The sequence below is a fragment of the Momordica charantia genome, assembly GCF_013281855.1.
Source record: "Momordica charantia cultivar OHB3-1 chromosome 8 unlocalized genomic scaffold, Mcharantia_2.0 BLBB01000008.1, whole genome shotgun sequence".
Classification (NCBI taxonomy): Eukaryota; Viridiplantae; Streptophyta; class Magnoliopsida; order Cucurbitales; family Cucurbitaceae; genus Momordica; species Momordica charantia.
Window position 1 is genome coordinate 3,538,711 of NW_028275166.1, and position 61,074 is coordinate 3,599,784.

At 31.0% G+C, this 61,074-nt stretch overlaps 7 protein-coding genes and 1 pseudogene across 15 annotated transcripts; 6 read left to right on the top strand and 2 right to left on the bottom strand.

Moving 5' to 3' along the window:
* Positions 1-9,930: 9,930 nt before the first annotated feature.
* Positions 9,931-12,583, top strand: LOC111004661 (putative WRKY transcription factor 40). The gene is made up of 4 exons (XM_022275767.2): positions 9,931-10,113; positions 10,206-10,526; positions 11,385-11,501; positions 11,975-12,583. The coding sequence occupies exons 1-4, from the start codon at positions 9,991-9,993 to the stop codon at positions 12,299-12,301; spliced, it is 888 nt and encodes a 295-aa protein (XP_022131459.1). The 5' UTR covers positions 9,931-9,990; the 3' UTR covers positions 12,302-12,583.
* Positions 12,584-18,065: 5,482 nt separating this feature from the next.
* On the top strand, positions 18,066-20,384 carry LOC111005051 (uncharacterized). The gene is made up of 4 exons (XM_022276402.2): positions 18,066-18,376; positions 18,493-18,756; positions 19,538-19,651; positions 19,881-20,384. The coding sequence occupies exons 1-4, from the start codon at positions 18,347-18,349 to the stop codon at positions 20,121-20,123; spliced, it is 651 nt and encodes a 216-aa protein (XP_022132094.1). The 5' UTR covers positions 18,066-18,346; the 3' UTR covers positions 20,124-20,384.
* A 1,862-nt stretch (positions 20,385-22,246) lies between these two features.
* Positions 22,247-24,475, top strand: LOC111004697 (eukaryotic translation initiation factor 5A-like; annotated as a pseudogene). Its single transcript, XR_015792769.1, has 5 exons — positions 22,247-22,731; positions 23,529-23,650; positions 23,746-23,802; positions 23,978-24,052; positions 24,199-24,475. The product of XR_015792769.1 is annotated as a eukaryotic translation initiation factor 5A-like (transcript).
* Positions 24,476-24,650: 175 nt separating this feature from the next.
* On the bottom strand, positions 24,651-29,997 carry ENP (Phototropic-responsive NPH3 family protein). Of its 6 annotated transcripts, none has more exons than XM_088127340.1 (5): positions 29,892-29,997; positions 28,955-29,271; positions 27,270-27,339; positions 25,736-26,914; positions 24,651-25,380 (listed from the first exon to the last, which is right to left on the bottom strand). In XM_088127340.1, exons 2-5 carry the CDS (start codon positions 29,014-29,016, stop codon positions 24,850-24,852), a joined length of 1,842 nt encoding a protein of 613 aa, XP_087983466.1. In that variant the 5' UTR covers positions 29,017-29,271; positions 29,892-29,997; the 3' UTR covers positions 24,651-24,849. The 6 variants fall into 6 exon arrangements, with proteins under 6 accessions (XP_087983466.1, XP_022131526.1, XP_022131522.1 ...); XM_022275834.2 differs by having other exon boundaries at positions 28,955-29,218; positions 29,636-29,946; XM_022275830.2 differs by having other exon boundaries at positions 29,636-29,946.
* Positions 29,998-42,101: 12,104 nt separating this feature from the next.
* On the top strand, positions 42,102-42,954 carry ENODL15 (early nodulin-like protein 15). The gene is made up of 2 exons (XM_022276192.2): positions 42,102-42,376; positions 42,495-42,954. The coding sequence occupies exons 1-2, from the start codon at positions 42,199-42,201 to the stop codon at positions 42,851-42,853; spliced, it is 537 nt and encodes a 178-aa protein (XP_022131884.1). The 5' UTR covers positions 42,102-42,198; the 3' UTR covers positions 42,854-42,954.
* Positions 42,955-43,306: 352 nt separating this feature from the next.
* LOC111005070 (uncharacterized) lies at positions 43,307-45,718 on the bottom strand. 2 transcript variants are annotated; one of them, XM_088127982.1, is made up of 4 exons: positions 45,153-45,718; positions 44,989-45,059; positions 44,797-44,899; positions 43,307-43,752 (listed from the first exon to the last, which is right to left on the bottom strand). In XM_088127982.1, exons 1-4 carry the CDS (start codon positions 45,273-45,275, stop codon positions 43,726-43,728), a joined length of 324 nt encoding a protein of 107 aa, XP_087984108.1. In that variant the 5' UTR covers positions 45,276-45,718; the 3' UTR covers positions 43,307-43,725. The 2 variants fall into 2 exon arrangements, with proteins under 2 accessions (XP_087984108.1, XP_022132126.1); XM_022276434.2 differs by lacking the exon at positions 43,307-43,752 and adding an exon at positions 44,420-44,707.
* A 5,242-nt stretch (positions 45,719-50,960) lies between these two features.
* On the top strand, positions 50,961-54,768 carry LOC111005042 (Major facilitator superfamily protein). The gene is made up of 4 exons (XM_088127896.1): positions 50,961-51,844; positions 53,143-53,247; positions 53,424-53,600; positions 53,699-54,768. The coding sequence occupies exons 1-4, from the start codon at positions 51,167-51,169 to the stop codon at positions 54,296-54,298; spliced, it is 1,560 nt and encodes a 519-aa protein (XP_087984022.1). The 5' UTR covers positions 50,961-51,166; the 3' UTR covers positions 54,299-54,768.
* Positions 54,769-56,081: 1,313 nt separating this feature from the next.
* On the top strand, positions 56,082-60,119 carry LOC111005177 (enhancer of rudimentary protein). Of its 2 annotated transcripts, none has more exons than XM_022276591.2 (4): positions 56,082-56,262; positions 57,172-57,265; positions 58,965-59,085; positions 59,746-60,119. In XM_022276591.2, exons 1-4 carry the CDS (start codon positions 56,260-56,262, stop codon positions 59,834-59,836), a joined length of 309 nt encoding a protein of 102 aa, XP_022132283.1. In that variant the 5' UTR covers positions 56,082-56,259; the 3' UTR covers positions 59,837-60,119. The 2 variants fall into 2 exon arrangements, with proteins under 2 accessions (XP_022132283.1, XP_087984399.1); XM_088128273.1 differs by lacking the exon at positions 56,082-56,262 and adding an exon at positions 56,665-56,684.
* Positions 60,120-61,074: the final 955 nt, after the last annotated feature.

The following is a 61,074-nucleotide window of genomic DNA, read 5'->3' on the forward strand; positions in this document are numbered from 1 at the left end:
AATAGTGATGTTGCTAAAAGTAAATGGTAGCACAAAATGGAATTATATATATATATACATATTTTGGAAAAGATACTATTTAAGGCATGTGAGTCGCGTACAAGAAGAGGAGGTTATATAAATGCATTTCAATTGAGAGAAAGGGCAGCGAACTTATAATTACGATAGCAAATTTTTAATTATAAAAAAAAAAAAGAGAGAGAGAGACAGTACCATCCCAGAGATGAGCGTATTGTCTAGAGACATGGGGGAAAGTGAGGTTGTTACACTTCAACCAAACATTCAGTATCAAACCTATAACCTATAACATTGCTGCAGATAATGCCCCTTCTAGTGAGATCAGCGCTTGATTTTTTACCTCAATTTTTTCTTTATATATATTGAGTTTTTTTTTTTTTTAATTTCTCGAAGTCGAGATGCCATATGACTTATACTAATGGATTCTTATCAGAGCTAAATTTTAAAATAAAAATAAAAATAAATTTTAAAACGTGATAATAAAACCATACCTGGTAGAAATATAACGACATGGTATCTTCTCTATTTCTGAGATTAATTTTTCAAAAATAGAAAATAAAAACAAAATTGTTATAAAAAAAAGTTTAAATAAGTGTTTTTGAGTATCACTAAATTGATACTATAAAGAATTTCAAAAGCACCAATTGGTTAAAATCTCTCCTTACGCCCCAAAAGTCACCACGGCACACACCTTTTAGTTTAGTTATTTTTCATTGGATTTGATGTAACTGTGGAGATATGGAAGGTCTCGAAACAACCAAACTTATTTCAGGATAAATTTATGTGAAAAGACAAAAGGGCGCTCTTCGGATACCATGAAAAATAGAATTGTATATGATTTGGTAATTGAGCTTTAATTTAAATAATTATGTTTTACAAAAGGTAGTAGTAGTTACCAATTAAATATTTAGTTTAATTTAAAATTATATTAATTAAGTTATTAATATTTTTGTTATGAATTTTGTATAATTATTATTTTATAAAAGTTATATAATTTATAATAAGTTTTGAGTACAAACATGTGGGAACCCGTATTTTAATTAAAAAAAAAAGAGTTTATAATATATTTATTAGAATTTTTTTTATTTTTTTTAATATAATTCTGCCACTTAAAATTTAAAATTATTCAAAATCTGAAAACATTTTCAAGATTTTCAGTAACCCGAAAATAGTTTTTGAAGACAAATTTGTCAAATTTTGCCAAACACACATCCACGGATTGCACTGAAAACAAGAACCAAACAAGTCCTCAATTATTTATTGAGTACTGCTCCTTTGCAAGTCCATAAGAAGTCCCCAGTCTTGCGGCTGGACGTCCATTAGCAAAGGGATTGAATTCGTCAAAAGCTCACCAAATCTCCCTTCTTGTTTATTATATATAAATAAACATGGAAAATTTAAGATTGCGATTGACTCTTCAATTCATTTATTAAATTGTATACTGTGAGTTGAGTCAGCATTCAACAATATTATCATCTCATTTTGTAATTGCTAAGTTGCAGGAATTTCATACCACAATATGGTCAGTCAAATCTTCCCAGACACAAGATAAGTGTTTATTTGAGTAGGAACGTAATTATATATATATATATATATATTCCACCAAAATTTCCTGGTACTTTTGCAAGGTCTTTGTTTTATGTTGTGTTTGCATTATGAAGAAAATAGAGACAGTCTTGGAAGTTGGAACAGAAACAACTAATCAATTATATGTTTAATTATAGAGATGATGATGCAATCAGGATTCCTTATTGCCTCTGCGTCACACACCCATCTAAAATTTTGTTCTGCTTTATTACATTTTGAATGGTCTATTTGGATAACCTCTTTTTATTTTCTTTTCTTAGCTGTCTGTCCATGTTTTTGTTTGCTGTTCGTAGTCTTGTTGTGATGTTCTTCCTACATTATTTGGTCACCCAAACCAACCCAACTTTGGTCGTTGAGGAATTTTGTTTTGGTTTATTTTAATATTCTTTGCGGTGTCATGAGCTGGTGTTTGGTTTCGTCTTTGTATTTTAAGACAATTGCTTCTCTCTCATTATAAAATTGGAGGGCATGTAACTTGGATGGTTGAGTCCTAGTTTTAACATTAAACTATCATTTTGGTCTTTCCAGGCAAGCATCGTATCGATTTAATTCCTATGCTTTTAAAAGTTTTAATTTAGTATATTTAGTTTGAGTTTAGTTTCAAACCTCACAAATGTTATTTCAACTATATTTTACCCACTAAAAAAATACCTACACATTTTTTTTATTCTTGCTTGGCTCTAAATTCTTGATATAGTTAGCCGAATAGAAGATGCCGATTCATTGTCACGTAAAAAAAAAAACAATGTAGAAGACCAAAATGAACAACTTATATAATGATGAGTTTCATAAACTAACTCACGGACGAAGCACCCATTTATAGTTTAGCTCATTGAATTTCAGTAAATTTATCTATGAATTATAGGTTAATATCTTTTTAAATCTAGTAAATACTAGTTAATAAATCATTGAGAATTTGGTTAATAGATTACCTACAATCTTGCTAGCACAAGTCTTTACAACTTCTAGATAAAAATAGAACTTAAAAAACTTACAATGAGTTTGAGATAATAAAACATCCCTTGATAAATGATAATGATAAATATTATCTAATTTCGAATCTTCGTTTAAAAGAAAAATAAAAAAGAAGAGTAAAATGTTTTAATTTTCAACAAGGTCAAGTTGGGGGAGACCAAAAGTCTTGTTGTCACTAAATAATGAACGCGTTTTTATGAAATTTCTGAGAAATTCAAGCAGAGTCTCTTGACGTAACCAAATAGAGCACTTATTTTATTGATAAATATTTTCCAAACATTTTTAAATGACAGACAAGTAATAATAATGTTTCCATCTAAGAAATTTCATAGGAAATTTCTCTCAAGGATTCTTTCGCTTTCACTTTAGACTTGAGGATTAAAAAGAGAGAATTCCTTTATTATAAAAAGAAATCGACACTTGAAATTATTATTATTATTTTCTTTTTTTTTTGCCCAAAGGAACTGGCCCATTTGACGACGTTTCTATTTCTTTTATCTCTTTCTTGTTTATGGTTTCCTTTTTAAATAAATGAAAACAAAATTGATTTGGTAATTATTTCTTATTTTTTGTTTTTTAATTATTGAGAAAAAACGAAAATTTTGAAATTAAAAAAGAAATATTGCAATAGGTAGCAAAAATCTTTTATGTGTTTTCAAAATATGTCGCCTATTTTTTAGAATTTTCAAATGTAACACAAATTTTCACTTATATCAATAAGATACTCATAGCATATCAGACAATCATATCTATCAGATGTATATAAGTCAATAATTCTTTTATTATAAAATTGGTTTGGTAATTGTTTATTATTTTTGTGTGATATTTATTTGTAATTGTTGAGGGTGATTTTTGGTAGATGGCCACGTGGTGTTCGGACGAGCAGTCCGACCTTGGATCCACTAGACCTTAAACCAAAGAACTCGACGTTGGTGCGGTGTCCCGCCTAATACGCTCCGACGATCAAGTTAGTAATCGGAATAGAAATAGGAATGAGACACCAAAGGTATTAGTGACATGTTTTTCACTTACTTGGTGAGATCGTCTCGATGGACCGGTCAGGAAAGATGACGGTTGGAAGTAGTAGGTACGTCGCACATTATACGGCTGGACAGAAGGAGGCCTTCTGGACATGTTGACCAGGGTCGAGGGATGCACCTATTGTACCGACAGCATGCATTGCCAGCTATGGCCATGTACGGGGCGTAACCGTTTACAATCTTCGTCTCCCTCTGAGCAAATACACTTTCTGCTCGACGATATCCTCTATGAGAAGGTGGTTCTCAATGGGTCCGCGCTTGAGGAGGAACGGACGCATGTCTGATTCGGAGGCTACCTAATATTTATTATGCATCTAAGTGAAGAATGATAAAATAATAATTTGGTCCTCATCCAGGTATTATCCGAAAATAATTGTCACTTAAAAGAAATTTTCTTCCCAACTTGTTTCCTCTTTACTCGAAAACCCACGCCTGATTTTCTCTATTTTTTTAATCAACTCTCAATCCACCCATATAATCCTACTTCACACCACTTCTTTTAATCACATTAACGTGTCACATGACAAAAGTATTAACATCTAATTAATGAAATTTAACAAAACTATAAGTAAGATTAAAACTATAAGAATTAGTTTTTTCTCAAAAAAAAAAAAAAACTATAAGAATTGGTTAGTTTAAGTCAAGGTAAATTGATTAAGATATACATTCCAATTAAACAATGATAAATTCAAATCTCTGCATTTAAATGTTGTATTCCAAAATTTAAAAAAATCACAAGATTATCAATTATTAATGGTAATAAGTTCTTTGAATTTTTAAATATGTGAATATTTTTATAAAACAATATTTGCATGATCTTTTAAACATGACACATGAAAATAAGCTGTGGTAGAGATAATATTTTTTGAAATATTAGAAGAAATAAACGGAGATAACCATTATTCAGTTTTATTCCGTTCATTTTATTTTTCTCTCTTTTTTCTTAAACAATTTTCTTTCGTTCTTCTTACCCTTTTCTTACTTTGGAAAAAATTTAAATCGGTTTCAGATTTTGCTTTAAGTTTGCTTTGTAGTTAAGAATGGAATAATTTTTTTGGAATAAAATAGTCCTTTTAAATTATGTCGAAATAAGTGTTTCAATCTTGCAATTATTGGTAATAAGAAAATAAATATAATTTTTTTTAATCATAAATCTACCAATCACCAAATATTAAACATAGGCTAGATTAGCTCATATTTCTAAGATATATATTTCCTTGTAAAATATAAATACATATTATATATATACAAGTCTACACTTTCTAATCTAAATTCAAGTTGATTAAAATTGTGATTTTTTTTTTGGTAAAATTCGAGCATAGTTCAATATAAAAAGTTGTAGGTTAGATCTCTGACCGGCCCATATTTGTTGAACTAAAGAAAATGACCTTTTTATTTATAAAGGGACAATTTGAATGTTATACATTTTTTTTTGTTGTGACCATTCAATGTTGAAGTTAATGTTAGAGATCTAAACATTAAAAAAAATTATTTAGGATTGGTTTAAATTTTTATTTTTTAAAATAAACTTATTTGAAACAATTTCATTAGCATTGTAAAGCATTATTGAGAGAATTAATGTAAATTGAAATAATAAGTTAATTTTGTGGATGTCATTCTAAATAAAAGTTAATTCGTTGAGGTGACAATATGGTTGTGAGATGATCTCCCATCCCACATATTGTATTAACAATAATAATAAATAAATGACAGATAAAACATGAGTTTGAGTAAACTTAAAAAAAAGGTTATTGTTTTTTAATACAAACAATATTGTTTAAAAGAAAAAACAATAATCGCATTAGATTTATGTTATTTTTTAATCAATAATAATGACCTTGGGTAAATCTTAAGAATGACCTCCGGTGAATCTTAACCCATAGAGAAGATAATTAAAAAAGATAGTCACTAAATTGAAATTTGATTAAAATATAGGGGTTAAATTGATATCAAAATATATAATGAGGATCATTCAAAAATAAAAGAGAGAGAAAATAAAATAGAAAGCAAAATGTTAAATATATCAAATGATCTCTGATCTTTAGGAAACTCTCAATTTGATACACAATATTTTAAAATTTAAAATTTTATCTTTAATGTATTGAAAATTTTCAATCAAGTCCTTCAAAAATAATTTGTTAACAAAAATGATTTGTGTCTCCTTGAATTAATATTGCTTAATTGATATATAGACTCGTGAGAATACCACTTAAACATGTCATTTGAAATAAAACATATTTTTTAATAAATGAATCAGATCTTGAAAATAAATAAGTTAAATCTTTATGTATTAAATAATTCTACCAGGCAACATGTTTATGTACTCATATTTATTGATAAAACAATGATAAATCAAATTTTTCTTAACAATTTTTAACAAAAGAAAACTTCATTGAAAATTTTAAAACTTAAAAACCAAATCGTAAATTATTCCAAAGATTAATTCTATTAGGTATATTTTCAATTTTGTCTAGGCAAAATTGTATTTTATCTCTACACATCATTATGATGTCAAAATTCTCATAATTATAAGTGAGATAGAAAATTTTTTAAAATTTTTAATTTTTTAAAAATTATAATGTTCTGAAAAAAAAAACCTGATACTGACTGATTGACCTTGTGTAATTTCCCTTGAAGTCATTCTTCTTTTTATTTTTTAATTTTAGTTTTATTTTTTTAGTACAACTTGTATTGATTTGTAGATCAAAATTTCTATAAATATATAAAAATATTTTAGGGTAGACTTGTGCAGTGCACGCGCCATGGATATTTTTATATAATGACTATTGGACTTATTTTTATTATAAAATATTTATAGCATGTGGAAATTTAAATATTCACAAAAAAAAAAAGCTACTTGAAAGGTTTTATAAGAACAAATATAAAATCTATATATCAGGTGGTTGGAGGCATAAATTTAAATTAAATGGTTGTTAAACTATTTATACCGTCACATCATCCCATTAATACAATAAGAATTTTAAGTCGTATTTCATCGTCATGTTATGGTCATTATCTTAAATTTTTTGGGCATGATTTCAAGATCTAATTTGAAGGTTGTGTCGTTACTATGATTTACCTAAGTTGAGGTAAAAAAAATAAATTCAAAATTTAGAGAAATAATTATTTTTTATTCTTATAAATTTAAAGACTAAAGAGACATAATGCTTAAAGTATAGAGATTAAATTTGAAATTTAATACTTAAACCACCCCTAACCTCCAAAGGTTGCCAAAACGAACATTGCTCGGTAATTTACATATATCTCCAACTATAAGTTTGTGAGTTTGATTTCTCATTCCCATGTGTTATACTAAAAAACCTCGAAGTGTTATGATATTACTTTTTAAATTTAAAATTAAAGAAATCTTGGAATTTTATTTTTATTATTGAACTTTCATTCTTTTTTATTTTGTTCAGAAAACTTTCGTGGAAAAAAACTGGTTAAAAAAAAGGTGCCACGTGGTGCACACCATGTTAGCTTCCTTATAATAACTATTATTTTCTTGAATATTGCAATTCAAATAAGAGATAAATTAAACTGCCATCAGAATACAACACAATCGATAAACCAAAATATTATTTACTGAAGAAAAAAACAAATATTAAAAATACAAAACACAAGTACACTTGAACTAGAATTTAATTCAAAATATTAGTTCAAATAAGAACAGTTGTCAGCAGCCTATTGGCTGGTATCTAATTTAAACAACTAACTTTTCAAACGCCCAAAATATCTTTCTCCGCGTCATCGTCATACGACATCCCTTTGGTCATCCGTTTGCGTCATCACTTGACGAAGGAAAAAAAATTGAAAAGAAAAAGAAAAAGAAAAATTAAATTTTCCTAAGATGGCCCTTCATTTATTTGAAATTAATACTTATTTAAAAAATAGTGTGAAAAATAAAAAGTCATATGTGTCTAACATTAACAACTGAGTTCCATTATCAAATTAATTTTGATTGAATCTTAAAAAAACCCTTAAGATTTATATATAAAAATTTATTCACTCGCAATTTGAAAATAAAATAAAATTCGTGCAACGATTATAAAATTATTATTCAAACAACGTGTGTGAGGACACGTAGGTAGACCGGGCTTTTGAAGTCAAGGTAGATAACGTGAAAAAGTGGAGATTTCAACAAAAAAGTACCCTTTTTCTTTTTATTTATGTTTGGTCTTTATATTCTTTTAATTATTTTAGTTTATTTTTCTAAAAAAAAGTATTGTTGTTTAAAATTTTCCCTGAAAGAACTTTGTCAAGTTTAATAAAATAAAATTTTTGCAATTATGTAAGATTAAATTAAAACTAATTTCGAACAAATATCAAATTGATAATTTAACAAATATTTTGATTAATAGATATTTGCAAAGTTTTCTTGTAATCTTTGATGTTAAATTTTCCTCTCACATTTCTTTTTTTAAATTAGGTTCTTTATCTTTAATTTGTAATTTAACCTCCAAGTCCATCAATTATACTCCATTTTCTTTGTGCTAAATGCATTACAAAAAAAATAAATAAATACAGAATACAAAATTCAAGTGTTAAAAATACAAAAAAAAAAAAGAAATCATTTATAAAAACATGACTTTTTTTCCTTCAAAAATATAATATCTAAAACTTCATATTTCACAATGTAGATTATTTCAATTTTCATATTTTCAAATATATATTTTTATCATGCTTATATTCCCAATTATTATAATTAAGACGATATTTTATCCCAACTGATTATGAAATATAGATCTTTATATGCGTTAAAAAATCATGTGTACAAGTATGTAATGATGCCCAAAATCAATGATAACTTTATTTCATTTTCACAGCAACACTCATGAGATAATTTGACAGTTACATTTATTTATGAAAAGAATGTACTAAAATTTATCAATAATATCTTTTATGTACTTTATAAATTAAACCCATATAAACCCAATAAAGGAGCATAATGTAGTACCAAAAGCGAGCATAGCTCATAATTAACATATATCTCCAACTAAAAACAAGCATAATGTACTGATGTAAGTTATTAGAACAAGTACATTTATTATTAGAAAAAAGAAACAAAAAATGGTCAAAGAAACTAATTGATTGTGCCAACTTGAGAGTGATCAAGATAGAGTGTCCTACACCAATCCCTGATAAACTTGAAAATTAACATATATCTCCACTAAAATATTATGGGTTGGAAAACAATTGATGTGTTTAATAAACTTGAAAATTTATGATAGTTTATAATCTTATAACTCAGGAGTGAAAATGAGATTTAAATCTTAAGTTTTATAATATAAAATTTTAAGTAAATTTATAAAATAATCTACTTAAAAATAATTTTAAAAAAATGATATTATTAAAATTTAGCCATAAAAGCTGACTTTTAATGCCATTTTTTGTTTAATTAATCTAAAACAAGTCAATATATAAAGTTTGATTTGACAATTAACTCAACATATCAATTTGATTTATATTCAACGTTTTATTATGCATATAAAATCAGCAAAAATATTAAATAAATGCAATCTGTTGCCAAGGGTTAAGACCAAATGAACTTTAAAAGTTCTCTAAAAAATCTTCAACGCAACAAAAGTAGACCAAAATATTAACTTCAAAAGTTATGTGTAAACACTTAATATATAACGGAGTATTTAGGTTAAAAAGGTCATGATGTTTTATTTTCTATTTTTTTAATGAAAAAAAACATTATCATAATTTATAATTGTTTCTTGTTTTTTTGAAAAGAAACCTAAACATATTTTGGTAGGGTAATCCTTTCTCATTTTTTGTTCTCTAAAATTTTAAATTTAAAAATGTAAATTTCTATATAATTTTAGATTTATGTCCCATTCAGTAATAATGCTAGACTCTAACTTATATGTATGATGACATTTGGCAAATACTACACTAGATCAATGGCCCATTCAATGACAGTTTTTTTCTTTTAAATGATTAATAACTCCCCCTTTTTTAAAGAAATATTCAGACTTTTTTAATGATATTTTTAGATTTAGTTTTCTGTTTATTTATTTTTTAAATTTAAACTAGTTTATCGACGTTTTTTTTTGTTTGATTTTCGAAATATTTATGAAATGTTAGACAAATTTCGTATTAAAAAAAAACACAGATTTCTAAACATTTATTTTTGGCCGGTATTAAGGAGTGAGATGGACCGACGCATGGGATGACCACGTAAGCACATAGCGTCATTTATCCAAAACGAAAATGAAAAGAAAAAAGAAGGGTTAATCCTCAGAAGTATTTTCCACAGAATTTCCGCAACTAATTTCCTATATAAAGGGAGCGGGATTTTGCCACTACTCGTTCAGTTCAACAAACTTGTTTCCCGGTTTGCCCCCAAATTCCTCTGCCCCAAATGGAACCCTCTGCCTCCGCCACCATCAACACGTCTCTCGACCTCAATTTCAATCCTCCGCCGCCCACCGCCGACGATTCTCCGGCGAATCACACTATTTACAGTTCACTCAAAGAAGATCAGGTCGTTGCACGAATAATCGGAACGAACCTTTTTTTTCTTCTGAAGAACAGGGAGATTAATTACAATTAGTTGTTTGTTGTTGATCTGTGCAGGCGGCGGGTGTTCTTGTGGAGAAATTGAATCGGATAAGTTCGGAGAATGCGAAGCTGAATCAGATTATAGGGCTTGTGGTGGAGAATTACAGTGTTCTGCGAAATCAGGTGTCGGATTTGATGATAAAATCGAGATCGAAGCGAAAGGCCGGATGCGATAACTGCAATTCGAATCGGAGCGGTAATAATAGTAATGTTTTTACGGATCAGTACTGCGGATGTTGCAGCGACGACGATTCGTGTTATAAAAGGCCTAGAGAAAACAGTAAGCCCAAGGTTAAACGAGTTCTGGTTCCCACGCCGCTATCTGATTCAACTCTGGTATGTTCATGTTTATGTTACCACATTTCAATTTTTTTTTTCATTCAATCTTCAACTTCTTTCTAATTCCGGTGGATTGACTCAAGAAATATGTATTCCTATTCATTTACTTTTATTGTGCTAAGAAATAAATATGCCATGCTTGGGTAAAGATATCTGTACTTTTCTTTGAGACGAAAGGATCAAATCTCCATATCTCACTGTTTGTTTTCCCAATAAATAAATGGTGGTTCCCAAGAGTAGCCTAGCATACGAGAATTTAGAGTATCTTGGTCATATTAGTTTTAGTTGGTTTTGGTTTAAAAGTCTCAAATTCGAATTTTCATGAGTTTAATACTAAATACATCTTCTAATAACTTTAATACTAGAAAAGCTTAAATTCCCACTCCTCATTATAAATAAATAAACCGATACACTACATATTTTACCTTCTAAATTGTTTTTAATACAACAAACATGAGAAACTTTCCAGCTCTAAGATACTAAGCTATGTTTCATGTTGGATTTATGAGTCAATTTAGTTATTGAGAAACTTAATTAAAATTTAGATGGTGAAAGGGGAGTTTTTTTTTTTTTTTTTTTTGTCTCAAATATGATAAGGAAAAGAAAAGGTAGAATTGAACTAGTTCATTTATATTAGTTTGTTAAATTAATTAGAATAGTTTTGATGGGATTAAATCTTGCGATATTAATGGAACTCTCTAGTATTCATATATTAACCACATATTTGTGGCTGATTAATCAAAAATTGACGTGACAATTTATGCTAATTTTAATATTTAGAATTCTTCATCTTGTTCTTCTTTCGTTTTGTTTTTTTAGATAATAATTCCAATTGGATATGGTGTAAAACTATAGGTGGTGAAGGATGGATATCAATGGAGGAAATATGGTCAAAAGGTGACTAAAGACAACCCCTCCCCTAGAGCTTACTATAAGTGCTCCTTTGCCCCCAGCTGCCCCGTCAAAAAGAAGGTAATTTCCTCGAACCTTCTCCCTCTCACTCTTTCTTTCTCACCCTATTTAATTTTCAACCCCATTCTTATATCCTAATTCCTATTCATTCAAATAATATTAGACTTCTTGCATAAAATTCACATCATTGCATAAGAAAAAAAAGTGTAATCCTCGTTATTCCTTCGCCATCTATTCCTAATTTCCAATTGTATTAATAATGGCCAACATGAACATTGGGAACATTCTTATTTCTTGAATTGCACGTTCTAAACATCCATAAATTAAATAATGATAAAAGATAATATTGTATCTTATATTTTGGAACAAATTGAAAATGAAACAAAAATTTTTTGTTTTTAAAATTTCAGAATGCTTCGGAGAAATCATATATATTTTGTCGAATGCTTAGAAAATTAGAAACGAAAAATTACCAAATGGATCCTTCCCTTTTTTATCATTGAACTTATATTTCATTTGGACAAATATTACAGGTGCAAAGGAGTGCTCAAGACCCATCATTTTTAGTGGCTACATACGAAGGAGAGCACAATCACATGCAACCCAATTCTGGAATTGAGTATCAATTGGTTGGACCAATTCAATTGGGTTCAAATAAGCTGGAATCTTCTGTTTTATCTCCACCGTCCATGAGATCCCCCTCATCATCTTCTGTTGACACTCTCAAAGCTTCACTTCCATCAACCCCACAAATTCTAGTTCAACAAATGGCTTCCTTCCTGACCAGAGACCCCAATTTCACTACAGCCCTTGCCACTGCCATTACTGGAACCATGGTAGATAAAGAAATCTGGCGATAACTAATTAATTAATATGTTCTTCGTTGGAGTATATATTTTTTGTACAATAAAGGAAAAGCTTCAATTCTCCCCTCTTTTAGAGAGGATTGAAACTTGAGAGTGTGAGTGACGACGTGTAAATTTGGCATAATAATTACTTTTGAGGTCACACACTCTCATCATGAACTTATAATTTTGTGGTATTGGGTTGGATTTGTAGTTTACATTTTTTTGCTAGGGAGTGAGTGGATGTATATTGGACGCAGTTTTTTTTTTTTTAATACCATATTGCATGTAGTGTTATATATATTGTTATATTGATTTTAATTTATGAATTCATTATATATAACTATATTGTTATATTGATTTTAATATATGAATTCATTATATATAACTTTAAACTTTTCAAAAAATTATTATCGTCACAAAAATATCTTATTTCTCTCTTAGTTGTCAAATATGTTTCGTAATTTTTTATTGACGGATGGATGGTGTCCGACAATCACAACGGTCTAACCGTAGACCTAGCGCAGGAAAAGTTGACCGGAAAGAAAAGATGAATAAATTGGAAGCTTATTTATTACTTGAGCACATTTGTGTTCATAACATAGAAAGAATTGCAGCCGACTTAAAAGTTAGAGAAAAATATTTGTTTTCGTGAAAATATAACAATAATTTCAAAGTAATAAGAGTTAGTCTTTGGGCTTTGGAGTGTTCTTTTTAATTTCTTAATCACCAAGAAATAATTGATCTGTCGACCAGTCTTCAATCTCCATTTCTTGTTGGGAAAGTTCCCTCATGACTTCCTGTTGAAGAAATCATCAATTTTCATGAAATCTTCTTAAATATGATTTGGTGCTCTTTGACCTAACAATGAACTCCATTTATGTCTTTGCTAACCACTCTTTGGACAATATCATTTGAAGTTTTCAAGGAATGAATGTTTGCTTGGGGGCCGTAGTTTGGTTGGTAGAATAGGTTTAGAAAAATATTTAGACAGATGAATATTTATCTTGTGCACAGATAAATAAGAAAAAGAAATGCAAAAATAAATAGTTTCTTCTCTAAAAATGAGTGTGTTAATTTTTCAATGGTGGTCAATATAAAGATAGTGTTATGACCCGTTAGTATACTAATACTATAAAACTAAGTCAACATTGGGTTGGCCCATTCATTAGTCTTAGGACCAAATCAGACTTTTAACACTTATTTCACATAAAACAACTACTTCGCCCTGAGATAGTCTAGTGGCATTAAAGCATGAGAGAGACTCTTGAGACTTTTGAGAAACTACTCATTTACTGAAAAATTAAACATTTAAAATATATAAACTAAAAGAAAGTTGGATATAGAAATGCGGAAAACAAAATATGATTTGAATCTTCAAAAGATTACAAACTCATAAATCAAACACGCAAATAGAAATTTCTAAGTTCATTCTTTCACACGTAAATCCGAACACGACCACAACCTCGACCTCGACCTTTCTAAGTTTAGATGCTCAATTTCAACTACATAAATCCAAATTTATTCAAAGTGTGTGTGAAACAGATGACCTAGGAGGAATATTTGTGATGAAAACGAATAGCGCGTGTGAACTGTGAGCATCTTACCCATCGCAACCTCCAACAAAAATGGAACTTTAAAAAGTTCACAGCTTTTTCAAGAAGCCACTTTCTGAATGGAAGAACAACTTCATCCAAGTTGTGGCCACATCTTACCCATCGCAACCTCCAACAAAAATGGAACTTTAAAAAGTTCACAGCTTTTTCAAGAAGCCACTTTCTGAATGGAAGAACAACTTCATCCAAGTTGTGGCCACATCACGTGGATAAACCAAGAAAACAATAATAATTAAAAGGACTAACCAATAATAAAAGTCTTCCATTCGATATCATGTAACGCTCAACTAACGTTAGTGTTAAGATATGGAATAAATTATTAAATTTATCGTAACCCATCAATGTCGTTTGTAATTTATCATTAATAATAGTTAGTAACTAACTAAAACATGTATATTTAACATAATATAATCGATACCATTAAATCTGGTCTGAGAGGTTAATATAACATTATTTCTTACAAATGTTAGGCATACATTTTATAAACATTTTCATATCAGACACATATAAACACATTTTAATTTTATAATCTTTCATCTTCGCATAATTTTTTCTATTTCAATTTTATATCATACACATTTTAATTTCTCTCGTCAATTTTACACAAAAATTAGTTCACCGTCCATATATATTTTTTCTTACTAATCTCTCATTTTACATGCACTTTCTCTAACATACAATTCCTCTCTCACTAATACTTTTTCACGCACAATTTCTCTGACAATGTCTCTCTTTAAATAAAAAAAAAACAATCACTTCATTCGAAAGGGAATAGTTGAGAAACATACAAATAAAAGGAAGCTATATAAAAGATGGAGATTTAGTCGTTGATTCTGATATCGCCCCAAACTGAGTCTTGATCTTAAAAACTTCCAAGAAAACCCGATTGTTTCTCTTACGATGTCTCTCTCTGTACATTCAATTTCTCTCATTAATCTCTTTTTCGCACAATTTCTCATACTAATCTATTTTTCACACTTTTTTTTGTGCGTCCCTCTTTATCTATAAAATTCGTCTCGTCCATCAATTTCTCTTTTCACACACTTTATCTTGAAAATTTCTTTCCAATACATCCAATTTCCTTTCACCAATCCTTCCCTAGCTACACATTTTCATATTAATTATAATTAATACGTAAATATTAATCATTCAAGGAAAAACCATTTCTAATTTGATTGACGACATTTATGCATATTAAAATCAAACAACCAAATATGCATTTTTTTATCATATTATAAGTATTGATAATAAGAGTACATTTTTAAAATAACGGTCTCCCAAATACATCGTTTCAAATGCTTTTAGAGAATCACTTATTGTTGATAAATATCTTTTAAATACTACTAAAAGAAACATCCTAAGTCCAATTACATATAATCAAAAACAAAATTAAAAAAAAAAGTTTCAAATTATGAGTTAAAAATACATTTGTAGTATTATAAGAATTACATGATAAATGACCCACACATGAGTAAATACGTACTTTTTTTTAGGTAGCATTCAAATATACAACTTTTAAGAGATATTACTAATGCGTTCATCAATTTCTTTTTTACAACAATATATAGAAGTGAAAATTCAGACCTACGACTAAAAAAAATTAAGGATATATATCTTAACTAGTTGAGTTAGATTCAAATTGACTAGTACATTATTATAATAACGTATAAAGAAAATGAATATCATAAGCAATAATGAAATTATTTGGTGTATGGAATTACATTGGATTTGTTGTATTTGAATGTAAGTACATAATAATTGTACGAGTAATTGACATGGACGAACGTTGACTGGAATTTTAACCTTGACTTTGACTTTTTCTCCCTCCTGCAATTTAAGTTCCGTACGCTTCTTTTGGTTGGCGTGCAAGTTGCAACAACAGCCCCACCCTGGGTTTTTTCTTCAAAAGTTTTGCTTTTTTCCATTTTTATCATTTCTTAGCTTTTATATTTATTTCATGCCAAATATTTATTTTAATCTCTAATTTTAGGGTGATTTTTTAATTTAATTACTATTATTTAAAAAGCTTCAACTTAATCTTTCAGTCAAAATGGACAAATATTACTTTATATTCTTCGCATAATATTCAGTGATCAGTTGACAGAAATTTAGATAAGAAAAAATGTCATATAAGACATAAACATTTCTAATGTCTTGTCATCATTTTTAAAGAATTGGTAGAAATTTCGAGCTTTTTTTCCTTTCAATAACTTTTTTCTTCTCTAAATTTATATCATTTCACAAATTTATCATCAACTAATTTTATGAATTATGAAAAATGTTTAAAATGATAAGAAATAATTAAATTAAATTTTTTAACCAATAGGAACTAAAAATTGTCTTTACTTAGATTTTTTGGATGATGGTATTTATTAGGCCTAATTTGATAATTATTTTGGTTTTGATTTTTTTATTTTTTATTAGTTATAAACCTTATTTATACCTTCAAACCAAATACATATACATATATATATAGTTTTCAAAAGTTAGTTTGTGCTTTTAAAATTTTGCTAAAAATTCAAATATGATTTTAAGAAAGAGGATAAATATATTCCAAAGAAATTGTGAGAGGAAGGTAAACATTCTTTTTAAAAATAAAAAAGTAAAAATGAAATTATTATCAAACGAACCTTAATCGCTAAGTTATAAGATATTTTAGTTACATCTCTAAACTTTCGATTTTGATCGTTACCTAAACTGCTAGTATATACTAAATTGATCGACCTAACAAATAATAATTTTGTACGGTGTGAAACAAGTTGGACTTAATTGGGCAAAATAAATTAATGTTGGCCAACCAAAAAAAAAAAAGAAAATCGAAAATGTAGATAGGAGAAATAATATGCATCACATTTTAAATTTAATTATTTTCATCATTTCTCGACTCTTAAATAAGCATCAACTCATTAGTTTAGTATTGCTAAATGATATAGATTTATTATTTGGAGTTCAAGACCAAATAGGGTAAAATTATCAAGGTTCGCGAAATGAAATTTTTAATCTCAAATTTCTACTCTAATCAGTAAATTTTACATTAAATATATTTTAGTCTTTTCCATTAATATTCTTCAATAATAATGGTTTTAAAACAAATCATGTTCACTTTGTATAATCAAAAATAATTTTAGAATTTCCTAAAATACTCATACAAGAAACCACACAATCACACGTTTTTCCTTCTCTCATATGAGCTTAGAAAAGCTAAAAAATAATTCTTTGATGATTTTATACGTTCTAAAATTATATCGTTTAAATAATATAACGACTATTTTCTGTCTTTATATTTTCAACTTGTTTTTTTTTTCATTTTAGTCAAAATACAATATATTTATCAAACGTTTGTTTTGGTTTATATATTTTTTAAAAAAATAACATTCATTTTTATTTTGACCAAAATTTTAACATCACACTTCACCCACTAAATTTTTTGAAATGTAAATATAAATTTGTATTAAAAGATTTTCATTATGTATATACGTTAAAATAGTGTAAATAAAAGTCTATTGTTGTAACATCTAGTTTTCCGGGTATATGTACCTAATTTCATCCATTTGGATGAATGAGAAAGAAAAATATTATTTTGATTTATAAGTGATGAAAGTGAGTGATGATGACTCGTATGTTTACTTATCAAAGCTAAAGTAAACGGGTTTATTTGAGTCCAAACAATTTTAACATCAATTCTCCTACCATTTCCTTGTCGTTTCATGTGGAAACAATAACAAAAAAACAAGCTTTTCCCACACAAATGTCTTCCATTTTAGTCTGAAAGTGTTGTAACCGACTACTTTTTTTCTTTTTTCTTTTTCCTTTTGTTGAAATTTTCTAATTAGTCTATTATATTTGAGGGTTAGGTTCCAGAATCTCGACGTTTTTCTTGGTGGGGCATCCAAATTATTTGAGTCGTTTGATTTTTTATTGGTCTTTAATTTGTCATAAAAGTTCGTTTTCTTAAAATTAAAATTTAGTAAATTTTCCCTTCTTTTGGTGGAGTATTCTGTGAATATTCACTTTGTCGCCAAGAATATGATAAGATTTTAAGCTAGATATCATCTCTTAAAAGATTTCTTACCTATGAAGTACCGAGTTATGCTTATGGTAATTATGGTTGGCTATTATAAGATAAATCAAATTTCTTTAAAAATTCCAAAACCAGAGTTTTCTTTTTCCACAGAAACCTAAGACTTAATGATTTTCAATTCCCATTTCCCAACGTCATCAAACACAAGAAATCGAATTCCATGCCATGCACCTCCATTTTTCTCCAACCTCGTGGCTTTGAATTCCTGGTTCCCAAATGTTTTCCATCAAACCAAAAACCCACTTGTTTCCTCCATTCATTTCTTCTCCATCTTATGATTTTTCATCATTAAACATAACCCATTTGATATAATCTTCACTCTCTTTTCATAGAAAAATTGTGCTTTTTTCCCCTCCTTTTATCATGGATTCTGATGCCCTTGCCAAACAGAAGGCAAGTTTAATTAATTTGATCCTCTTCTGTATCCCAACCCCAATTCTCTATTCATTTCTTCTTACTTAAAATCATGAGAAAAGTATGCTGAAACTTTGATCTCGTACTTATTTCAGGTGGAATGTCTTCAAAAAGAGCTGGAAAGGCTTCGGAAAGCGAATGAAGCTCTGAACTTTGCTCTCGGAGTTATGAGCATGAAGAACTTGATAATTTCCCGAGAAACAAACACAAATTCTCAAGTGGGTGTTTTTCTAGAAGGGAGTGATCTGAACTGTAATTCAAACAAGAGAGCGAGAGCCGATCTTCAAGCTCGGGCGGGTCTTGGGGCACCGTCCACGACCCAAACATATGTTAGAACGGGCTTCAAGGACCAAGCATTGGTATGAAAAAGAAGAAAAAAGTTATCTTTTTTTCCCTTATATGGGAAGATTTTACGCCGTTTACTTCAAAAGAATGAGAATTTAATCAAAATTTTCATTTCCTTTAGTGGCATTTAGTAAATTGCAAAAATTGGATCAAACCGATGGAACACATTCAAACTTCATAATCAAATCTCATTTTTCCCTTACCCACCCTATCGACCTCATTTTTATTTCTTATTCCGTGGCTCCACACCTTTATAACGCATTACTTTCTAATTAACTGTTTTATGTTTTTATTATTATTTTTATTTATACAATTTTTATGAGCTTATGTGATTTTATTATAAAATATTTCTATTTTCTATTTTACTTTTTAATTAATTAATTTTACTTTGATATTATTAATTAATATCCATACATTTTTCTAAATTGAATTTCTAAACAATAAAGATTAATAATATTTTATATTAAATGATGGTGGTTCATTTTATTTTAGTTATTTATTCTTTTTTAATATTAAATAAATTGTTATAATAAAATTATTTAGAATAAATTATTATTCTAATTTAAAAAATGGATTAGCCCAAAAAAAATATTTATAATCAGTTTAAAATAAGAAAGGGGAATACTAGTGATTGATATATACTTGATTTACACCTTCTAATTCTAGATAGTATTAGGAAACAAAATCAAAAGATTTGTGATTCCGATTCCAAAAAAATTTATAGTAAACAAAATAATAGTCTCGTTCCGATTGATTTTTATTTATCACATTAATTAATTGGATTTGTGATTTCAGATGGCGAAAGATGGATATAGATGGAGGAAATACGGACAAAAGATAACAAAGGATAACCAATATCCTCGTGCTTATTTCAACTGTTCTTCTCGAGGATGCCCGGTCAAAAAGAAGGTATATTAACTAATAATGCCCTACCTCCATAATTAATAATGATTTTAAATGTACCATAACATTCGAAATTTAATTTATTTTGTCTATTTAGTTTTTGAATTTTGAATTATAATGTTTGGTTTATAGATCTATTTGGCACTCGTGAATTATTCATACGTATCGATTTAGTCGAAATTTATCTAATGAATGGAATATGTAACAAGTCTATAAAATGGTTGTTTGAGTTTAGGTACAAAGGAGCTTGGAAGATAAATCTATGGTCATGGTCTCATACCAAGACCAGCACAACCATGAATGTGACTCTCCTTCTCATGGTTCAACTCGACCATTCTTGTCTCGGTCTTCTCCAGTTGTTGTCCATTGTTTGCCGTCGACACCGTGCAACGCTACTGTTCCTTTGGTATCTCTTGATCTTGATCTCACTCTCGCTCTTTGTGGAGGCAACAAAGAAGATAGAAACAACAACCTATGAATTGAATACAATAATTGGGGGAGAAAACCTAAAAAAGCATCAAAACTAGTTATATGAAAAATGATCTTTGACTTAAAAGTTCTAGTTTCACAGCATCCATTTCTGACCAGCCAAGGTCAATGAAAGAATTGAGATTTTCTTTTTAGATCTCAATTGTGTTGCTTTCCATTTTAGGTTTGTTTGATAACTTTCTATTGTTTTTGTTTTTGTTTCCTATTTTCTTTTTTTAATAAATAAAAATAGAATAACGATTTCTTATTTCTTGTTCTTTATTTTTCAATTAAAAAAAGATACTGAGAAACATGTTTAGTAACAACTTCTTATTTCTCATACTCTTAAATTTTAAATTAAATATTCTATTTTTTATGTTATATTTATGTTCTAATATTTATATTTTATAAGTAAAAAATGAAGTGATTTTATTATAAAATAGAATTTGATTTTTTTTTCGGTCATTGATTTTGCTAATTGCAATGGAAAATACTAATTAGCTTGCATGACTTCCAAGAAATTTCTTCAGTAAGATTTTATTTTTATTTTTTTTCACTCTTATATAAGCTCTTCTTGAGAGATTCTAGTTTGATAAAGATTTTGTTTTTATTATTCTATTTTTAAAATTAAAATATAAAATTAATATTACATTTTTGTGTGTTATCCCTTAGGCCTCAAAAAGATTCTTAAAATCCTAAATCAATTTTTAGTAAGGCTTTAACCTTCTTGTTTTGGTCAATAATGTAAAAAATATATAGCTTTCCAAAATGTTGCTATTTTCAACCATTGTTATTTCAATGTGTGATCCTACTCCATACACTCATTTTCAAACTTATTGAATTTCATCTCTTTCCTTACCTCCATATGATTTTTAAAGAAAATATTGTTGTTACTATTTCTTCGTAATGATATTAATCGACATTTAAATAAGATGACAAGTTTGACTATGTTCACATGTTTATTTTTTTAATTATCATTACATGAGATCTAATATATTTGTTAAAATATTTTCTGATAAATAGAGTTTAAACACGGAGAGATTGGCTCAAAAAGAATTAGGAGGTAATTACAAAAACAACATAAAATAAATATATATTTTCAAAAATAGTATAACATTCGAAAATTTTACAAAAATAGCATAACTCAATCCAAGTCTAACTTAAATGTGATGTGTGTTGTCCTAAGAAAAGTTAAAGTTAGATGATATTTTTAAAAAAATGAAAACTCGTGACATTTTAATTTTATGTCGTGAGAAATTTCTCAAAATTTTAAATATATAATTCCTTCTCAATCTTATCATGGAGAGCTTTTCCTTAATTAAAAAAATTATAAGGATAAGTATATATGCATTTTTAGATATAACATCAAGTTTAAATTTTTACGCAAATAACATAATTTTGGAACCAAAAAAGCTATCATGTGAGAGAAGAAAAATAATTAAGTTTGTGAACTTTTTTAAAAAAATTAAAAACACTAACATATTTAAAAATATATATAATATTTTTATCATTCAATATTATTTCCAATTTCCTCTCTTTAAAATAAATTTAAGCTTATAATACGGTTGATGTTACCTTTGTCTAAATTTCCACCCGTTCAAACATGTTCGAAATCTTAACAAAATTTCAAAAAATACAGAATAACTTTTTTTTGGTTTTTAAAATTTAATTATGATTTTAAAAAAAGAACGAGATTAAATGTTTATGGTGAGATTTCATTCTTAAAAACTTGGTCACTCTTATATCTACTAATATAAGTTCGAATCCTCTCGTTATATTTATTGTACTAAATAAATAATAAAAATATAAATAAATCTAGAAATATTATAAAAATTTTGCTGGAAAAATAGAGAGAATAAATAAAATTAAAGTATCGAACCCAAAATTTAAAAAATGAAAAAAAGAATATTTTTTCTCAAAGTGAAAATAGAAAGACAATTTTTAAATTTAAAAACAATAAAAACATTTTAAAACTAATGTTCTATTCATTTGTTTTGTTTTGAAAAAAAAAACACTTAAAGAATTATTATCTTCTAAGTGGTTGATCTCAAATTACTTTAAATGATTTTGAATTTTTAACCATAAATTTTAAAATGAAAGTTTATCTTAGCATTAGTAAAAAAAAGATTCTAACCCTGCTAAAATTATTTTCAGATTTGTCAGAAACTTAACCTTTTGAAACCAGTTATCTAAATAAAATTTTAAAAAAGAAAAAAAAAACTTTTGAAACGTGTGCAATCAAATTAGATGTAAAGGACCCAATTTGTAATTCAACTTCAAAATATAATTTTTATATTAAAATGTTAAAATAGGAATTAGAGATTTTAACATAAAAAGAACTGATTGGAATTTGGAGTTGTGAGGGTTGCTTATCCTAATTATATAATTGTAATCCAATCTAATTAATACCAACAAATAATTTTCTGCAAAATTTTCTCTCTTCCCGCCTCAAATTCTTTTCTTCTTCTACCAAATTCTTATGAGAGTAAGAGATTATGTCGGACGAAGAACACCACTTCGAATCCAAGGCCGACGCCGGCGCTTCCAAGACTTTCCCTCAGCAAGCTGGAACCATCCGTAAGAATGGTTACATTGTCATTAAGGGCCGTCCCTGTAAGGTTACCATCACAATCATCTCTGTTGTTTCCTTTATCTTCATCTGTTCATGCCTTTGGTATAATTGGAAGGATTGAGATTTGAGTCCTCTGTTTTCTTTTTTCTGAATTTTCAATTGGGATTCTTCCGATTTTCCTTTTTAGATAAAATCTAGGTTTCGATTGCCTAATTATGGCTTATTTAGGGTTTTTTGGATTCTACTGTCTTGTATCTTTATGGGTTTGGTACCAATTGATATAATGTTCAACCCATTAATAATTGATAATTGCTTTTGTTGTGATTTCTTCTGGGTTTTTGGGTGCTACTACCTTCAATTCTATAAGCTTGTGCAATATAATTCTCGAAGCCCTACTATTGATTTGATAGGGTTACTAAATGTTATTTGGTTTGAAGAGATTTAGTTGATCTATCATCGAAGGCTTCAATGGATTCCCATCAATAATTTGTTACCTACCCTTCACCTTGCAATTTCTGTTATCATTGTTGTCACTCATGTCTTCTGTATACAACTGTGAAGCTTATTTGGGAAATTATTGATTGGAGAAGTTGTGTGTTTTTTAAAATTCAATCACCATTATTTATCTCGGATCTCTCCCAATGTTGCTTCTAAATTAAATGGGAAAGCCTTCCTTTTCCATACCCTGTTAGAGCAGATAAAAATTTGACTCTGGTTTTACTGATTTGTTTATTTAAGAAGAAGCAAGGTCTGAAGTTTTCATGTGCTAGCAAAGCGATGATAACAGAGTTTTGATCTTTATATTATTCATTTTATGTCTCAAATGCTATTATGTTGAACTAGGTAGTTGAGGTTTCTACATCCAAGACTGGAAAGCATGGGCATGCTAATGCCATTTTGTGGCAATTGATATATTCAATTCCAAAAAACTTGAAGATATTGTACCGTCGTCCCACAACTGTGATGTGAGTATACATCTTGTTTATTTGTGTTCTTATATGTCAGGTTTACGCAATTGTTCTGTGTCTCACATGACACATCCTCCCCACCCCTTGTATAGGTTCCCGAGGTTACTCGAACTGATTATCAGCTTATCGACATCTCCGAAGATGGATTTGTGAGTTTCTTTCCCATTATTTATGATAATGGCTCATGATGAATCTTCTGTTGATGACAAGTTTTCTTTCTCCTCAGTATTCTGCGAATCCGACGCTTTAGTACTGTACTTGCGAAGTTATGTCAGATTTAGTTCAATGTAATAACTGAGCAATTTCTTTTTGGTTTGTTTTCAGGTGAGTCTTTTAACTGACAACGGAAACACAAAGGATGATTTGAGGCTTCCAACTGATGAAAGTTTACTTGACCAGGTAAGTTCATGCACGAACTGATTCTTCTAAATACACAACACACACGGTTCCACGACGAGACAGAACATGTCTTTTTTTTCTCCCCCCGATTACGTTGTCATTCAACAGTAAGTAGCTTTTTCACATGCTCCATGCATCTGTTTCAGATTAGAGATGGATTTGCTGAAGGAAAGGACCCTGTTGTGAGTGTCATGTCAGCCATGGGAGAGGAACAAATCTGTGGCTTGAAGGATATTGGCCCAAAGAATTGACTTCCCCAACTCACAAATTAACCAACTGGCGTCTAAGTTATAGTTGAGAATATTTTTAATTTTTTTCTTCCAGAATTTTGGATATATTTTCTTGTTATTTTAATTTGGTGTTCATTATTTCTTGACAAATGGGTTCAGATTTTCAGAAGTAGAAAATATAGGAGTTATAGCATATCACCTTCTTATCTTAGTCTTCATTCTTTCTTGCTTTCCAGACATGGAAGTTAGAATTTTATAAATTAGATCTTAAACAAATTCTCGTCTTGAAGTCGGACCATTCTACATTAGTTGCTTCTGAATTCTAATTGATTGGGTAGAAATCATCCATCAGTAGAAATAAACAAAAATAATACAAATGAAATCGATTATGAATGATCATCAACATAGATTTTTACGTAATGCGAAAGTAAAACTGATCTAACAGATTCTACAAATATCTCATCTTCCATCTCTTTTTTTCGTTTTCAGGAGATTGATTTGAAACATCATTACAATATAACAACCTAGCACTTTCTACATTTTGGCTGCTACAGCTTCATCCATAATCTAAGATATTGAGTGCCTCCTCTGTCTTGTATACGAACTAGAAGACTTCATATCCCCAGGAACCACTGAAGTTGGACTTTGAGAACTCCCCGACGTCTCGGGACTCCGACTTTCCCCGTGCCCTTTACCCACAATCCATAACTTATCAAATATTCTCCTCGACCTTGAAGGCAACAGCTGCATACCACTTCTGCTGTTTTTGCTGCTCTTCTTAGCTAACTTCTTAGTTTTCTGAATATCCTCACTTATCTTCATTTGCCCCATATGATGTTTGAGGGACTTGCAGCTATCTAACTCCTTCGGACATTCTTCATCTATGCTAGTCATTACGCTCGAAGAGTCTCGGTAGTTGTTTGATGCTTCAACTGCAGCAGAAGCTCTAACCTGTTCAAAGAAAAGAACTTGAACTACAACTCTAAGTGGGAGCCGTTCATTCTGTGCTGCATGCATAGATGCCTCCGCTGTAAGTTTCTTGACATCAATCAAACCACATATCTTCCTCCTCTCAGCTTTTGACAAACTTGGGTGAACCTGGAAATGATCAAAGCACGCCATTATGTTCAAATATAGTGTTTTCCGTTGTCTACAAGAAAGCTTCACTCATAGTACTCATTACTATGAGAAACTGAAAAACAGATAGCTATTTCAGTGATTTCTAAAACGTATAGCTATTTCAGTGATTTCCTAATCTCACTTCAATAATGAACTATGAGGCGGTTATGACGTCTTTTCATGATTTCGGAGAAAATAGACCTAAAATATGCTTATGCTCAAAACAAGAAAAGTTTATCGTCTCATATATGAAATAGGTTAACGTGCACACCCCATGTCATTATAACTACTTTATACAACAAAATAAGCAGTATGAAAAATCTGCATAACGTACCTTAAGATAAATGTCAATCGCTTTATATAATCTATCATGTATTGGCCTTGCAAATTCAGGAATCGACTGTGACAAGTTGATGAACGTGGTGAGCGAGAGATTTGGGTCATCAGCAATTTCAGCAAGATACTCGTCAATCAATTTAGCAACATTCAATGAGGACCCATGCCCCAGTAGAAGATTTTCAGCCCCTTTTTCGCTTCTCTCAATAACATCAGTAACTCGATTGAACCTGTTATGAACAAAATACTGATTCACGATCCTATGAACCAATTCGACATCATATTTTGTAACTTGGGGAGATTGTGCAAGAATCAACAAATCTTTGACTGAAGCCTCATGCAACTTCAAGCCAATTCTCTTCACCAAATCTTCCCTTAATGCGTCATCAGCTCCAACCAAAATTGAAACCTTCATGAGTTTGAGCAAGAAACTGGATGAGCAGCCCGTGCTTTTGTCGGATGGCAATAAGCAAATGATTGTTTCAATTAGAGATCTGTTCCTCTTAATATGGGCATCAGAAGCCAGAGCATTTACAGTGTCTGGTAACCATCTAACAGCATAAGTTTTTAAAGCCTCCCCAATTACAGAACCATCCATTCTGCCCTTTGATTTCACAGCAATCATAACAGGCCTATACAGATCGATTTCCAGCTCACATACATCTTCGACCCACCAATCGTTCGGTACACAGTCAATTTTCTTTTGGTACTTCATTCCATCTTCTACAATTTTATCAGCCTCTGATAATTTCCTGTTATATGTGTAAGACCATGTTATATTTGCAGGGTCCACAGAGGTTTTTGAGGCAATAGAATCAATACATCTCCCTAAAATCTTCAGATCTTCAGACCATGGAAGAAGAGATTTGGCTGTTTGGAGCACAATGATGGAGTCTTTCCAACTACGGAAGATGCTAGAGTTTAGAAACACCTCAATCTTAAATATAAGGTTTCCCCTGTCAATGTCCTCTGTCATTTCAAGGAATTCAGCCGCACAACGAGCAGCCACTACATTATAGGCATTGAGAGTCACAGTCATTCCATAACAAAACTTTGCACAAATTTCAAATGCCTTGGATCCACCGGGAAAATCGATCAGATGAATTTCCTCGGAGTTTTCCTCATTGGCTTTCAATACTAGTTTCTGCAAGCAATTGCTCTTGGACAAGAGAGGAAACTGTAGACAAAAGAAACTCAAACTTCTAAGGTAACTTGATAAGGCTATAAAAATAATCAACAAGACATCATATAATTTCAAGTAAAAACTAACTACAGTTCAGAAGATGGAGAGTGGGAAAAGATTATGCAGAAAAACAAAGATTTGATCTTAAGACAGTATTCGCAAATATCTTTAGACTCCTACTAAAACTTACTAACTTCTAGATTAATCAAGAAATTTACTTGTGCGTTCAAGTTACATCAGTCTTGGTAATTTTCCGTTTAATCATATATGTTAACAGAGATGAGAAAATGATCAACAACGTGTCAGTTTAAGAGATGCCAAATGCATGAGATAACAAAGAACATCGTACCTTGTGAACAAGAAACTTTACTTCGCCCACAAAAATGGTAACGTCAGTTGGCAATTCAGATGACACGAACCTGAAAATAAGTAAATCACAGCACACAACAATGACAAATCAGAGATGCAAAGTAGAATTCAAACTGTTGATAGTAACGTTGTGGGTAGCAGAAGAAAATTATATCAACATGAAGATTATTAAACAGTAAAGCTGTGGTTAGCTATAATATCTAATCAACACAATGTACAGAAGAGAACTCTTCCAACAATAAACGTACAATTGCTCCAATCATATCAATCAATAAAAGAATGGCTGCGAAATTAATCAACCTTCAGAGTTCAAGAGACCAATCGCCATTATTGCATCGTAGTTCGTGATATAGATCAAAAGAGAATACATATGAGTCTATGACATTGCATGGGTATAAAAAAAACAAGAATTTGCTGCACAAGCTAATGGAGTCCATGCATTGGTAAGCCTTTTTCAATGATGCCAAGACAATCGTAGACGAGAAAGTGACATGGGACTGAAAAGAACATTTGTGGACCTCTGTTTGAGCGCTCAAATTATCCCAAAATACTAAAAGACATAACACTGTCAAAACTTCAAAATCAAACATGGAGTGAACTAATAAACTTCTTCATCAAATGAAAAGGGGATACAAATATCATTACATTCTAACAAAAACAAACAGACAAACCACTAGTCTAGCTCCATCTTGGCAACACCTGACACATGAATGAGCAACACGGCACACTGCACATGCAGGAGGCCATATGATAACAAGGTATTCTTCAAGCAATCAAATTTTCCGAGACTGCATGTTAGAATAAAATTATAAAAATTATATATCCCTCACCTATAAACTTAACTTTCAAATCTAATAATACATGAACATAGTGTATGAGATCAAAATCATGGCATATGATTTTTATTACAACTAATATTGATAGTCACTTGATGGTCCATTTTTAATCTGAACCCACAAGGGCACAAGTAGAAAATGAATGGATCAACAAAGGAAATCGATGGCTGACAATTGGTCCCGCCGGTCCAAGATGAAAGAGAAAAGAGGGGCTACAGATAACCCATAGAAACTTAAAAGATATGGACCACGAACTCAACAAGAAGACGACAACATACGAGTGGACCACCACCTGATGTCGTGAAAAAGAATCCCAGTCACCTCCATCTTCGCTCGCAAAATTAAATATTGGCATCGAATCAATCAAATACAATGAAAACCCAGCGGATAACTTTTATCCTATTGATCCAACTATTTATCACCAATATCATCTTTTAACTCTGAAGAACATGTTAGTTTACCAAAAACTGCATACTTGCATAGCGGGTATAGTCATTCATCCACAGATTAATGGAGACCACAAATTTTATGGATTGAGAAGCAACCACTTAAGTACTAGAACAGACAGATAAGAAAATACCCATTTAACTAAAAAGAAAGACTTGGGGTTCCATTGAGGGAGAGAGAAAAAAGGAAGAACGATCACAAAGCTAGTGAAGTAGAAGGAAGAACAGTAAAGTGGAGCAAAATGAAACCAGACAGAAAAAACTCGAGACAATTTAAGAACAAAAGCAAAGGGCAGTCCGATTTGAGATTCTCAGTGCAGTGTGAAGACCCTGCTGCTGCGAAAGATACTGTAATGAAATGAAGAATTGAAGTGGGTACTCACCTAGTAGTTTTTCCATCAGCTAGAAAAGCGTCTGGTTTCGATCCCAACTTCATAAACTTCATCTTTGCTTGCACTCAGAATCGATGACAATATCAGACGTTACTGCAGACAAAAACAGACAAACCACTCCTCTGTTTTCCACTAAGACTTCGTTTGCGCCATCAACCTTCTTCTTCTTCTTCTTCTACTGCGAGACGAGTTATGGGACTTTCCCTGTTGAGCAATGACAGTCCCGAAACAAATTTACTGAAAGAAGGTCCAAACCTATACAAGAAATGGCGGATTTTCAGAGATTTCCTCCGTCCATAGCACGTTACCTGAGAACGATAATAAACATTAGCCCGAGAGAAATGCTCGCTCTAGACCAAGGTCTCGGTTATCGCGTCCCTTCATTAATTTCGAGGCATTATGATGACATTGCTGACGCTCCGTGAGAGCAAAACAGAGATTATTCACAAAACACAATCGCGTTTAGAGAAAAGGGGAAATGGGGGGAAACCCAGAAGAAAGAAAGAAGCGTTGTTCTGCGAAGAACTTGCACAGAAAAAATAGGCGTCAGGAGGGAAAGAGAAAGAGAGATTAGGGAATGGGAAAGTGGATAGAATTATTAAGTGGTTGTTCAGAAAAATTAAAGAAAAAATTTAGAACTAGGCGAGTAGCATTGCAGATAGAGAAAGAGACCTTCTCTTCTTCTTGTGGGTATCATAAATTGCAGCCGCCTTTGCTTTAAATTATCCTGATCCGCTGAAGATCTTCCAAATGGCGCAAATCTCAATGAGACTCTGTAATTCAATCAATTTCTCCTCTCCCCTAATTCCTCCACTTCCTCTTTTGGTTCTTAGCCCCGATTTTCCGAGAAAACAAGCAATTGGAATCCGCAGCGGAGGAGATGGAAATTGAAGAACAACAAAAATTAGAGAGAGGGAAAGAAACTTGCCTTCGTTCTTCGAAACTTCGCGCGTTTCCGTTCCACTGAACTGAGTTTTGTTTGAACAGAGTGTGGCTCAGTTTATGACGTTAAAGCACGCCACCTCGAGGTGGACCATTTTGCCCCTCGTTATTCTCTTTATTCTCCGCTATGTCCTACCGTTGGGTTGGGCGCTTCGCCGTCACGCGCCTCTCGGGATAATTTACCGTCTGTTTATTGACTTTTTAACTGGGCCCCACCGCTTTGGCAATTTTTTGCTTACGTGGCCGCAGTACGGCCAGGTAGGGAAATATTACGCTACGCACCTCGTGTAGCAGCTTTATTTCTGATGATTCAATAATAACGTCCCACGTGGCACCGTCTTCCATGGTCAGTAAGTTTGACCCGATTAATTAATTTTCACGTGAAATCGTTATAATTGTAATTTTCTTTTTTTACTAATGGGTTTGGTTTGGTAAAAAGAAATAACTACGTTATTTTTTTTTTTTTTTGAAACACTACCGTAGTACAGTTGTTCGGGTTAAATGTGGGTCCCACGTCGGTATAAATATATAGATATTAACTTAAAACTAATCAAATATAGTCATTTACTAATCAATTACTTAATACGCTAATTCCATATTCTAATCATTTTTAAATAGAAAATTGAAGCCAAGAAAGATGTTTCAAATTGTATCTTCCCATCCATAAAATCATAACTGAATTAAAAAAAATAAAATACCTTTTGCGTAATCCAAATTTGAAAATTTTGAGTTTATAGTACTTATATTCATAAATGTCATAGGTAACATGTTTAATAGAGTAACTAAGAGTTCGTTTAATAGTATTTAAGTTTTTTGTTTCTGTTTTATGAAAAAGTAAAATATAGATACATTGTTTCAATACCTATAAATTCAATAATGATAAATAAAAAATATTAGTAGTGGTTAAATTCTTACATTTCTTTAAAAAATATAAAATAATAACAATGCAGCGTGAAATAATAATAATTATCCAGCGTTAAATACTTTATTTAGCTTTTGGATAGCCCATAATTCGAAGTGTTTAACTTGATTTCACACACCTAATAAGCACAACTTACTAGAAAACAATAATTGTTGAGGAAAATAATTTAAAAAAAAAAAGAAGAGAGAGTTACGCTTAGGAAAAAATAAATAAATAAAAGAAAAGAAAAAAAAGGGCGAATGGAATTCAAAAATGAGAAGCAATGTTTCAGCAGCGCCGACAGATTTTGACCAAAACCAACTGTAAAGTATGTTGGTTTCCCCAAAAATCGGTAGAATTTTCCATTTCCATATTATACTTTCCGCTCATGCAAACCTCTTCTCTCTCCGCATATTTATACTAATTCAGCCATGCATTCCAAAAAAAAATAATAATAATAATTTATAATTTGTATTGGTCTTCGGTATTTTCAACACATACCGAAAATATTTTTCGTATTCACAAATAAAAATTTTTTCAAATTCAATTTTACCTCATTATTTCTATATATATTACTATTACCTAACAAATATTAGATATATTGGTTCTGAAGTCAAAAAAAAAAAATATATATATATATATATATATTAATTCTAATAACAAATATGTTGAATGCTAGATATATGAATGATATATTTAATATGAAGTATGTCATGTCGGTCAAATTAAATATATCATATATATACTTCATATCAAGTATTTCACTGATAAATTTTCTTCAAATTAAAAGTTTTTGTTTACGCAACCTTGTATGTTTCTTTTTTATTTTTTCTTTTATTTGAGAAATAATATTGTAGGTTTCTTATTGATATATCAAACGCTTTTGGTATATCACTAATATATATCTAATATGTAGTATATTAGTCACATCAAATATATAAGTGACTTATGTAACTAATTTATTTAATATGAAGTATATCAGTCACGTTAAATATATTAAATCGATATAACTGATTTACTTAATCCGAGGTATATCATCCATTTACTAGATATTGGGTAGAATCAATTTTCCTATTTTTATCATTCAGGACCTCCATTTTTTGCTATATTTGTAAATTAAAAAAATGTTGTTATTTTTACAATTAACTATTAACTTTTTGCTATATTTACAAACATCGTAATCTTATAAGATTATCATATGATCTAACCTAAACTATAACACTTAACTATTAAAAAATTCTTACATTTTTAATGTATTAGATAAGTGGTTATCGTTAGATTTAAACCCATTTTCTAACATGTTCTAATAAAGACTATTAAGCCAAGTTGTAGTGGTTTGCATTCAAGTTTCAACCACTTTGAAGAATCAATGTGAAGAAAAAACATGCTTATATTAACTTTTCTATTAAATTATGTATTGAAATAAAGAGAAACAATAAATAATTTTGATGTAAACTTTAAAAACCACAAATGAAATAATATCAAGTTCATAGCCTAAAATAGGATCTAAATCGATAATCTTGGAATACGAAAATTGCGAGAACATTTCCGCAGGAAGGACTTTAGAAATGGGTGTGAAGAGAAAGAGTGGGAAAAGAGATCTAGAACAGGTGGGTGGGAAAAGAATATATATTTTTTCCATTATTGTTTGAATTGTGGGTTGCACATTTTAAACTTTCGACTTTTTGTCCTATTGCAGAAACTCAACTTTAATCTTGTCTATTGATTTAGAAAGCAATCAATTAAAAATTATCTGTTTTCGAATTTCTAAATCTATTTTATTAATATTATATTACAGACTAGATAAATCTCTCTATATATATAATAGAGAGATCGATCACGTAAAAAAATGTTAAAGCCTTAATTGATAAAATTTGAGAATATGAGATACTCTAATATATGTTCAAAAAGTATGCAAATTAATAAATTATAGAAACCTGAACTTTATTAACTTGAATTTGATTGGTGAGTTTATGATTAAGTAAGATTTCATAAGCTTGAGTCTACAATAATAATAATAATAATAATATTATTTATTATTATTATTATTATCATCATCATCTAGAATAAGCAAATTTTAGACACAACTTATTAACCTCGTATGATACAAACTTAATTTGCGAGTAGGCAAGGTCCATCTAGAAATTACCTTAAAATAAACGTAATTTGTGTTTATTAAAAAAATTTCACAATAAATTTGAAGGTGGCAAAATTTTATTTCAATAAAAAAAGGAAAAAAGAAGAGAAAGACGACAGCTTTTAAGACATAAAAGAATGTGAACGTACTTCAAACACACAAATCTGAACTACTAGCTAAAACACATACACCAAAATATCGTAAGTTCAAATGTTCACTAAAGTAATATTTTTGACAATAAAACGAATAAATAAATAATAATAATAAATAGAAAAATAAACGTAGGCTAGCCATTAATGTGGGCATCAACGTCCATATAAATCGGTCCCAAATCTATTATTCCCAAACGGGTCCCTCTCTTGGGTAGGGGACCGTTTGGCTGTGCAATTCTTCTACAAATTTTAGTTTTCTTCATTTTAATCTTTCAATTTTTTTAATATTTATTATAGTCTTTAAATTTTAAACAAATAATTATGGTAGCTTTTAAAATAATATATATATTTTTTAATATCCTCCTACCTAATATTTAGGTCAACTCCAACTTATTTCGATCAGAAACCAATTATCCTTTTGGGATTGAGAATTCAATCTTGATTCCCCTTTAAAAATCAAAACCAAATTCTATCAATTTATGATCTAACATATAACGGGTAAAATTGACATTTTAAAAGTTTGAAGAGAAAAATGGAATTTAAATTTATTTATTTATTTATTGATTCACAACGACCAAACGTAATAAATGAAAGGGATTTAAATCAATAAAACAAATAGTAAAAAGAATTAATTAAATGGTGGAGCATGGCCGGCCGTCACTTATTTAATTTCACCCACCTGTAAAAAGGCTTTTACAGCTACCTTCATAATTGCTGTATGCCCACTCATTTATATATGCTGAACACCGAAATCTATCCATTTCTGATTCTCTCATCTTTACACCAAGATTTTATATTCAATCCAAAATTTTGTTCTCAGATCTTGCCTTTCAATTCCATGCATGTATAATATCCATAGTCCAACTGATAAAATTACTGAGTAACATTACGGATATAATTCAATGTCGTCGGGTTTGAATCTTCTCCTCTCTCGATTGCATTGTCGAGAAATAAAACATCGACATGCCATGCAAATGTATGTTCTTTTGCTTAACGCGAAATTTGTAATGGAGCTTAATATTTTTCTCGTGGGAGTGTTTTGTTTAATAGTATATAATATATTTTCGTTGGTGTGAGACCTTTTAAGTTAATTTAAAAAGCAAACTCAGGTAAGTAGTGGACAGTATCATACAATCATAGAAATGTGCACAAATACTATATACATTTATGTGACGAACAAAACTTTTCAAACATTACTTTTACTTTTACAAATTATTTATAAATTTAATTTAGTGTAGACTATATAAATTTGTATGTCAATGAGAACATAACTCAATTCGGAGATTCCTTACCTAGGTTTTAACATAAATTCAGACTTCTAAAACTAAAAGCCAAAACATCTGGCAGGTCCTTGACTTTACTCATCAAATAAATGTCACATATATTATACCATTATCTTCCTAAAACAGTGAAAAGCAAGTCTAAATTTCATCATCATTGAGCAATATGCCAGTGATCAGTTAAAAGTAGAAAACAAGAAGCAATAAGTGGGTTAATAATTCAAAATAATGACTTCCCCACCAAAAACTTTTTACCCTTACCCACAACCCTAACAATATAAATATCATCATTAATCCGTTGGATTCAAATAATAACTAAATTGCAACAACATTATTCGAATATCAAAAGAAAAAGGATATACATATCTTAAAAGGAAAACAAAAGAAACTAAATCACTCTTGTACAACATTCATCCTCTTCGTGCGAAACGTCTTCGAGTAACACCAACGTGTAGTGTGATAAGCAAATTTAATTGAGAGTGGGGATGGAGAAGATGATTAAAAATTGAAACCCAAATAATTAAATTAGATATGATGGGGAAAAAAAAGGCCCAAATGTTATAATGGTGATGGTATGTGTGGGGGATATATTGGATTGAATGTGGAGGGGGAGGGGGACCATTTTTGTTGGGGGCATGCATTTGCTTTCATTTTATCTCTCTATAATAAATAATAATTCATAATTCATAATTAAATTAAAACCTTTTTTTAATGTTTTTTTTTTTGTTTAATTTTGTTGTTCTTGTTTTCTTGGGCTGGATTTTTGAAGTGGGTGGTGCTGTTTATTTTGAATATTCTCTCCAGGTTTTATGCTCTTTTAAAAGAGAAAAGAGGGTCGAAGTGATTGCACTAACAACACTACTTGCCACCCACACAACAATTTTGTTTGTCATAAATATATTTTGTGCCCCTTTTCTAACGTTTGTGTTTCTGGTTTCTTGTTTTTCGTTTTTAACTTTTGAAAAAGATAAGTATTTGGTATCTGTTTTTTAATGAAACTTGATTCATCACTGGTTAAGAAATTTGGTCTCGACCACCATTAAATATTTGACAATTAAGACATAAAAGCAAAAATAGAAAAAAAATAGAGGAATTGTCGGACATTAAAGTAGAAAGAACAAGAAACGTAAACACTTACCTTCATTTTTCTTGCCTGAAAAAGAGGAAACGACAAAACACGAGATGAGAAACCAAAAAACAAGAAATAGGAAGGTTATCGAATGGACTACTATAAAAATATATTGTTCTATCTACTTTGAAAATTATATATATACTACACACATGTAGAGGTGATTAAATATAATGGATTATTTATGCTTTATGCAAAGAAGGTTGAAACCCAATCATGACATGGAGTTATATATATTCTTTTTTTTTTTTTGAATTTTTTCTCGCCTTAAAGTATAGAAGATAAATAGTAGTAGTTTTTTTTTTCTTTTTTTTGAGTATGAAGATAAATAGTAGTATTGAATTAGACAATATCATACACTTTTATTTATTTATCTATAAATATACTATGAAGTAAAAAGAAACATAATAGAGAAGCTGCATCTTCAAAAAGTTAATATAGACTTTTCAATATTCAAAAGTGCAATAGATGTAGATGTTTGACGTAATATAAATCGAGAGATTATATGAAAGGCAAGTTTCTTTGGCTAAACTTTATATTATACAAACTTTTCTTTATCAGTACATTACAAAAAAAAAAAAAAAAAGATGTGTTTGAATGGAAACCTAGCTAGCAAACATACTTTGAGAAAGTCTTTTACAAAGTACCATAAAAGAAAAGCAAAAGACAAATATTAAAAGGGCTGAATTTAAAATAGCCTCTACATAATAATTCACCAAAATACAGCATAGTACAGCAGACAAGTTTTTATTTATTTATTATTATTTTCTTGTTTGAAGTTTATTATTATTAATAATTATTTGGGTGAAAAGGAAAGAAATAAAAAGTTGCAATTAGTAGCAGCAGAAGTTGTTGTTGAAGTTTAATAATGCCAGTGGATGACAATGATATATAGTGGGGAAACTGGAAAGGACCATTCCCATTCTTACTTCCAATACTGACATTTGGCAACTTGTTTTTTTTTTTCCTTTCTTTTTCTTATTTAAATTGTTTTTTCAAAAGATTAAAGATCCAAATAAAAAAAATTATTGTATCTTTCTATCTTCAGTTTTCCTTGTAAAAGAAAGAGAATATTTCCTACGAAGTTCATGTTGTATTATTATTTATTTATAGGGGTGTGAGATATTGTCACACAAAATTTAATTTTTTGTGTCGAATATTAATTTACGGTCGCTCTCCATATTCTAAACGAAATAAACTCGCAACGAAATGACCACTTTTAGAAATGAGTAACAATAAAGATATTTGAATTATGTTATTATCTTGACCCATTTTATGAAATGATTGGATAATGTTATATGGGTTGATAAATATCATTAAATTAGCGAATTGACATATAAAAAAATTATAATATTTTAAATAAAAAATATAAACAAAGTTGATTTCTTTTTTTTCTTTTTCTTTTTAGTTTAAATATTGTGTTGTAATATTTGACTTGAAGATCCATGCAAGTTGCTTAGGGCAATTTTATTTGTGTTTTATTTTTATTATTATTATTATTTTCTTTTCTTGGGTTACTCATCTTTTGATCGGTGTTGTCGCAGTTGTGGTGAGAGGTGAAGGTGACTCGTCGATGCATGCATGGCTTTTTCGTCAAACGGTCCAAAGCCCAATCGTGTTCATTCTAATTTTTTAAAATAAATTAAATATTATTTTGATCCCAATTTTAGATTTTATTATTGGAAAATTTGAAATGTAACTATTTGGAAGGAATTTCTTGAAAGAAAATTTTGAATTTAATAAACTTATTTTTTAGCTAATTTGAACATGGTTCAACATATTAATGTATCTATCTACGATTAAAAGGTTGTAAGTTCGTATTGTACTCCAATAAAAAAAAAAAGAATTTGCATTGTATTTATGTAGGTAATATTATAATATCTATTGTATAATCCTCTGTTGTTTTCTCTCGAGTGTGAGCTTGTTCTCTAATCGAATAGTCTGGCATCTCCGACTTCTTGCTTGTTGAAGAATCTTTGGGCTTTCAGCTTGAAGTTTGTTGTTTTAGGAAGTTTTTCCGCTACACAACTTGATGTAGCCTTCGATTTGTTGCCTGACGAAGTTCGCAGCTTGACCATGTTCTTCGACTGATAAATCTCCACGTGGGTTGATACAATTAGATGTCATCGAATGACCATAAAAAGGACATGTGACGTAATTTTATTCGTCGATTTAAAATTTAATTTTGAATAAGTGTAAATTTGTGATGGGTCATAAATATAATTTTAAAATAATGATGTGACATTTAATAATTAATTGTCAAATTTTATTATTAAATAATACTATTTTTGTCATTGTCATTATTGTGTTGTTAATTATTTAGTAAATATGAGATTGAATATGTATATAAATGTGTTCATGTGAGTATCTATTGAAGATATATAGGCACCAATAACCTCATGGTCGAAGTTTTAAATCCTCACGCTTGTCATTTCTTGGAATCGATAAACAAAGTGAGAGAAATGTAGATTCTTTTTTTTTTTTTTAATTCGTAAGCTAAAATAGATATTTAAAAAATTGATTAACCATAATTTACTTAGAAAGTATGCCAAAAAAAGCAAAAGGAGAGTAATTGTTTTTTTTCCTTTATAATATCTTAATAATATGATATTGTATAGTGATTTAAAATGGGATATTTTAATTGATACATTAAACCGTCAATAATCAAAAGTATTTGCTCAATAGATTATTCTATATATAAACTCGTAAATGTCTAAAAGTTCATGCATGATAATGTATGAAATCAAATACATGTAAATTATAGTGTCAAAACAAGCTTAGTTCAACGTGACATACATTTCTCACCAAAAAATAATAAACTCAACCCCCAGCTCACGTACCAAAAAAGGTGGGAAATATGTAGGATTTAGCTCAGTATGGAAAGTAGAATTGGGCCTGTGATCTGAAACATTGGGCGGCCCATAGACGGGAGTCCATATGTATATACGACAAATTCTATCCCGGTTTTCTAATAATTTCAAAGAAAATAAATCGTGGCTATTAGTCATTAAACTCTAAAAAATATTAATCATGTATTTAAAATTTAAATTGTGAATTTATCTCGTTGTTACTTTTTTTTTAATAGCACATCTCGTTTTTGCCTTAATGGTAATATGACGTTTTCTTAATTAAAAAGTATATATAAATATTTATTTAGAAAGGTAGGAGGGAAATTTTAAACCTTCCACTAACCAGAGAAGTTTTTAAAATTATATTAAAAATAATCTTTTATTTATTTGGAATACTAACGTAAAAAAATTAAGAAATAGATTAAGCAAAAAGTCAAATTACCATTTTAGTTCTCAAATTTAATTTTCTATTTTTTTTTTCAAGTTGATATTCATGCTCTAAAATACATCAATTTCATCTTTTTTTTCTTTTTTTAGTACATGAGAGCCGTAAGGGTTAAAACTCAAGTCAGAAATATAATCTTAACTAGTTCAATTAAGTTTAAGTTGACAAACGTTGATACAACAAATATTTCAGTGGTAATATGAAAATTGAAAATAATTATAGTGATTTAAAAAATCTATAAAAATATATTAGATATCTAATATATAAATTAACAATTCAACCCAAAAATTTATATGGATGAATTAGGTAAATTTAAGGGAAATTGTATTGGGTAGCTAAACTTTTATACATATTTACAAAAATGTCAACCACTTTTGTATTTTGCAAATATGACAAAATATTTGAATTTTTATTCTTGGAATTTTTATTATTCCAGGTTTACCCTTATGATATCTTATATACATCTGATGTATATCTGATATACATCTGATGGATGTATATCTGATATACACCCGATAGATGTATATCTCATATATGTCCAATATATCTCTGATATACTTCCGATATACGTTTGATGTACATCCGATGTATCTCTGATATACATCAGAATATATATTATACATCTAATATACATCTGGGGCCTGAGCCTGTTCCTAAAGCATAGGCTCTCGTACCAAATCCTACGTATAAAGAAGCCTAGGCCGACGCCAAATCTGCACCTGCAGAATATAAAAAATCTTCCAAATCATCAAATGAATAGTACGTAAAGAAAGGGCTTTTTGATCCCCGATCTGAGTCTTGTCTTTCGAAGGGTCTCGTTCCGTTCATATGCCGCTTATTTGTAGCAGGGTTTTTGTATGTTTTAGATTATCTAATATATATCTGATGTACATTTGAGGTATATTAGTGGCATATTAAATATATTTGTAACTGAAATCTGATATATATCAGTAGATATTAGTAGATCACAGATACATCAATGTTAGATATCAGTAGATATCATGATTATATCAATGATAAATTAGAGCCATATTAAGTATATATCATAGATGCATCAAAGTTATATTAGTGGTCGTTCTAAAAAAAAGTTATATTAGTGGTAAATCATATAATCATATGAGAAGTTATATTAGTAGATATCACAGTAATATTAGTGGTAAATTAAAGACATATCAAGTATATATCACAGATATATAAATGTTGTATCACCACGGTAAATCAATGGTAAATTATATAATCATATAAGAACCTATATCAGTAGAAATCATAGTTATATCATACGTATATCAGTGACAAATCATATTAGAAGTTATATTGATAGATATCATAGATGTATCAGAAGTAAATTAATTTTATATCAGTATTATATCATTGGTATATGAAAGGCATATCAATAATATATTACACATATATATTAGTGGTAAATCAATAAATAGTAAATAATATAATCATATAAGAAGTTATATTAGTAGATATTATAGTTATATCAATGATATATCAGTTGTATATCAAAAATAAATCAGATGTATATCAAGTGTATATATATATATATATATATATATATATATCAGTGTTATATCAATGATATATCAATGCTATGAGGGTAAATTTGACATTTTATTTTTTGACCTCCGTTTTTTCTAAAAAATTTGCTATATTTACAAATCTAAAATGTAGATGTTAAATTTGTTATTTCTTTAAATTTTTTTTGCTAGATTTGTAACTCCCCCTGAATTTAATTTATATATGGGGCATCAAACCAAATCATTTCATTAGGAGAGGCGGTAGATTTGAATCTGAATACTACATATCATTGTTATAATGTTATTGAACTATAAAAATTTAGAAATGGTGTGTGTTGTGTGAGTTGGAGACATCAACACTTGGCTGGTATACGTGTTGCATAACGAAACGTGGAGGCGTGGTGGAGCGTAGACGTGGCAACTCAAAGTTTCTGAATTAAAAAAGACTCAAAAAATTGAGAGGAGCAGCAGGAAGAGAGAGATGGCGTTAAACGACGACGCATCGAGGAAGACGACGGGTTCGGCGCTGGGCCAGAAGCGGAGCCTTCCGTTCAGTAACACGACCATGGCCGTAGCTGGGCTGGTGGTGGTGGGCGCCATCGGCTACGTGTATTACGTCAAAAGAACAAACTCTGCCAAAGATAATATTAACCAACGTCCTCCTCCTCGCTGATCCACTCCCAATCTTAGCTTATACTCTAAAGTTTAATTTCTTTGTTTTAATCATGTAACCAGAGATACGTGTGCAGTTTGTGTTTGTGTGTGTGTGTGTGTCTGATCTCTTCTCTTCATAACCCAATTTTCTGTGTGCTCTTCTTATGTAGTCTTAAATTTCGTTTAATCTTTATACACAGCATCACAAACTTTTTTCACCCAATTTAGTATGGCAATACTGTTTTATCTCTCGAATATATGAGATTCGCAATTTAAAACAAAAATACCGTCCTCCTTTCCCTGGAAGAGTGATTGAGGTCAATTCAATCACGTTTTCATTCATCTGAAATTTGGGTTGTTTCGGACAAAATCAATAATAACATAGGTAGGGGTCTTAAATATAATTAAATAAATAATAATAAGATAGGTTGATTTGTGTATTTAAAATGATGACAAGTTCATTATTCTTGTTAACGTCTATTCATGTTTCATGTGAGTTGGTAGGGAAGTTATATAGGGATCCATAAATCCTCACTCTTATCATTTCTTGAAGTTGATAAACCGAGTGAAAGAGCGATGGAAAGCTTTCTTGAAGTTGATAAACGAGTAAGGGAAATATAGTCAGCAAAATAATGTTTTTTAAGTTCTTAAAATTGATATTTAAAAATTTATGTGTACAATTTTAAAAATTTATGTGTCATACAAGTAGTGAAAAAGCAAAAAGGTACCTGAATGAGCTACGAAAAAGCAAAAAGGTACTTGAATGAGCTACGACAATGAATCGCATGTCTTTGTATGGGTGGGGATTCGAACTCGTAGCATCTTGATTAGAAGATGCTTAAAGAGTATATGTCAATTATCACTCACTCGCTTTGATATTATTATTATTATTTTTTTCAAAGATAGAAAAGATACCTACGTTCTTATATTCCTCTCTTTTTACTTAAAAAAATTAACGGTATTGCTTTTGAAACCCAACAGTGGCTTCGTTGGATTTGATGCCGTTACTTGGTCTTTTAAGACATCTCAGCCGTTGGAAATAAAAAAAATCCGCAATAAAGACAAAAACCCAACACACTCACACTCAAGTGGCCCCACCACAAGCCAACGGCTAGTTTTTCTCTCCTCTGCCTCTGCGTATAAATTCACACCCATTCTCCAATAACCCCACTACACCCAATTCATATTTCATTCATTAATTCTTTCTGTGCTTTCTCTCATCCATGGCTGGCGGTCTTTCAAGAGCTCTGCTCCTTCTCGTGTTCCTCCTCTTCAGCTTCTCGGAAGGCAGAGAGATGTTGGTCGGAGGCAAGAACAACGCCTGGAAAATCCCCTCCTCCCAAACCCAATCTCTCAACCATTGGGCCGAAACCTCTCGCTTCCGCGTCGGCGACACTCTCGGTAATTAAATTTAACCCATCATCTCAGGCCCAATTTTTGATTGCTTGAAATGAAATGTCATTGCTTTGAAATTCAATGATTATATTGCTCGATTTTTTGCTTTTTTGCTTTTTTGCAGTGTGGAATTACGAAGAAGGGAAGGATTCGGTGCTGAGAGTGGGGAAGGAGGATTACGAGGTCTGCAACACCTCCAACCCACAGCAGAAATTCGATGACGGGAACACGAAGGTGGAGCTGGACAAGCCTGGCCCTTTCTACTTCATCAGTGGGGCAAAAGGCCACTGCGAGCAGGGCCAGAAGCTGGTCGTCGTTGTTCTCACTCCACGCCGCAGATTCGTCAGCATCTCTCCGGCGCCTTCTCCGGCGGAGCTTGAGGGTCCGGCGGTTGCTCCCTCGAGCGGAGCTGCAGGTTTGAAGGCTGGGGTTCTGGCTCTGCTGCTGGGGGTTCTGGGTCTTGGATTTGCTAATTTCGTCTGAGGATTGGAACTGGAAGTTTTTTTTTTTTCGATTCAGATTTGGATGTGACTCCCATTCGGATTATATTAAACATTCATATAATATATTCATTTATTTTTCCATCTTCAAACGCAATACCTTCTTCTCTTATTTTCTTCTTTCTTTTTTTTTCTTTTTATATATAAATTTTCCAATACATAAATTTATTCACTTGTGAAATTGCCAGGGGTTAAAAAACAAATAAAGTTGAGCTCATTAGTAACTAAAATTTTAAATTTCAATAAAAATATTCAGACATTTTTTTAAAAAATTGATAATTGATAATTTTGTAATAGGAAATACTTGCTACTTAAGGGACCAAATATTATATAACAAAAACATTTTTTTTTTGTAAATAAATTTTGTCTTTTTAACAACTTTGTTTTTTTTTTACAACAAATTGGAGGCATGGACGAGTAGATTTCATGTGATATGCTAGAGACTATAATTACATAAAAGAATTGAATTTTATAAAATTTACACTTTTATGATGAAACAACCTCATAAAATTGGTTACTTTGGGTTACATTTTAAATCCCTTAAATTTGGATTAATTAGACTTTCAAAAAGTAAAAAAATACCAAATCGTCAAAATCCTCCATTATTGAAAAAATTCGAAAACCGTCATTCCTCCGACTTTTCTTCTTCTTTTGTCATTATGTTTCCGTCCATTCCTTCGTCTCCGGCCGTCGTCTGCGTTCATTCGCTCCAGCTGTCGTCTCCATTCTTCCTCGTCGTCGGAACAATTCGTCTAGCTTCTCCTTCGTCTCCGGCCGCCCGTCCGTTGTTTCCGTCGGTTTATCTCGAAGTTTTTTTTTGTCGTCAGCCATCCGTCGACCGTCCGAGCCCTCCGTTTATCCCCACCATTGTCTAGTCGTCGACTGGAAGGTTTGTAGGTTATTTACTTTGTTTGTTAATTGTAGAGGGATATAGTCGTATATAATTTATAGCTAGATATAGATTATATCTCCATATAAGTGTATGTCATGATGAATATATTTATATCACCATTGTTAAGTGTATGTTGCTTAAGTTTATAGCCAGATAGAGTTTATATTTCTATGTAACTGAAAAGGTAACCGGATATAATTTATATATAAGGAGTTGGGGATTACGATAATAATTGAATATTTTGTAACAAATTTCATTCTTTAGCAGAATATATTAAAGAGTAAATCATGGGACTATGAGAATGATTGATTTATGTCCCACCATAATTTAATGTTGACAAAATCAAATTTGGAATATTAATCTTTTGCATTTAAATAAAAGACAAATTATAATAAATATAAATGTCATAAATAAGGGCAAATTTGACATTCAAAAAAAGTTTTAAATCCAAAAATTTGTAAACATGGTACGAAAATAAGTTTCCAAAATAGCTTATACAATACATTATCTCAAAAAAATTAATAAATAAATTCACTCGTTTAACGGTAATTGACATATATGTGCTAAAATTATGATGTAGATAAAAATGAATATCAAAATGATAATTTTAAAAATACATTAATCACTCAAAAATAAAAATAGACATATGGACCAAAATAAATCAAAACTGAAATTAGAGATATATTTTGAACCAAACAGCTGATGTATGTTTTAAAAAGTTAATACTTTCATTCACTATATATTTCATAAATTTTGAACAAAGAACTGGGTTGGATCCTACATTATCATGGAAGAGTGTGGTTGATGAACAAATTTACGAAAACCACCACCCAATCACGAAGGAACCGAGTTAATATCTCGCGCTTGCCCTAAAGTTTTAATTTTTCCCACCATTTTGTTGATGCCTAAGGCCTTATTCTGAAACTTCTCCTCTTCCACACCATCCTACAATCACAATCCTCCATTTATTGCCAATCTAAATTTTCTTAATCAATCCTCCATAAAGAAAAAAAATTCCATATCGATTTCTTTACCAGATTCTGCTTCGTTTCCAAAACCATGGGCAGGTCCTCTGAAATTGAATCATGTTTACGATTCTGCAACTTCTGCAGATATTCGAGCCTTTGTCTCAAAAATCTGTTCAGAGAAAATGAAACCCGCCATTAGAGAACTAATTATAATCGATAGATTTTCGGAAAGCTTATGAAAGTCCGAAGAATCATTACCTAACTTCTGCTCCAAGAGTCTCCTTCCTCTGTCTTAGAACCTGCAATTTTCTCTTCTTCGAAACAAAATCCTGCAGAAAAAATAAAATGAAATTTCAAAACTGTGATATAATCGCTCCTCGTTCCTCAACACAATCTGCAATTCGAGAGAGAAGAAACCGAACCTTCTGGACTTCCAAGAAATCTTGCAGCAGAATTTGATATTTACGCCTTGCTTCCGATTCTTCATGAACAATGGCGGATTTACGAGAACCGATCGACGCTCTCTTCATCTTAGACTCTGACATCGATCGATTGTATAGAGAAACAACACAACTCGCGGATCAAAAACTAAAAAGTATCGGGCGGAAGGGTTTTAGAGAAGTTGAATTCGGTAGTAGGGGGGAAATTTTGGAATTCGAAATTTGAAAATTCTGGCCGCCGATCAAAAAATCGATCAGGATTCGATTTCAAAGCCTCCAAGACTTCCTTATCGAACCGATTTGAAGATAAGATTGAAGAAAAATCGGGAAACGGCGGTTTTTGGTTTTTGAGCGTGGATGAACATAGTAGAAGCGCGAGAAAGCAGAAGAAGGATGTGCAGAAGATGAGATTCGAATTGAAAATCATGGATGATAGATAGCTTATAATTAAGGATAGATTTCTCTCCATTTTGATCCTCAATTTCTTCCACATTTGGAGAGAGAAAAGAATCTTATCTTGGAAGGTTTTTTGGAGTGGATTTTTTGAGAATTAAAAGTGAGAATCGGATAAATGCATGCTCTGTTTATACTGATTTAAATTGCACGATTTCCGGTTCTTTCCTATTTCAGCCAAGGCCTTTTATGTAATTACCATATTGCCCCTTTCCTTTTTTAGTTACGTATTTAAGTAACAATTTAGTTATAAATTTTAGTTTTTAATGATTGTAATTTCTACGTAAAAAAAAAAAATTGATTGTAATTTAAAATTTATGACGATTTAATCTCTATTTTAAAACTTTTATATGAGATAAAATTTGCAAATGTAAGCAATCAGTTTTTGCCATCTCTCAAATATAATTATAAGAACTAAAAATATAATTTAACAAAAAATTATTTGGAGATTGGTAATAGAGTGTTCATAGGTTGGGTTGTGTTGAGTTGAAATAATTTTAAGACACAACATTATTTTATTCGAATGGTAAATTTACTTAATCCAAACAAACGCTTGTTAGATAATGAACTCAACCCAACCTAATCGTTAAAATATTTTAGTTGAGTTATTCTGATCACTCATTTAAAACATTGTATAACCAAAATAATAATAATAATAATAATAAATAAATAAATACTAATATAAAACTAAAACAAATATATCTCTATAATTATGTAATGGAGGAAAGAAATAGTTTTAAAATTAATAATAAGCTAAATCCAGCTATCACAATTTGAAGCATTTAGAGGAGGAAAGAGAGAGCGGGAACTTGGAGGTGGTAGCATATTGAAACGACAACGTAGTGGCGGGAGGTATCAGGCGTCCATTGTTGACAAGGCAGTCATTGAAGCCAAGGCGCCTAAAGACCAAAGGGTTTATGAACTTAGTCGAGCTGAACAAACCGCATTTCAGATGTAGATCGGCCACCCCGCACCCGGTTCGGCATTGGTTCGTTATCTCCACGATGAATGTAGGGATCCCATTGGACTGCCGCGGCCCCTCTCCTTGGGTTATCACTATATCATTCTCTCCACAATTTTCTATCACCACGCTCTCTCCACCTAATTATTAAATAAACAACATTATTAGAGATTATAGAATATATTTGGAGCAAGGGTTCAAACTTCCAACTCAATATTGATGATACATGTTTTAATTACCTATTGACATATTATTAATCTATTTCATATCTAAAGATATAGATGGTTTTTTTTTAAGTACATGAAATGAAAGACATTATATGTTAACAAAAATTAAACATGAAAGTTTATGAACTAAAATGAGATTTAAACCCTAACAAAATACAATTTGGTAGCTAGATTTGTGTTATTTGTAAATGTAACATCACTTCAGTTTTTTTATCCATTCTTTTCTTAGTTCAACGACATGCAGTGGTGAAGATTCAAACTTTTAATCTCCTGATCAATTATATATGTCTTGAGCTATCTTTTAAGTTTTGACATATATTTTTTTTATCTATTCCTTAACTATCTTTTTAGAATATTACATTATAAATATGAACGAGATGATTTGTATATCTACATTTGAGACAAGTGTAGATGACCCAAAACATTACTCGGATTTCCTGCATCAAAATAAAATACCACAATTCTTTTGAAATAAATATCCGAGTAGGGATGCTCATGGGTGGGGCAGGGCTTCCCCATCTCCACCCTCAGCCCCAATTTCATTCTCCATTCTCGCAAAATATATTGTCCATGAAAATTTGTAAGGATCACCCGGGGATTCCTCGCAAGAAATTCACAGAGATCGGGTTCCCCGTCAGGATTTTTTTTCCAGTTTATTTTTTATTTTCAAAATTATTTTTCAATTAAATATATCATTCTAAGGAAAATTTAATTAATGGTTTAAACTTTAACGATAAATTTTTCTTTACACGGTCAAATCCTCTACTGGGTGTGTAATTGAAGAATGTGGTTTTTTAAGTATATGTATAATATAGAGAGAGAATATTAAGAAATATACATATATATATATAAAGTGAGGTGGGGTGGAGAATGGAGAATGGGGATGGTTCCCGTTTAGGTGACAGGTGAAGCTTTCTTCATCCCCACCTCATTTAGGCGGATTCCCGGGGTCATCCATGTGGGAAAAATGAAAATAACTATATCTAAAGTAATAGAAACGTTTAATAAAATGATACCTGTTGAACATAGAAGGAAAACGAGTAAGGTTAAAGTCCCAAAGAAATAATAAGAAGTTGCAGGCTTCACCATGGCAATGGCAAGGATTAGGAAGCTTGAAATTGAAAAGAGAAAATATTGGTGAGGAAAGAAATCACATAAACCTGGTATAACATGCCTTCACTTTTATAGTGGAAAATTGGTTTTATTGAAATTACTAAATTATCTAATTCGTAATTTTTTTTTTTTGGTTAAAATAAAACCAATGGACCTTTTTTCTATGGGTGGGCAATTTTTTTATGAACGGACAATTTGCGAGTTGAGTTTTATTATATTTTCGAAATTTGGAAAATTCAATGTATTTTATTACGTAGTTATATAACTGTTTCTTATTCTGGAGTTAAGTAATTTGTGCACGCTTTTATTGTGATGTCAAGCCATATAATTCCTAATTAATTGCCATATAATCCCTAACTAATTTTATCCTAGAAAAAAAATCCATAATTAATTTAACCAGCATGCTGTGTACTTTATGGCAGGAGTGCATAGGTGAGATTAAAAAATAGATATGACCAATCGAAACTGACCTAATCTTCATCTCAACTTTCTCTACGTTATTCTCTCACGAATTTCTTCATACATGTCTTTCCATCATTCAGATATGAGAGTTTAAGTATAAATTATTTTCTTGTCTCTCAAACCTGGATGCTCTTGGTTCCTTCTCTGTCATTTAATGCTTTAGTCATAATTTTTTTCTAATCTTGCGAACTCTTCGAAAGAGATCAAATTGGTGAAAAATAAGGGAAGAAAAAGACGGTCAGTCGATTTCGACACCAAACCGACTAATGTTTATCCCTACTTTGCAATAGAGTTATTAATAAATATACACACCATTGAAAATTCATGTCTACAAATACTCCATTTACATCTTAGCAACCAATTAAATTTCCATACTTTGTTTTAACCATATAATTGTTAAGACATATTTGAATCAATTTAAAGGTTAATGATAAGATATAATTAATTGAACCAAAGTTTAAAGTTGAGGAACACTCAATTCAGCCTATTTTAAAGGTAATTTCCAGCGGTTGGGGGCTTAAGAGAATTGGGCGAAGCCCGAAATTAGTGCAAGCTTCACTTGTCATGTCAAGCCGTATAATATCTAATTAATTTACGATGGGGTTTGGTATACTTTTAATTTAATTTTTTTAAAGATATTTTTAATTATGTATTACTCACCATTGTTAATAAAAACTGCTTTTTAATAACAAATTTATTTAATTGAACTTCCATTCAAAACTATTCTAATAATTATCAACCTGAGCGTAGTTTCAACTAATTAAGGTATTTATCATGTATCAAAAGTTCACGAGTTTGAATCCACATTCCAGCAGGTTGGACTAAAAAAATTATTCTAATTCTTATTTTACTCTAATTCTTATAAGGATATGTTTGGGAGTGAAATCACCTTTGTCATTGTCAAAATTACTTCCATTTTTATTGATCATGTTTGGCAAATTAAAAAATCGATTTTAGGAAAGTTTAAAATTACAGAGTATCACTTAGATCGTGATTTTGGAAAATCAATTGTACTTAAATCTCCTTTTTTCAATATCACTCATCCTACCATCACTCTCAAACATATCCTAAATTTATATTGTATTATTGCTTATTAGACCATCATTTTTAACTCACTATTTGGATGACCACTTCTTTAAGTATTTCTTAAAATAAATGTTGGTAGATGAATATGATTTTCTAACCAACACTTTTTGTCCTCTAAAATCAATTAGAAAGTTATACTAGACATGTCCTAATGGCATGTTTGGGAGTATTTTTTATTTAGCTAAAATTACTTTTCCTATTTTATAAAATTGCTTTTCCTATTTTATAGAATTACTTTATATCATTATAAAACGTTAAGGGATGTTTGGAAGTAATTGTCGAAATTACTTTTGTTATTGTCTAAATAACTTCTATTTAAAATAATTATATTTTATAATGATATACAAGTTATTTTAGAAAAGGGCAAAACTGATGTTGATCCTACCAAAATTACTTTCAACCACGTGCTAAATTATGATTATTCCAAAAGCAATTTTATTTACAAGTCTTTTTTTTGTTTCCTTTAAATCATCACAAACACGCTATTAGGTGAATGAATGTTAAATTGATAGATGAATAAATGACAGAGAAATCTATTAAACATGAAATTTACATGAAATTAAAATTTCAAGATTGTAATTGGTATTTCTTTAAGAGTTTAAAGAACTAAGTAAACACAATTAAAAAGTATGGACCAGCTTTGTAATTTAAGTTATTTAACAAGAAAATGAAAAGAATAAAACAAAATTAAACTCAGGGTAGGAATGCATACGTATATGCACACGTCACTTCTTGATTCCATTCCAACCCATCATCCTCCTATTTTAAAAACTAAACATATCATGAAGGGAAATAGTACCAGGTAAAAAGGTCGGGAAAATTGTTTGACACCATTAAAATCACTTTCCATTTTCATCCACCGTATTTGATCTATTAAAAAATTGATTTTAGAAATATTTAAAATCACTCTAAATTGATTTTTAAGGTATTTGATTTTAAAAAATCAATTTTACTTTAATTTTTTTTTTCAAAATCACTCATTTTATCATCACTCTCAAACATATATTCAATTATTCTGAAAGTAAATCTATTTAACAATCCAACCTAATTATGAAAATATTTTGATTTGGTGGATTGAGTGATTGGAATCATTTATTCAAAATATTGTATAATAAAAAATTGATAACATCTTAAACATTTATTTATATATTGTTTGAGATTTAATCAAGATCCATAAGTAGATATTTATTTATATAGTGAGAAAATACACTTCAAAAACTTTAAAAATCAAGATCCAATAGTCCCTAGATTATTGAATGGAATAGTCTATTGAATAAAATTAAAAGTAAATAATTCATATTAAATTTGAGTCAATTGGTTTAATGGAAATTCATTTTAAGTGAACTTTTGAACTAACTCAAACTCGTACAATTTTAATATATTTGGATCCAATCCAACTCAAACGAACTTATTCAACGGTAATGGAGAGTTCGATTATCCACACATCTTGTACTAAAAAAGCTGAAACGAGCTTATTAACCCAACCCTAACTTTTTTAAACCCCCTGACCTGATTTCTTGAAATACATATATCTCAAAATTTTAGGATTTTAATATACGCAAGTTGGCGGAGGAGTTAGAAAAAAGGCATTATTAAGTTAAATTAAATAATCTCCAAAATTTCCTTTTCTCGATCTTCGTTCGTCAGCGGAACATGAAGTCTTCTTCTTCTTCTTCCTCTTTCTTCTATGGAGGATGGATCTCTCTGAAGCTCCAAAAATGGCGGAAGATCCAAATTCCGATCCATCCAAACACCGGCCAAATCAATATACATCCTCCAAATCTTCAATTGCAGCCAGAGCCAACAACTACAAATTCCTCTCCGTCGTCACGCAACCTTTCCGGTGGCTGAAATTGCTCTCATCGGAGCTAAATCCGAGCTTCATTTTCGGCGTAATCCTCGTCTACGGTCTCAACCATGGCTTCTCCGGCTCCTATTTCAAAGTCGTCTCCGATTACTACTGGAAAGACGTTCAGAAACTCCAGCCGTCCGTCGTTCAGGTCTACATCGGGATTTACGCCATCCCCTGGGTGATGAAGCCGGTTTGGGGACTGCTCACGGACGTGTTTCCGGTGAGAGGGTACCTCCGGCGGCCGTATTTCGTGCTGGCCGGCGTCGTTGGGACGGTGTCGGCGCTGGCACTGGCGGCGAAGGGCGGATTAGGGGTTTTGGGGGCTCTAGGGTTTTTGATTGGAGTTTCGGCGGCGATGGCGATTGCCGATGTGACGATTGACGCGTGCATTGTGAGAAGTAGTATTGAGGTGCGGTGGTTGGCGCAGGATTTGCAGAGTCTTTGTGGCGCTTGCTCGTCGATCGGTCATTTGATTGGGTACTCCATTAGCGGCCTCTTTGTTCATCTTCTCGGAGCTCAGGTCCGCCCGATTTTCCTTTCTCCTTCGTCTTCCTCCCCCTGTTTCTTTATTGGGAAAAATAGCTGTTATATAAATATTAAAATTTAAAAACAAATGCATGGCTAAGGGCTTAAGGCCCATTTTATAGGGAAATTAGTTTTCTGACTTTATTAAATAAAATTTGTCTTTTCGAGGTATGTTATTCACCTTTCGAAACAAATCGAGTTTTTTAAACTTTTTTTCCCCAAAATTTTGCTTTAGATTTTTTTAAACTGTTTTTAATGAGACAACAGAATATTTAGGTGGCAGTGGAACGAGTGGTTTTTTTCTTTGATAACAGTGGAATTCATGGTTGTAATTTTTAACTTTAAATTAATATAAAACTAAAAATAAAATGGTTATGAAATATGATTAAATGTTAGTTAAAGCGGGCCTCAATGATAATTGTCATATATCTCCAACCAAAAGGTTGTAAGTTCGAATCTCCTTTCTTACATGCTCTTAGCTTCCATCTGATTTTAATATTGTTTCGAGGAGTATATAATTTCCTTTTTAAACAAATATTAAATTATAAAAGACACTAATTCCTTTTAATATAACACGAGGTGGGAATTCAAACACACAACGAGATACTTACTCTAACTTATGTTCAGGTTGCCAATATTTATGGTTGCAAGATAGAAAATATTTATTTTTAAGAAAGTAAAATATTCATACAATTCATGCCTTTATTGAGTACTCTTATTTCCTGCAGAAACTTTGATACGGATATTTTAGTTTCTAGATCTATTGCAAATTAAAATTATTTTATTCCACCCTTTAAAAAAAATAGTTCTTACTACTCTTTATATATATATATATATATATATATATATATAAATTATTTAATATTATCCTAAAATAAATATGTAGCTTCTTCATTTGTCTAATGAATTGATATTAAAATAAAATTTATTTGAAGTTGAAGTTATACCTAAAAGTTACATATCAAATTTTAGACCATAAATGATAAATAATTAACATCAAGATTGAAATAATTTTCTATACATGGTTTGTCTGACAAAACATATTTAAATTTTTGGTCAGTAAACAGTTAATTTAGAAACTATGTATGACAATCATACATAGTTTCTACTTCTTATACTGATTTTTTAATTCAGAATTTGTAGTATATTTCGAAACTACATATTTATTTTATGCCTAAAAAACTTACATCCTTAATTTTTGTGTTTAGAACGACTTTTTGAAAGAAAAAATATATATATAATTAGCATTTTGGAGAATTACTTACTTTACTGTTGTGTTTGGATTGGACACAGGAAGCACTTGGAATATTGGCAATTCCCCCCGCCATGATAATCGTGTTGGGCTTCGTCATATACGAGACAAGATCCACCACCACCGGATCTTACGGGAAGGGAAAGGTTTTTACTTCTTTTAATCTTCATTTTTCTTTTTCAATATTTACCAATATTAAAGCTTTTAAATCAAATAATAAATTTAGTAAATTTGGATAAATACCTTTTTTTTCTGGGTCTAAAATCATGCAAAATAAATTTATTTCCCATTCCCCAACTCTATCTCTATTCCCCTAATGCAGGCAGAATGTATAAAGCAAGTGGGAGTAGCTGTAAAAGACACGTGTAAAGCCATCAAATACCCGCACGTGTGGAGGCCTGCTCTTTTCATGTTCCTCGCGCTCTCTCTCAGTATAAGTACTCACGAGGGCCAATTCTATTGGTACACGGACAAGAAAGCGGGCCCCGCATTCTCTCAGGTCTTCGACATGTCGTCACTCTACTGCAACTCTTAACTCATCTCGATTAAACGTCATGTCGGATTATTTCTTTACGACCTTCTTCTTCTTCTTTCCAGGAATCGGTAGGGCTCATCTACGCAATCGGCTCCGCCGCGTCTCTCGTCGGAGTACTCATCTACCACAAGGCGCTCCGGGACTTGAAATTCAGACGGATCCTCTTCTTCGCTCAGGTTTTCTACGGCGTCGTCGGATTTCTCGACGTCGCACTCGTCCTCCGGTGGAATCTGGCTCTGGGAATTCCCGATGAGTTCTTCGTGGTGTTGGAAGAGTGCGTTACTCACATCGTGACGCGAATCCGGTGGACGCCAATGATGGTGCTGAACACTCGGCTCTGTCCCGCCGGAATCGAAGGGACGTTCTTCGCATTGTTAGCTTGCATTGATAGCCTGGGCACCCTGTGCTCGAAATGGAGCGGCGGATTGGTGCTCCACGGATTTGGAGTTACGAGGACTGATTTTACGAACTTGTGGCTTGTGGTTCTGGTTCGGACGCTGCTGAGATTTGTGGTTGTGGCGTTCGTTTTTCTTGTTCCCGATGCGAGCCAATCGGAGATTTTGGTTCCGTCTGATCAGACGCTAGCGAGAAAGAGTTCGAACGTGGAGGAAGACGGCGATAGCATTCCTCTCGTCTCCATGGAACGCGAGGGCCAGGTTTAGCGTATACAGAACTGGATCGAATTCAGATGGATGCGAAACAGAGTATTCTGTTCTTTGAGTTTATGTATAATTTTGACGAGTGAGGTGGTTTTTTTTTTTTTTTTTTGTAAAATTTGTTGAGATCGTATTAAACTAAACCAAACTGTTATGGGCTCAAAGTCGAACTATACACGTGACGAATCCCTGAGCGCCACTTAGCCATGGGCTCAAACCCAGGCTCAAAAGGCCCAAGAGGGAAAGTCCACGTTCCACCGAGATAGACAATCCTATTCGTCTAACCTCCTAAGGCTGAGATTGATCGGTGGCATATTTGCTAACATTCAGCGGAAGTATGATCGTGCATGTCAAAAGATCATTGGAGCTAGCAACAAAATCTGTCCAATGGTGCGACCTGGATCTTTCAAAACACATTATCCCAAAGTATTTTTCTATAGAAGATGTTTCCAACCCTCTTCAAAGGTGCACATATTACAATATTTGAGCTCTTCAATTAACTCTTCCAAACTAAGTTCTAATCCGAGCAATATATTGGAGAGCATTTGGCAGGACAACACTAGTCTGAGTTCGGTTATGTAAGTTAGGTAAGTCACCACATCTTCTTTCGATGGTCACGTCAACAAATCGAATTTCAACATCAACACTAACTATATGAGATTATGGTATAAGGTCAATTCATAAAATAAATCAACCAATATCAGCCAGTTCAATTCCATAAACTATAAAGTCAATAAAATTAAAGTGTTGGAAGTCAACCTTTTACATCTACTTTACTTTTTAGTTTTATCTAAAATGTCTCATATTAATATAAGGAAATTATGTTGGTCATTGCCGGTAAAAACTTGTCTCTATCCTATTGTTCACTACTCTACTATTTAATGTTTGACAATTTATTATTGAAAATGACTATTTGTTAGACTTTATTTTCTCAATAAATGATGATCTACGTGAAAATGGCTATTTGTTTTGTTATAGTTCTTTTTTTTTTTTTGAGATTGTATTTTCTTGGAAAGGGAAGAAAAGTTATAAAAAGCAATCAAAATAAATGTTATAACTGACGTAGAAAGAACATACAGATTTATTTATCTAATTTATTGTTTTTTTGACATTGTAAACATGTAGATTTAGAGGAAGAAAAATTAGAGAGAAGTATATTTCATTAAAAAAAAATGTTGAAGAGAAAAAAGTATAACGATACTTAAATGAAAATATGAGATTGAACTTTCGACCTTTTAAGAGTCGAACTAAACTCATATCAACCAAAACAATTAAAAATATTTTAAAGAAAAGTGAAAAATAGCTAAAATATTTGTGAAAATGCAATTTACTTTTCAAAATAGAGAAAAGCAGATGGAATTTGGATTACACTCCAGAAAAAGTATAGATCACAGCAACTCAATTTAATATTTTAAAATTTAAAGACCAAATGAAAACTAAACTCAAGATAAAAGATAAAAATGTAATATTTTAAAATATATGGACCAACTTAAAAATAAAAAATATATTTTTTCACTATTATAATTGTAAAATTTTTAAGTCGTGAATGCGTGAGCTGCAACTTATAAATGTGAGAGAATTTAAACCTATTTTATTAATTTAATTTAGACATATAGTCCGAGTAGAGGATGATAAAATTCCGGTCTAGATGTTATTTGACTAAAAAGAAATTGCAACTATGAAAAGGAACATTAACGAGATAATACGAAAAAGAAAAAGAAAAAAAAAATCCTTTCCTTGAAGTAAAAAAGATAGCTCGCTCATGGAATTCTCCATTATAGCCCTGGATTGACACGACAGTGTTGCGATGGTCAATTCTACGCGCAACTCATTCTCGGTCGTCGTCGTCGCCTCCGCGCTCTCTCTCTCTCTCTCTCTATCGCTCGCTCACTCACACAGCGGCCATCAATTCTCTGCAACGCGCCCTGTGAGCTTCCTTTCTGAGCCGAGGTTCACTACCGCTTCCCATGGTAATTTACAGCCCTTTTAACGTCTTTCTTTCTCGCTTTCTATTCCCTTCTACTCGTTTGTATTCATTAAGCTTCAATTCCACGCTTCCATTACGAATTTGCCGTCTTCATTTTGTTAGGGTTTCCTTGCCGATCTGAAACTCGTTCTTATTCATGGGATTTAGAAGTACTTGTTCCACTATGCTTTTTCTATTCTATTCAATGAACTCTTAAACAAATAGTAACTCTTAAGTATTTCCAATGTGCCTTTATCGGTGATTAGTCTTCTCCCTCTGCCTTCCCCTTCCGAGCCTACACCTTTTCTTCTTGCGGAGTATCAAATCAAGGGTTAGGGATTTTTGAAGTAATTTGCACAAGATACACTGAAACTGATACAGTTTTGCTCATTGAACAGGAATAACCGCTAAGAGCTTTTATATATGGTAAATGTAATTGCTGTTATATTTTGTGTTGTCCAGAAATTGATAGTAGTTGCATGGCTTGAGCTTTTCTCTCTGATTAACCAGTAGGCTTCACATGCTGAAGATGACTCTCATTGTTCTTGCTTAAGTTTAATTGCAACGACCACATCAACTCAAACAGGATGGTTGTTGATTCCCTCGTGATAAAATTTTATTCTTGCTTACATTTGAAACTTGAACTTTACAGCCGTCTCCATCTAATTTTGAATCTGTTGTCTGATTGTCTCAGTGACACAGTCTTGTCATTACATAAAAATATGAACATGAAGATCTGAGTTTGTAAGAAAAGAGAACACGAACATTATGTTGATCTTGATGTACTTCTGCAGAAGGGCCTTATTTTTAATTTTTAGTTTTATTATTTTAAAAAAAATTTTGAAAGAAAATTACACCCACATCTCATGTTGAGTTTTTGACTAATCGTTTTCTTTATCTTCCCCTCCTTCAGGCTAACAGGCATACCATCCTTCTTATGCAAACTTCTCACAACAGGGCAACCAGGACTTTTATGGATTATGATTCAATAAGTCAATCAATGGACGGTATGATTTATCACCTACTTATATTGTTTGAGTAAAGAAGATGCTAGATCGTGGAATAAATAGCCAAGGATGCTTCTCAATAGTTATGTTGAAAGTATAATATCATTGTTTATTTTTTAAGGCTTTTCGTACCCTTTTTGAAATCTGCCTTTCATCACCCTTTTTGATAATATTACTTTTCATGCTATGTCTTGGTGTAGATCAACACACCATTTTCATTCTTATAGTTTGAGCTCTTTATTATCCAATTGGAGAAGTTTTCTGTAATTCCTTTGGTTTTTCGTGGGTTTGCCCCTCTCTTTGTAATGTCATCCATCAATGAAATTGTTTCTTATAAAAAAAAAATGCCTTTTGTGAAATGGTTGGTTATGGTTTCATTAAAATGGTTATAAGTTTCTGCAGGTTTATAGATTTAGTAGGAGTAAAAAATAGTTTCATATAATGGCATCTGAAGGATAAGTTAAAGTATTACATAAAGGATGTTCGTCTGGTTGCCTTTGCTGTCTTGTTTTGGTTGGGATCTCTTCATCCATACTTAGATTCTATCAACTTTCACTTGATCCTGGAGTTCACGTGCTCAAGAAAATAGAAAAAAAAAAGATTCTGGAGTTCAAAATTTTGACATCAAAGCAAATATTAAATGCAATCACCTATCTTTATTGATGAATGATGCAAAATAATATAGAAGTCAAAGTTATACCTTTAGAGTACCATCACAGGTCTGGGTGTGTCTTCTTTTCATTTCCTTTGAACAACTCATCATCTTCTTAATTGTTGGTACGTTACCTTCTATATTGTCTGCTCATAATGCAAGTGATGCAGGACCTTTTTTTAGTTTAAAGTTTTGATGTTATAGTTCAACGATGATGAGGAAACTTAGGTGTTTCACTGTTTCTCAATTGGCTCTCCATTTATGTGACTTATTTGTCCAGAAAATTCAACTATTGGTCATTAAAGGACTTGATAATTAATATCATTTTAGACCACCGCGTTACATGCCAAGCAAAACACAAAATAGTAAAAAGAAGTCAAAAGAGCAGAATCTAAATCTGCTATACTAGACATGAATGTCTTATAAGAGTTCACTGTGTTAGCATTATAATCGATCATTGAGTAAGGAGTATTGCATTTATTGCATTCTTGGAATTTATTTGAAACTATTATTCGACAAAGGTCTCATTCAACCTTTTAAGAAATCATTTCATATCTCAGTGGTTTCATGGCCTGAACCTTTGCACAGGGGAAAAAACATCTTTGTTAATAACTTGCTCTTCTGAAAAACAGAGACGTGCATTGTAGGACCTCCCCCATGTTTATGAAACTACAAATATTGTTTTGTTTTATAGGAGGAAATCACGTGTGATTTAGTTATGTGGCTGGAATGAGTAAAGATTTAATGACCATTGTAATAATCAAAGGGACGAGCTGCAAGTCTAAACTCTTTTGAGGACATGGATTTGAGATGTTGATATTTTACATTTTTTAATGGTAAATATGGTGAGAGCAATTAGTCGTTAATTTGTTCGGTGAAATCAGTTTATATATGAATAAACAGGTTTAGACACCCGTGGATATTGAAAACCTAAAAAAAAAAAAAAAAGCTTGTAAAAGTGAGAAAAATTAAGAAATAAATTAAATAATGTATTAGTCTGGAAATTTAATTTATTGAATTTTTTGTTATACCTTTGAACTGGTACAGGTATATGTGGACTATATGAAAGGAAGCTTAAAGACTTAAATCCAGCCATCAGGAACATCACTTATGACATTGCAGATCTCTACAATTTCATTGATGGCCTCGCTGATATGAGTGCACTAGTGTATGATGCCTTCTCTTTCTCACTCCTTCCCCTACTCGTGAATAAAAACTGAACTGTTTCAATTGTTAGAAGAACAACTTTTCTGCTCATGATCTTCAAAATGTTTTTTTTTTCTTTCTTTCTTTCTTACTATACGAGTCTTGAAGTGTTTAGTTCAACCTTGTAGAAAAGCAAGTTTTTTTTTTTTGTTTTTCTTTCAAGTTATTGTTGTCCCTTTGATGTACATTTTTTTACTTATTATTCTTTCAACCTGATAAAAAGGTAATAACTACAGAAATAACTACAAGGAACTATGGATAGTCACCTGCAGAATAAAAGGATTGATGTCATATGTTCATCGCTAGGATCCATATATTGCCACAAGAATAGCTCAAACAGGAACGTCAAACTTATTGTTGGAACAAAGAAAACTTTGTCTTTTGTGGCAAAGGGTGGTCTTAATTTTTGATGGACCGATGTCAACTTTTAACTTTTTAGGCTTTCTCGGCCAATTATTAAGTGAAAGGCAGATGATACGATAGTGTAGATGGAGTCACGTTTGATATACATATGCATCTGTAAACTTACCGCTGTACCCTTTAAGAAGTAAATATTTTCTGCATATCTATCTTGGTTTTGAAGTTACAATAAGATTTCTGATTGCCCCCCTCCCCCCAACAGATTCGATCATTCAGTTCAGGCTTATTTGCCTTATGATCGGCAGTGGATTAAACAGAGGATATTTCAACATCTGAAGAAACTGGCACATTGAGACAAATATGAGCTGCTGAATCTGTTCTCAGTCACATTCTAAACTTCTGCATAATATGATCAAGTTAAAAAGGCACTTGTGTGAAGTGTGGAAATTTATCCTGTCTTATCTATCCCGCTACGATTACAATCCCGGGGTTTTTATTATACATGAATCTTTACTTCCCATGCGTGCATCTGTATCTAGAAGATATTTGATTGTGTTTTTCCTATCTTTTACAGAGTATCTATTATGATCAACAAGGCTGTTGCTTGTTGGCTGTTGCAGGGCATCAGTTTCTTCATATCTTGGTTGGCCTCCATTGTTTTGGGATGGATCATGTAGAACCTTGATCGATCCTCCTCCCATAGTCCCATTTAGTTATTTAATTGGGACGCATAGGCTGAAGTGGTATAGTAAGATCGTTTAATATCTTATAATATGATCTGTTTTTTACTTGGAGAATTGTACTGTTTTTCTGAAATCATTTTTTGCAAGCATTAAATAGAATAACCAGAAATATCATAAATATTAACTTTTATGTTCTGCTGTAAAATTTATTTGAATTTCTTCGGAGTTCTTATAGTCAATTCGATTATTTTTGGTTTATTACAGCTGAATAATAATATAAAAAAGCATATTTTTATCATTTAAAAACTTTGAGGTTTTGATTATATTTTTAAGTTAGGGTTGTACGTTGGAGGCCGAAAATTGATCTGATAAAACAATCTTTAGACATGAAACAATTGATCAAATTGATTGATTGGTCGGTCGTTGACACGTATGTACACCCGAATCAACTGATTGGTCGATTGTTGACGATGGTAATAGGTTGGGTGGCTGATTGCGGCATCAGTTTCTACAGTTCAAAACTTGTTTGATGTCCCTAAACTTATTTAAGTAACCTTTGTATTTTGAAAAGGTTTTTTTCACTTGTAATTTGATGTCAAATATGTCCTTACTATAATCTTGCTAGTCTATTGGTTATTTGGCATGTTGACTGTACATGTTAGGTTGATTCTAGACTGTATTAATAAATACATATACAGTTTTAATTCACAAACCTATTAAATTTGATATGAATAACATAATATGAACTTATAATTCAACCACTATTCTTTAAAAAATACTTTTGTAGTCAATGGAAGTATATAAAACATGCGATTCCAAACACAATTTCTACATCATCACCGAAAAGAAAAACACATTGCCAAACAAATGGGCGGAAGGACCATCAAAACAACAATTGGAAACAAAAT

Coding starts and splice junctions, on each gene's coding strand:
- ENODL15 (XM_022276192.2), top strand. CDS start 42,199: ATGGCTGGCGGTCTTTCAAGAGCTCTGCTCCTTCTCGTGTTCCTCCTC. Junction 42,377..42,494: donor CCGCGTCGGCGACACTCTCG/GTAATTAAATTT, acceptor GCTTTTTTGCAG/TGTGGAATTACGAAGAAGGG.
- LOC111005070 (XM_022276434.2), bottom strand. CDS start 45,275: ATGTCAGAGTCTAAGATGAAGAGAGCGTCGATCGGTTCTCGTAAATCC. Junction 44,900..44,988: donor ACTCTTGGAGCAGAAGTTAG/GTAATGATTCTT, acceptor TTCTCTGAACAG/ATTTTTGAGACAAAGGCTCG. Junction 44,708..44,796: donor TGGAAACGAAGCAGAATCTG/GTAAAGAAATCG, acceptor TTGTGATTGTAG/GATGGTGTGGAAGAGGAGAA.
- LOC111004661 (XM_022275767.2), top strand. CDS start 9,991: ATGGAACCCTCTGCCTCCGCCACCATCAACACGTCTCTCGACCTCAAT. Junction 10,114..10,205: donor GTTCACTCAAAGAAGATCAG/GTCGTTGCACGA, acceptor TGATCTGTGCAG/GCGGCGGGTGTTCTTGTGGA. Junction 11,502..11,974: donor GCTGCCCCGTCAAAAAGAAG/GTAATTTCCTCG, acceptor CAAATATTACAG/GTGCAAAGGAGTGCTCAAGA.
- LOC111005042 (XM_088127896.1), top strand. CDS start 51,167: ATGGATCTCTCTGAAGCTCCAAAAATGGCGGAAGATCCAAATTCCGAT. Junction 51,845..53,142: donor TTCATCTTCTCGGAGCTCAG/GTCCGCCCGATT, acceptor GATTGGACACAG/GAAGCACTTGGAATATTGGC. Junction 53,248..53,423: donor GATCTTACGGGAAGGGAAAG/GTTTTTACTTCT, acceptor CCCCTAATGCAG/GCAGAATGTATAAAGCAAGT.
- LOC111005051 (XM_022276402.2), top strand. CDS start 18,347: ATGGATTCTGATGCCCTTGCCAAACAGAAG. Junction 18,377..18,492: donor ATGCCCTTGCCAAACAGAAG/GCAAGTTTAATT, acceptor TACTTATTTCAG/GTGGAATGTCTTCAAAAAGA. Junction 18,757..19,537: donor GCTTCAAGGACCAAGCATTG/GTATGAAAAAGA, acceptor TTGTGATTTCAG/ATGGCGAAAGATGGATATAG.
- LOC111005177 (XM_022276591.2), top strand. Junction 57,266..58,964: donor AATAAGTCAATCAATGGACG/GTATGATTTATC, acceptor GAACTGGTACAG/GTATATGTGGACTATATGAA. Junction 59,086..59,745: donor GCTGATATGAGTGCACTAGT/GTATGATGCCTT, acceptor TCCCCCCAACAG/ATTCGATCATTCAGTTCAGG.
- ENP (XM_088127340.1), bottom strand. CDS start 29,016: ATGAAGTTTATGAAGTTGGGATCGAAACCAGACGCTTTTCTAGCTGAT. Junction 26,915..27,269: donor TAAAGTTTCTTGTTCACAAG/GTACGATGTTCT, acceptor TTTTGTCTACAG/TTTCCTCTCTTGTCCAAGAG. Junction 25,381..25,735: donor CGATTGACATTTATCTTAAG/GTACGTTATGCA, acceptor GATCATTTCCAG/GTTCACCCAAGTTTGTCAAA.